The sequence below is a fragment of the Malus sylvestris genome, chromosome 3, assembly GCF_916048215.2.
Source record: "Malus sylvestris chromosome 3, drMalSylv7.2, whole genome shotgun sequence".
In the NCBI taxonomy this organism is placed as follows: Eukaryota; Viridiplantae; Streptophyta; class Magnoliopsida; order Rosales; family Rosaceae; genus Malus; species Malus sylvestris.
Genome location: NC_062262.1, coordinates 7,313,631 through 7,385,719, shown reverse-complemented (window position 1 = coordinate 7,385,719; position 72,089 = coordinate 7,313,631). Strand labels below are relative to the sequence as shown.

The following is a 72,089-nucleotide window of genomic DNA, read 5'->3' as shown; positions in this document are numbered from 1 at the left end:
ATAAACTATCTAGAGCAAGGGAAAAGAAGACAAGGGACCTAAACCAAGTGAGGTGCATCAAGGATGAGGATGGAAAGGTTCTTGCTACAGAGAACGCGGTTAAAGACAGATGGAGAGGTTATTTTCATAATCTTTTCAATGAAGGACATGAAATGAGTGCTTCTTTAGGGGAGTTGAGTAACTCAGAATAGTGTAGAAACTACTCTTTTTATCGTCGAATCCGGAAGGAAGAAGTGGTTGTAGCTTTGAAGAAGATGAAGCATAAAAAAGCAATAGGCCCAGACGATATACCAATCGAAGTGTGGAAACTTTTGGGAGAGACAGGTATAACATGGCTCACTGACCTTTTCAATAGGATTTTGAAAACGAAGAAGATGCCAAATGAGTGGCGAATGAGCAATTTGGTGCCTATCTACAAGAATAAGGGCGACGTACAAAATTGCATGAACTATAGGGGTATTAAGCTAATGAGTCATACAATGAAGCTCTGGGAGAGAGTCATTGAGCATAGATTGAGGCAAGAGACACGGGTTTCGGACAACCAATTCGGGTTCATGCCAGGGCGCTCAACCATGGAGGCAATCTATCTCTTACGAAGATTGATGGAAAGATATAGAGATGGGAAAAAGGATTTACACATGGTCTTTATAGATTTGGAAAAAGCGTATGATAGGGTCCCAAGAGACATTCTTTGGAGGATTTTAGAGAAGAAAGGAGTACGAGTAGCATATATCCAAGCTATAAAGGATATGTATGAAGGAGCAAAGACTGCCGTAAGAACTCATGAAGGACAAACCGAAAGCTTTCCCATAACTGTAGGATTACATCAAGGCTCATCCTTAAGTCCTTACCTTTTTGCGTTGGTAATGGATGAGTTAACACGACATATTCAAGATGATATTCCTTGGTGTATGCTTTTCGCAGACGATATAGTGTTGATAGATGAAACTCAGGAAGGGGTAAATGCAAAGCTTAACCTTTGGAGAGAAGTGTTGGAATCTAAAGGTCTTCGCCTAAGCCGATCAAAGACAGAATATATGGAGTGCAAGTTCAGTGCAAATGGAGGCCAAAACGAGTTAGGGGTGAGGATCGGAGATCAAGAAATACCAAAGAGCGACTGTTTTCGTTACCTAGGATCTATCTTGCAAAAGAACGGAGAATTAGATGGAGATCTCAACCATAGAATACAAGCTGGATGGATGAAGTGGAAGAGTGCATCCGGCGTGTTGTGTGACCGCCGTATGCCACTGAAGCTCAAGGGAAAATTTTATAGGACGACAATAAGGTCGGCGATGCTGTATGGCACATAATGTTGGGCGGTGAAACATCAACACGTACACAAAATGGGTGTAGCGGAGATGAGGATGCTTCGTTGGATGTGTGGGCACACGAGAAAGGATAAGATTAGGAATGAGGATATCCGGGGTAAAGTAGGAGTAGCCGAAATTGAAGGAAAGATGAGAGAAAATCGGTTACGGTGGTTTGGACATGTGCAAAGAAGGCCTACTGACGTTCCGATTAGAAGATGCGACTATGGGACAGAGGTTCAGGGCCGAAGGGGTAGAGGAAGACCTAGGAAAACTTTGGAAGAGACTCTAAGAAAAGACTTAGAGTACTTGGATCTAACGAAGGACATGACACAGGATCGAGCACAATGGCGTTCTAAGATTCATATAGCCGATCCCACTCAGTGACTTGGATTTTCCAAGTCTCCAACCGAGAAGTTTTCCTCACTCGGGAAATTAAGGGAACACTACCCCAACCTACATGCTCCACTCAGAAAGCTTCAACATACAAGCTTTAACAAAAGAAAATTCAAAGAACTTAGCGAAGAAGGCTTTGGTGTATTTAACACAATACGTTGAAATGAAGGAAAGCTTATTTATTGATATCCCCGATAAGCTACAAATATGTACATATACACGAGTCAAAATAAGCACACAAGAGGGAGCTTTCACAAAGGTTGCTTAGGAGAAGTCTCAGAAGTCGGTAGAGCCCCAGAAAGAGAAGGCACCGGAGGGGGATCATTTGGAGCCTCAGTACTGGACAGAACCCTAGAAGGAGGAGGCATCAGAGGTTGATCATTTGGAGCTTCATTACGTGGTACAGCCCCAGAAGACGAAGGCAATAAATGCCTTTGGAACAAACCCACAAATCTCTGATGATCAAGTAAAACCTGACCATCAGTTTCCTTCATCTGGTCAAGCTTCCTCTTCATGTTTGTAGCATAGTCATGTGCGAGCCGGTGCAACTGTTTATTCTCATGCTTGAGCCCTCTAATCTCTTGTTTGAGACTCATCACTTCAGCCGCCAATGATTCAACTTGGCGGGTTCGAGCAAATAGGCGTTGGGCCATATTAGACACAGAACCTGCACACTGAACACTGAGAGCCAGCGAATCCTTAACAGCTAACTCATCAGACCGTTTGGAAAGTAGTCTGTTATCTTTAGGAGTGAGAAGGTTCCTGGCCACCACCGCAGCGGTCATATCATTCTTCATCACGGAATCCCCAACGGTAAGAGGACCAGTAGGGGAGACGAAGGATGGGCGCCATATGTTGTCTGGAGAAGGCGGGGCTGCCTCTTCAACAAGGTTCAAGTCAAAACGACGGTCGGAGGGGCCAGACATTTTCAAAGGTGTTGAAGAGAGAAGAGGTCGGACAAATCAAGATCTTAGAAGTGCAAGAATGAAGCTTCTACTGGTGGAGATTCAAGTGTGCTTTGGAACTTAATGCCAGCCCCTATAAAAATCTGCACTCGACGAAGCTTCAGAAATCGAAGAGGCGCCTGCTCAGAAATCAAAGAGGCGTTTGCTTTCTCAAAAGCTGGGCTGCTTAGAGATCACGAGGGTTGATCTCAGAAATCGAAGAGGCGTTTGCTTTCTCAAAAGTTGGGCTGCTCAAAGACCACGAAGGCCGATCTCAAAAATCGAAGAGGCGCTCGCTTTCTCAAAAGCTGGGCTCCCCAGAGACCACGAGGGCCGATCTCAGAAATCGAAGAGGCACCTACTTTTCCAGCCTTTTCCAGCCTTGTCAGCACCTGTCACACGCACACTCAGTTTTGCGGAAATTATGGGCATTCTGTCAAAGACTTCTGGGGAAGTAGAAAACACATGAATCTTACTGTTCAATCACCCACTTCCCACACGCAACAATAGCTCATGGGTACCACAGATAACTTTGCCAAAGTTCTCTGCCAAAGTTGAGCACGTGAAGCTTGCAGCTCCCACTACATCGCTCTGACCAAGAAGGGTAAAAGAATAGCAAAGAAACAGCACTAACAAAGTTTAGACCCATAAATTTTGAAGGTCTAGCTACCATATTATTACCCACAAGGGTAAAGGAACAGTACCACTGCTGGATAATTGGAAAGTCCCTGTGTGTCAACCTCTGTGCTTCGTGGCAAGGTAGACTAGCAAACATGCCCAACCTTTACTCACATTCGAGAAAACACTCCCAATAAGATTGCTTGCTCCAAAATCGAAGAGGCACCGTCCTCCGAATCTCGAGAGCCAGACTCCCAACATGACTACTTTCTTAAAAATCGAAGAGAGGGTAAAGGAACAGTACCATTGCTGGATAATTGGAAAGTCCCTGTGTGTCAACCTCTGTGCTTCGTGGCAAGGTAGACTAGCAAACATGCCCAACCTTTACTCACATTCGAGAAAACACTCCCAACAAGATTGCTTGCTCCAAAATCGAAGAGGCACCGCCCTCCGAATCTCGAGAGCCAGACTCCCAACATGATTACTTTCTCAAAAATCGAAGAGACACTGCTCCCTGAATCTCGAGAGCCAGACCCCCAGCATGATTGCTTTCTCAAAAATCGATGAGGCATCGTTCTCCGAATCAATCGAAGAGGCGCTCGCTTTCTAAAAAGCTGGGCTGCTTAAAGACCACGAGGGCCGATCTCAGAAATCGAAGAGGCACCTACTTTTTTAGCCTTGTCAGCACCTGTCACACGCACACTCAGCTTTGCAGAAATTATGGGCATTCTGTCGAAGACTTCTGGTGAAGTAGAAAGCACATGAATCTTACTGTTCAATCACCCACTTCCCACACGCAACAATAGCTCATGGGTACCACAAATAACTTTGCCAAAGTTCTCTGCCAAAGTTGAGCACGTGAAGCTTGCAGCTCCCACTACATCGCTCTGACCAAGAAAGGTAAAAGAATAGCAAAGAAACAGCACTAACAAAAGTTTAGACACATAAATTTTGAAGGTCTAGCTACCATATTATTACCCACAACTGTAAAGGAACAGTACCACTGCTGGATAATTGGAAAGTCCCTGTGTGTCAACCTCTGTGCTTCGTGGCAAGGTAGACTAGTAAACATGCCCAACCTTTACTCACATTCGAGAAAACACTCCCAATAAGATTGCTTGCTCCAAAATCGAAGAGGCACCGTCCTCCGAATCTCGAGAGCCAGACTCCCAACATGACTACTTTCTCAAAATCGAAAAGAGGGTAAAGGAACAGTACCATTGCTGGATAATTGGAAAGTCCCTGTGTGTCAACCTTTGTGCTTCGTGGCAAGGTAGACTAGCAAACATGCCCAACCTTTACTCACATTCGAGACAACACTCCCAACAAGATTGCTTGCTCCAAAATCGAAGAGGCACCGCCCTCCGAATCTCGAGAGCCAGACTCCCAACATGATTACTTCCTCAAAAATCGAAGAGACACTGCTCTCCGAATCTCGAGAGTCATACCCCCAGCATGATTGCTTTCTTAAAAATCGAAGAGGCATCGTTCTCCGAATCTCGAGAGCCAGATACCACAGACCACTTTTTCAAAGTGCTCTGACAGAGTTAAAACATGTGAAACTGGCAGCTCCCACTACCGTGCTATGACCAAGCAGGGTAAAGGAATAGCATTACTACTTGTTGTTAGGGAGACTCCTATATATGTCGACCTCCATCCCCAACGGACAGGCAGACCTGCAAAAATGCTCAACCCTTCATCATATCTGAGAGGGCACTCCCAACGAAGCCTTTCGAAATATTCAGCTTTCTTTCCCCCCGATAATACCTCTGCAAACAAGCTATACTAGAGCAAGAATATCTCATATCATCAGGGTTAAAAGCAAGAGTATCCCATATCATGCTTTTTCCCTGTCTTTTCTTTTGGCCTTGTTTTTACCTGCAAGACAAGGAGAAAGAGAGCAATCAGTCAGCACTTGGAATCAAGCTTCCAACCAGGAACTGACTGCCTGGAACCCCTTACCTGATTACTTACCTGGCATTGCTCTCGAGTACTCATCTTCAACATCTTATGTTTCCAGGGAAGATTCCGCATCTGCTTGAGGAACAGATAGGGCAAGTGCGACGGATACAAGGAAGCATGTGGAGACAAGCGTAACAGCACACGTGCCGATACATTCATTACTCTGTCAAAAGAAAAAGTATCCCATATCAGCAGGGTGGAACGTACTCTAGATTTGATGGACTTGTTTTGACCCTCAAATTCTTCAGTCGGCCTTATACTCTGGAGGAAACCAGAAAACCCTCCAGCTCAGTTCAAGAATAAGCCTGTGGAAAGTTACTTCTTCAAAAGAAAAAGTATCTCATATCATCTCTTCTCATTTTTCTTCTCTTTATCCTTCATGCTGCTGCAAGATGGGGAGAAGGTGAACAATCAGTCGGAGCTCTGATTGCTTACCTTGTCTGTCACCTCTTTCAGCAGACCCCCTAGCTCGGCGACTTGGGGGACTCCTACTACATGGTTTGTATCGCGCTTGACCAAGCCTGAAACTACAAGTAAGCTTCAAGTGAAATTGATACATTACCTTGTGCATCTCCACCAGTTAAAGATACCACCCCTGGATGGAGGAAGAGTACTTCCAGAGAAGATGCCACATCTACCTATGAGACAGATAAGGCAAGTCAAGACGACACCACACTCCGATACTTAGAAGTTTCGTGATTACGAGATCATTCTCCCACAATATTTCCTAATGTCATTTGTACTAAATCATTCACTTGTACTCACTAAATGAGAGCTTGAACCTATGTACTTGTGTAAACCCTTCACAATTAATGAGAACTCTTCTATTCCGTGGACGTAGCCAATCTGGGTGAACCACGTACATCTTGTGTTTGCTTTCCTATCTCTATCCATTTATATACTTATCCACACTAATGACCGAAGCAATCTAGCGAAGATCACAAAAAGCGATCGTTTTCGCTACCTAGGATCTATCTCGCAAGAGAACGGAGAATTAGATGGAGATTTCAACCATAGAATATGAGCTGGATGGAAAGAGTGCATCCGGCGTGTTGTGTGACCGTCGTAGGCCACTGAAGCTCAAGGGAAAATTTTATAGGACGGCAATAAGGCTAGCGATGTTGTATGGCACAGAATGTTGGGTGGTGAAGCATCAACACGTACACAAAATGGGTGTAGCGGAGATGAGGATGCTTCGTGGGATGTGTGGGCACACGAGAAAGGATAAGATTGGGAATGAGGATATCCGAGGTAAAGTAGGAGTAGCCGAAATTGTAGGAAAGATGAGAGAAAATCGGCTCCGGTGATTTTGAACATGTGCAAAGAAGGCCGACTGACGCTCCGGTTCGAAGATGTGACTACGGGACAGAGGTTCAGGGCCGAAGGGGTAGAGGAAGACCTAGGACAACTTTGGAAGAGACTCTAAGAAAAGACTTAGAGTACTTGGATCTAACGGAGGACATGACACAAAACCGAGCGCAATGGCGTTCTAGGATTCATATAGCCGACCCCACTTAGTGGGAAAAGGCTTTGTTGTTGTTGTTGTTGTTGTTGTTGATAGGTTAAAGAGCAAAAGCGCTACCACTAGCAAGAAGGCTGCAAAGGATCCAAATAATCCTAAGAAGCCTACAAGTGCCGTCATCGTTTTTATGTATGATCAACGTTGTATCTCTCTATCTCTCTCTCTCTCTCTCCAAATCGATTGTTTTTTACTATGATTTAATTTTTGTAATTATATTTCTATAATTTTTTCATTCAGTTTTATATAAGAAGCATTTCAGAGTGAAATACAAGGACCATCCTAATAACAAATATGTCGCCACTGTAAGTCAATCTCATCTTATGATCCACTATTGCCTTTATCAATTACCGTCCTATAAATACAACATAGTCTTTACTCTCTCACTCTCTTGCAGATCCTTCATCCCATTTTCTCTGAGAAAGGATCAATGCCTTCAGCCTTTACTCATTAGCCACTACCACCTTTACATTGCACATCAAACGTAGAACACACATGGTATATATGTCTCTCACATCTCAGATCCTTTCCTTTACTTCAATTTTTATTAGATCTTACAGTAGCGTTTTAATTTTACCAGTATTGTTACTCTTACACGATTGCTACTACATATACTCATCTTCAGTGGCGGATCCAGACTTTTATCATTGGGTGGTCCCAGTATTGGAGTTGAACGGGAAGAGTTCGGATCTCTCCCATCAAAGGCCACGATCAAGTGATCCGGACCGTTGAAATTTGATCCAACGGTTACAAACAGGGGGCTCTTCTAAAAGTTATAATAATTGTAGCCGTTTGATTAAATTTCAATGATCCGGATCATTTGTTATTGGGCTTTTGATGGGAGAGATCCGGACCCGATCTCTTCCCGAGTTGTACTATTCGAAATAACATTGTTTAAACTAATCGAGTATGATTTTCATGTATTATGTCGTACCATGTTCTTAATTTCTACACATTCAATTATTAAAACAAAAATTCATATAAATTAATGGAGATAAAAACATATGTATATTTGTTGAAATACAAAACATATATATAGAAATTAACCATCACATGATCAAATCAATATAAAAAAAATCATAAATTACAATCCAAGCACTAACTAGTATATATTAGGAATCTAACAATTTTATCCGATACACATCAATTTAATAGCATTCTATTTTGGACTAAAATTAGAAAACTTATTTAAATTTAGACATTAGGACAGGTGGTGGCTTGGTCATATGCGGTTAGAACGAAAAAGGAAACTGGGGAGAGAGGAAAAAGGCATTGGGCATTGGGATTACCGATTAGGGAATCTGATATAAAATATTAAAATGGGAATTGGGCTCACACATTCATTTTAATTGTATTGGACTCAAACGGTGCGTTTTGGCCGATTCAGTTTAACAAGAAAACAACCTTCTTCCTTCTTTTTCATCTGCAGTCTGCAGAGAGTCACCGCTGCATATCTCCCCTCCGCACAACTCCAGGCCGTTGGGTGGTCCTGGGACCACCCTAGTCCCTGAATGGATCCGCCTCTGCTCATCTTTTTAGGCTGTTGGGTTTTTTCTGCATGTACAGATTAGATTCCCAAATTTTCTTTTTCCCTTTTTTTTATAGTTCTCTCTCATTTTTCTAAGACCAAAATGCAAAACGTAAATTTCAAACATCCTTGCAGACCAAATTCATTACTTTTAACCATGCACACAAGTTTGAAGACCATTTCAGAAATAACATATTTTAGCCATGCATAAAAGTTTGGGCAATCTGCTATTTACTCCTCTTTAACTCTATTTCTCATATTGAAGACTCAGGGCAAATACTTGAAGAGAACTCGACCGCTATTGACTGCTCTTTAACTCTATTTCTCATATTTAATACAATAGCTGAGCAATCTGGTAACACAGTTCATCCTGTTACAACCTTATTTTCGTTAATTTTTCAATTTATCTCTTTACTCGGTCACCTTTAAGCAAATCACAATTGCGCCTCTTCATTTATCTGCTCATTGCTATTTATATTAGCTGCTTATTTTTCAGTGGGATTGGTTCTAAAATTCTAATTTGTTTGAGCAATGACAAACTGGAATTGATTTTGAAATTTTATCACCGTGCAAAAGTGCAAAGGGCTGATCAAACGAAAAATATAATTTCGATACACCTGGCTAAGGGATTGGAATTCCATCATTAGTAATTTGAAAAAGCCAACAAAAATCCTTGCTTTTAAGCAACATACTGATGAAGTTGACCCAACCTAAGATAACCAAATCTATGTATATATACAAGAAAAAACTGTTGGACAATTACATATACATAGTTCATATCAAAATTTATTTACATAGTTCACATGGAAATATAGTTGTTGATAGCATAAGCAAATACACAACTTATTTATAAAAATTTCAATATCTGTTAAGCTCTTTATCATTGAAAATACGAAGCCATTTTATTTACCATTTGCAATTAAAGTTGAACAATGCTTGCTCCCAACGAATATTTGGAATTAGCTATGCATTTCGTTTTGCTCTTATTTTGGTGTTTTCTTCAAACTTTCTAATACTTAAAAAAGGTGGTAAATGTGCATGTTTTATATGCATGTATCAGATTGTTATGACTTAATGAGTTGGTGTTTTTTGTTGCTTAAGTAAGATGAGAATATGTTTGTATTGCCAACTGTGGATAGCAATGGACTATCATTTTTACATGTTTGCGCCTATCTATGTGACTTTTTGAGTTGATTCGGCATGTAGTTAGCTTTTTCTTTTATTTTTTTTTTTTTTTTTTGAGTTGATTCGGCATGTTGTTGATTTGGATGAGAAAAAAATTGGGAATGGATACACCTATGTTCTTTAATATTCATACTTCTAATCTCTTTGATTTAATTATATATTCATCGCACCACATAGTACTGCCAAGCAAAATACACATCACATAGTCTAACTTTTCTTTTCCTCCATTTTCAGTTCGCAGAAGCTGCAAGCTTTAACTCGATTCATTGTACTATCAAAGTAAATGACCAGTGGACAATATAGTAAATCTTTGGTATGTAACTATTGTGTACATGTACATCGAGTATTATCTTTTATATGTAAATAGGATTATTTACTAAATCTTTTGTATGTAAATAATATGGATACACATCAAGTATTATCTTTTGTGTGTAAATAATACTATGTACAAAATTTTCGTACAACTTTCAATCTCGTAGCATCGTGCGGGCTTCTCTTGCTAGTCCTATATACTAAAACTCAGTTTTCGGGGGGCATTGTTGATGACCAGGCAGACGTCTTTGCCCCTCAGTTTCTCCCCGCTCTCCCGATGTGTGGATTGCTTCATGCAGTGGAAAGACGGTTTTGCCCGTTCTTTCCACGCATCCGTCACCTTGAGGAAGAGTTGCCTGCCTTTCCCACATGTCAATCATCGCTGGACCTGCTTTCGACTTCTTCTCTGCTTTCACTTCTCTCTCTCTTGAGAAATTTTTAATTGTGACGGAAACACAAGTGGTACACCACGTGGTTTAATATGAATGGTAGGAAATTTTATTTTTTAAGTTATTAACTTTTTAGCACACATATCCCATCATTTGTATAATGACACATGGTGTGCCATCCCATGTACCGGTCACACTAAAAAATCTTTCTTGTCTCACGCCGTTCTTAGTTTCTGCTATTCTTAACTTTCTCTGTCTCCAAAATGGCGATTTTTCTCGCCCTCCAACCTTCCATCTTTCTTTCACGAATTATCGACAGTGGTGATTTGTTGCCGGAAAAATCACTCAGCCGCTACAACTTTTTTACTTTTCAATTAAATCCAATTCAATATTTTACCTAGAAAAGTTGGCATTTCTTGGTGAGTTTTACTGCTTTCTTAGTGTGGGTGTTTTATTTATTTATTTTTTTTTTTTTGTGGTTTTGGATTTGCAAATGGGTTTTGTGTTTATGCTTGCTTTTTGTGATTCTTGGTTTTGTGATTAGGATTTTAAGACAATATGTATCAAGACTTCGATGGGTCAGTAGAAGCTGACTGCTTGCGAAGACAAGAACATCAGTATATATTGTGTTAATGCACAAAATCAGCGAGGACTTTGGTACAACAGAAAGTGTTAAGTTTGTGACCTTCGCTAGATTGCTCCGGTCACTAATGTGGATAAGTAAGTAAATGGATAGGGACAGGGAAGCAAACACAAGATGTACGTGGTTCACCCAGATTGGCTACGTCCACGGAGTAGAGGAGTTCTCATTAATTGTGAAGGTTTTACACAAGTACATAGGTTCAAGCTCTCATTTAGTGAGTATACAAATGACATTAGGAAATATTGTGAGAGAATGATCTCTATTTATAGAAGAGAGTTTCTAGTTTCATTCTGACATTGACACGTGTCGTGTTGTGATTGGCTTCTGATGTTGACACGTGTCGCGCTATGATTGGCTTTTGATATCAACACTTGTCGCGCTGTGATTGGCCTCCTGGTTTGAGGGAAATTCTTCTGGGTCCTTGATGGTATAACGTTGACCTGTGCTCAGTAGTTTCGGGATTGGTCAAGTATGGTACAAACAGTGCTCCCCTAAGTTCCCGAGTGAGGGAAGCTCCTCGGTTGGGGACTTGCAAAATCTAAGCTATTGAGTAATCACGAAACTTCTAAGTACCGAAGTGTGGTATCATTTTCACTTGCCTTATCTGTCTCATATGTAGCTGTGGCATCTTCTCTGGAAGTATTTTTCCTCTATCCAGGGATGGTATCTTTAACCGATGAAGATGCACAAGCTAATGTATCAATTTCACTTGAAGCTTACTTGTAGTTTCGGGTTTGGTCAAGTGCGATACAAAACCCTATAGTAGGAGTCATCCAAGTCGCCGAGCTAGGAGATTTGCCGAAAAAGGTAACAGACAAGGTAAGCAATCAGACTTCCAAGCAAGCAACTTGGATCGGAGGTTCGACTTCGGCTTCCGGTTGATTGTTCTCCTTCTCCTTGTGTCGTAAACAGCAACAAGGATAAGGAGAAGCAAATGGAGAAGAGATGATATGAGATACTTTTGCTTTTGAAGAAGTAACTTTCCACAGGCTTATTCTTGAACTGGGCTGGAGGGTTTTCTGGTTTCCTCTATAATATAAGGTCGACTCAAGAATTTGAGGGTCAAAACAAGTTCATCAAATCAAGAGTGCGTTCAACCTTGATGATATGGGATACTTTTGCTGTTGATGAAGTAATAGATGAATCGACACGTGTTCTGTTGCACTTGTCTCCACATGCTTCCTTGTATCCTTCTCACTTGCCCTATCTGTTCCCCAGGCAGATGTGGTATCTTTTCTGGAAGCATAAGATGTTGAAGATGAGTACTCGAGAGCAATGCTAGGTAAGTAATCAGGCAAGGGGTTCCAGGCAGTCAGTTCCTGACTGGAAGCTTGATTCCAAGTGCTGACTGATTGCTCTCTTTCTCCTTATCTTGCAGGTAAGAACAAGGGCAAAGGAAAAGATAGGGAAAAAGCATGATATGGGATACTCTTGCTTTTGACCTTGATGATATGAGATACTCTTGCTCTGGTGTGGCTGGTTTGCATAGGTATTATTGAGGGGGAAGAAAGCTGAGTATTTTGAGAGGCTTCGTTTGGGAATGCCCTCTCAGATATGAGGAAGGGTTGAGCATTTTTGTAGGTTTGTCTGTCCGTGGAGGATGGATGTCGACATATATAGGAGTCTCCCTAACAACAAGTAGTAATGCTATTCCTTTACCCTTCTTGGTCGTAGCAATGTAGTGGGAGTTGCAAGCTTCACGTGTTTTAACTTTGTCAGAGCATTTTGAAAAAGTGGTATGTGGTATCTGGAAAGCTAATGTTACGTGTGAAGATTGCAGACAAGTTTTATCTAAGGAAATCTGGCTCTCGAAGTTCAGAGAGCGATGCCTTTTTCGTTTTTCGAACAAGCAATCATGTCGGGGATCTGGCTCTCGAGATTCAGAGAACGGTGCCTCTTCGATTTTTGAGAAAACAATCCTGTTGGAAGTCTGGCTCTTGAGATTCGGATAGCAGTGCCTCTTCGATTTTTTATGGCTCTCGAGATTTGGAGGGCGGTGCCTCTTTGATTTTTGAGCAAGTAATAATGTTATTCCTGTACCCTTCTTGGTCATAGCAATGTAGTGGGAGCTGCAAGCTTCACAGGTTTTAACTTTGTTAGAGTACTTTGAAAAAATGGTCTATGGTATCTGGAAAGCTGATGTTGCGTGTGAAGATTGCAGACAAGCTTTATCCAAGGAAATCTGGCTCTCGAAGTTCGGAGAGCGGTGCCTCTTCAATTTTTGAACAAGCAATCCTGTCGGGGATCTGGCTCTCGAGATTCAGAGAACGGTGCCTCTTCGATTTTTAAGAAAGCAATCATGTTGGGAGTCTGACTGTTGAGATTCGGAGAGCAGTGTCTCTTCGATTTTTGAGAAAGTAATCATGTTGGGAGTCTGGCTCTCGAGATTCGGAGAGTGGTGCCTCTTCGATTTTTTTGCAAGCAATCTTGTTGATAGTGTTTTCTCGAATGTGAGTAAAGGTTAGGAATTTTTGCCAGTCTGCCTTGCCACGGAGCACGGAGATTGACACACATTGGGACTTTCTAGTTATCAAGCAATGGTGCTGTTCGTTTACCCTTGTGGGTAATAGTAGGGTAGCTGGATCTTCAAAATTTATGTGTCTAAACTTTGTCAGAGATTTTTTGTAAAGTTATCTGTGGTACCCAATGAGCTGATATTGCGTGTGGAAAGTGGTGCCTCTTCGATTTTTGAACCAACGACCATGTTGCCCTTTCTTTTATAAGGGCACCAATTGTGTGCAAGAAGTACATTCAGAGAGTTATTGCTTGTAAGAATTTTCCCCTTACTTAAGATATTTATTGCACCTCATTTCTCCTTCATCATTTCTGAGAATGTCTGGCCCATTCGACTGTCGCTTTGACTTGAACTTTGGTGAAGAGGTAGCAATGCCTTCTCAAGACAACATATGGCGCCCATCATTCTTATCTCCTACTGGTCCTCTTACCGTTTAGGACTCTGTGATGAAGAATGATATGACCGTTGTGGCAGTGGCCATGAACCTTCTCACTCCCAAAGATAACAGACTACTTTCCAAACGGTCTGATGAGTTGGCTGTTAAGGATTCTCTGGCTCTCAATGTTCAGTGTGCAGGTTCTGTGTCTAATATGGCCCAATGTCTATTTGCTCGAACCCGCCAAGTTGAATCATTGGCGGCTGAAGTGATAAGTTTCAAATAGGAGATCAGAGGGCTCAAGCATAAGAATAAACAGTTGCACAGGCTCGCATATGACTATGCTACAAACATGAAGAGGAAGCTCGACCAGTTGTAGGAATCTGATGGTCAGATTTTACTTGATCATCAGAGGTTTGTGGGTTTGTTCCAAAGGCATTTATTGCCTTCGTCTTCTGGGGCTGTACCACGTAATGAAGCTCCAAATGATCAACCTTCGGTGCCTCCTCCTTCTGGGTTCTGCCTAGTACTGGGGCTCCGAATAATCATCCTCTGGTGCCTCCTCTTTCTAGGGCTTTGCCGACTGCTGAGATTTCTCCTGAGCAACCTTTGTGAAGGCTTCCTCTTGTTTGTTTATTTTGATTCATGTATATGTACATATTTGTAACTTATCGGAGATATCAATAAACAAGCTTTGCTTCATTTCAACATATTGTGTTAAATACACCAAGGCCTTCTTCACTAAGTTCTTTGAATTTTTCCTTTTGTTGAAGCTTTATAAGTGAAGCATGTAGGTTGAGGTAGTGCACCCTTAATTTCCCGAGTGGGGAAAACTTCTCGTTTGGAGACTTGAAAAATCCAAGTCACTTAGTGGTCGTGAGACTTTCGAGTATCAAGGTGCAGTAGCATATGGTAGGAGTCCCCCAAGTCTCCAGTCGAGGGAGTTGACGAATGAGGCATTTCCTTTCTAAGTGGTAGCCCAAAATTCCTTCTTCATATATATTTGTAATGAAAGTTGTTAGGCCCAAAGAAGAGGAGGTCTGGGCAATTTTTTTTTTTCGATTTTTTTTTATTTTCGAATTTTTTAATTTCCAAATTTTTTAATTTTCGAATTTTCGAAAAAAAAAATTTATATATATATATTTTAAAGCTTTGTAGGTGAAGCTTTGGTGTTAAAGCTTTGTAGGTGAAGTTTTGAGGTTGAAGCTTTATTGGGCACTATGAATTTTTGTAGGTGTAGGTGAAGTTTTGAGGTTGAAGCTTTATTGGGCACCATGAATTTTTGTAGGTGAAGCTTTGTAAGTGAAGCTTTGGAGTTGAAGCTTTCGTTGGGTACCATGAATTGATTTTGCTTCACACTATCTTTGTTGAATTTCCTCCATTGATGAAGCTTTGTTGAATTTCCCTTTTTTTTTTTTTTGGGAAACTAGAAATTTGAAAATGTGGGAGAGACAACATATACAAATTTTACTTCCACACTGTTGAGCAAGAGATTGTGATGCAAGCCACACCTTGTAATAGTCGAAGGTTTGAATGACCCATATAAATTGAATTTACTTCAAACAGTCTTGAATTTGCTTCGAAGGTTTGAGAATTGTAGTTGCCCTCCATTGATGAAGCTTTTGTTGACACCATAAATTGGTTTTGCTTCACACTGTCTTGATCAAGAGTGTGAAGCTTTTGAGAATTGTGATTGAACTCATTTGATGAAGCTTTTGTTAGCACCATAAATTGGTTTTGTTTCACACTGTCTTGATCAAGAGTGTGTGAAGCTTTTGAGAATTGTGGTTGCCCTCCATTGATGAAGCTTTTGTTGGCACCATAAATTGGTTTTGCTTCACACTGTCTTGATCAAGAGTGTGTGAAGCTTTTGAGAATTGTGGTTGCCCTCCATTGATGAAGCTCTTGTTGTTGGCACCATAAATTGGTTTTGCTTCACACTGTCTTGATCAAGAGTGTGAAGCTTTTGAGAATTGTGGTTGCCCTCTATTAATGAAACTCTTGTTGGCACCATAAATTGGTTTTGCTTTACACTGTATTGATGAAGAGTGTGTGAAGCTTTCTATGAGTTGTAGTGTTTGCATTGTTACAGAGGGGAAATGTTTGAAGCAGATGCAAGAGGGCTGAATAGCTTGATCTTCGTATGCCATGCACTAAAGTTGTTGTTGGCTTGCAATAAGACTTTGTTGGTGACTATAACTCTTGTTGGGCATAAGTGCTCCTCTAGTTGAGTTGTCAAGCTTGAGGGTTTTTTATTATTTGTGAATGCTAAGAGTTCACATGTACAAGTTGTACCACTCGTCTTCTGGTAAGTGGAATGAATGGTGAGTTGCTTTCATCACTTGGTTGGTGGTACGAATGTGAGTTCCTTCTTCCCCTGGTTGGTGGCATGAATGGCAACTTGCCAAATGATATTAGAGTACGGGTTGCACATTTTATCACCTGGTTGGTGGCATGAAGGAGAGTACAGGTTATACATTTCATCACCTGGTTGGTGGCATGAAGATGAGTTCATTCTTCACCTGGTTGGTGGCATGAGTGGCAAGTTGCCAAATGATATTAGAGTACGGGTTGTACGTTGCCAAATGATATTAGAGTACGGGTTGTACATGTCATCACCTAGTTGGTGGCATGAACGAGAATACGGGTTGTACATTTCATCACCTGGTTAGTGGCATGAAGATGAGTTCCTTCTTCACTTTTCATCACCTGATTGGTAAGAATAAGGGCAAGGTGTCTAGGCACATTGTACAAGTGTCGACTGACACAAAATATGTTGAATCCTTTCAAAGCACGGTTGGCTTATGTATGAATGTGTTGGAATGTATGATTGAACGAATATACTATGAAGCTGTTCATTTATTTGTATAGTCTTGTTGACATATACTTAGACTTTGTTTCATGTTGGAAGCATTCATGTTGAAGCTTTGAACCCGAGTGTTTCATTGCTAAGAATGTAAAAGGATTAGGATCGAGTTGTCTAAATCACCTCTTTATTGAATTCATGCCAAATAGTCTTCGTTACATAGGATGCCGAACGGCTGAAGCTTAACATTTATACAATGTGAGTTTACTTGTAATAGTACTTCAAGTGATCAGCGTTCCATAGATGGCCAAGGGTCTTGCCATCAGAGCTTCTAAGCTTATAGGAGCCAGGGCGACTGATGCCAACAACTTCAAACGATCCATCCCAATTTGGACTAAGTGTTCCTTCACTTGGGACTCTGTCGCAGAGTAATCTTGTCTTCAATACCCAGTCCCCCACTTTGAAAGAACGAGGTTTGACCCTTGAGTCATAGTAGTTGGAGATGCACTGCTTGTAGGCGACATTCCTCAAGTGAGCCTGGTTTCTGTGTTCCTCGACTAGATCTAAGTTAAGGGTAAGTTGTTTATCATTTTCGCTTTGCACGTAGTTCTGGACTCGGAACTTTGCTTGCTCAAGCTCAACTGGGACAACTGCCTCTGTACCAAAGGTAAGTGAGAATGGGGTTTCTCCTAAAGTGCGGTATGACCAAAGAACTTAGGGTACAAATTCTGGCCAACATCCTTTAGCCTTGTCCAAGCTGGTTTTCAAAGTTCGCTTGATTATTTTATTGATGGCTTCAACTTGTCCATTAGACTGGGGATGAGCTGGAGAGGCAAAACATAAGTTGATGTTGAACTTAGAGCAGAACATCCTGAACTTATTGTTGTCGAACTGTTACCCGTTGTCAGTGACTATCGCATTGGGAATGTCGAATCTGCAAAGGATGTTATTCCATACGAAGTCTTCTACTTTTGCCTCAGTAATGGTTGCCAAGGGTTCTACTTCGGCCCACTTTGTGAAGTAGTCAACTTCAACGATTGCATAGCGAACCTTGCCCTTCTCTGCAGGCATTGGGTCAATCAAATCAAGTCCCTATTTGGCGAAGGGCCAAGGGCTGATCATAGGAGTGAGCGGGTCAGGAGGGGAGTGAGGAATAGTTGCGTAGCATTGACACTTATCACATGAGCGGGATATTCTGATGGCATCTTGGTGGAGTGTTGGCCAGTAATATCCTTGGCGAAAAGCCTTATGTGCTAGGGATCGAGATCCAGCATGATCCCCGCAGACTCCTTCATGTATTTCCCGAAGGACAGTTTCCGCCTCTGCGGGCGTAAGGCATCTTAAGTATGGTAGGTTAAAACCCCGCTTGTAGAGTTGGTCATTAATGATCAAGTAACGGGTAGCCTTGTATCGAATCTGCTTAGCGTGGACTTTGTCATTTGGAAGGGTGTCATGAGCAAGGAATCTATAAATCGGGGTAATCCAACTATCTCTTTGTTGTAAGTTGCATACTTCCGCAACCATGGTGCTTGGTGCTGCCAACAATTCGACCTGAATTTTTCTCCCAATCTTGTCTTCCACAGCTGAGGCGAGGCGAGCCAAAGCATCTGCATGGCTGTTTGCCGCTTGAGGAATTTGGGTGATCTAGTAGTGGAAGTGCTTGAGCAATAATTGTGTTATTGCCAAATATGCTGTCATGGAACTATCCTTAGCATCAAAGTTGTTGGTGACCTGGTTAATCACCAATTGGGAGTCACTGAAGATATCAATTCGTTTAACCCCAAGGTGTTTGGCCAAACGTAATCCTGCTAGGAGGGCTTTATATTCGGCCTCATTGTTCGACACCTTGAATTTGAAACAAAGAGCATACTCCATCGCCACTTTGTCAAGGGTCGTAAGGACTAGTCCTGCTCCACAACCCTGTGGGTTGGACCAGCCATTAACATATAGACTCCATGCTGGGGTTATTGGTTCTATTTCTGAGCTTCCGAGGGTAATGAAACCACTTCTTTAGGCGTAAAAACAATGGCAACAGGATATGTGAAGTCGACGATGAAGTCTGCCACTGCTTGGCCCTTCTCAGCTGGCTTTGGTTGGTAGGAGGTGTCAAACTCACCCAATGTTATCGCCTATTTGATCATTCACCCGGAAGTGTCAGGACTTTTGAGTATTTATCTAAGAGGATGATTGGTAAGCACGATGATAGAGTGTGCTTGGAAGTAAGGGCGAAGTTTTCGAGCAGACATGACCAATGCTAGAGCCAATTTCTAAATGTTGGAGTATCATGTCTCCGCATCTTGTAAGGCCTTGCTAGCGTAGTAGACAGATCGTTCGACATTACCATCCTTTCGAATAAGAACGGAACTTACTGCCGAAGCCGATACCGACAGATAGATAATGAGAGTGTCACCAACCTCAGGTTTGGAGAGCAAATGGGCTTTACTCATGTAGTCTTTGAGGTTCTTGAATGCCTTAGCACATTCATTAGTCCATGTAATGTACTTCTTACTTCCCTTAAGTGCTTTGAAGAAAGGAGTACATCTGTCTGTGGCCTTAGAAATAAACCTAGTTAAAGCTGCCACCTTACCAGTAAGGCTCTGGATGTCTTTTGAAGTTATCGGTTCCTTCATCTCGAGGATTGCTTTGATCTTCTCGGGATTAGCCTCAATGCCTCGTTGGCTTATCATAAAGCCTAAGAATTTGCCAGAGCCTACGCCAAAGGCACATTTGTTGGGGTTCAACCTCATTTGATACCTTTTAAGAATGGTGAAAGTTTCTGATAGGTTGGTGATGTGTTGGTCAACATGTTTGCTCTTGACTAGCATATCATCAACGTAAACTTCCATGCCTTTCCCAATCTGTTCGGCAAACATTGAATTGACCAGTCTCTGATAAGTCGCTCATGCATTCTGTAGGCTGAAGGGCATGACTTTATAGCAATATAGTCCCCTGTCAGTAGTAAAGGTTGTGTGTTCTTGGTCCGGAGGGTTCATGAGGATTTGGTTGTATCCTAAGTAAGCATCCATGAAGCTCAGGAGTTCACACCCTACCGTAGAGTCTATAAGTCTGTCTATGAGAGAAAGAGGAAAGCTATCATTTAGGCATCATTTGTTTAGGTCGGTGTAATCGACACACATTCTCCACAAGACCTTTTGGAGCAGGTGACTTTCCTTGGTCGGATTCTTTTTAACAAGGACAACATTTACTACCCACGTTGGATAATTGACTTCGCGGACGAAGCCTATGCCTTTGAGTTTTTCAATTTCTGCCTTCATTGCCTCGTACTGTTCATTCAGCGTCATAAGATCTTCTCTTCTGTCTCACTGGCTTGGTCCTGGGGTCAATACTTAAGCGATGACAGATTATATTGGGAGAGATGCTTGGCATGTCCTCGAATGACCAGGCGAAGACCTCAATGTTCTATTACAAAACAGAGATCAATGCCAACAGAATGGGTGGTGACAAGGTGGTACCAATCTTCACCATGCGATCCGGATAATCTTTTGAGATAGAGACCTTCTCCAACTCTTTAGTGGGTTATGCTTGCTAGGTGAAAAAGTCATCTCGAAGATCGTCGGGTTGACTGTTGCCACCGTGAAGATCCAAGTTGGCTTCGTCTGGGTTGGTCTTTATGACTTGGTCATGTATAGAAAGGGTTTCCTTGGGCATATGCAGGTGATGTTGCTTGACCGACGTGTTGTAACATGATCGTGCACTAAGTTGATCTTCTTTGATGTAACCATTGCCATAGGGGGTTGGAAATTTCATCAACAACATATGTGTGGATAGCATAGCCTTGAGATCATTGATGCATGTGCGTCCGAAGATGACATTGTATGTCGTTGGGCAATCAATAACCAGGAAGTTAGTGGTAATGGTAGCTGTGTAAGGGCCTGTACCAATGGTGAAAGGTAAGTGTATGCCCCCCAAAGGTTGCATGATATCACCGGAGAAGCTTATCAGAGGGGAAATCGAGCGGTCGAGCAAGTGTTCAGCTACATTAAGTGCCCTAAAAGCTTCAGCAAACATGATATTGACCGAAACCCTCATGTCTACTAGGATTCGTCGTACTTCAAAGTTGGCTATGTGAGCTTCCATGATCAGTGGGTCGTTGTGAGGGTAGATGATACCTCTTTCTTCCTCAGGGTAGAAACATATTGGATCCCAGTTAGGCTTTTGATACTTACCTCCCCTGATGTCTTCCACGTGAAACACTTGGTGGCTAGACCTTAAAGCTCGTTCACTATTTTTCATGTCCCTGTTGGAAGATTTAGATATGGGTGTGCCACCACTTATGGAATATATCACATTTACCTGGCGTTGGTTACGGTTACCCCTTGGAGGGTGAAGGAGGAATTGATAAATTTTTCCTTCACGTGCCAAAGCTTCAATATGATCACGAAGGGTGATACACTTCTCGCCGTCATGGCTGTTATTCTCGTGGTATCAGCAAAACGTGCTCATGTTCTTCGTGGGCTTGTAATCCGGGTGCCTCGGCTTTGGCTTCAGTATCAAGTATGCTATGCTGGGGTAAATGGCCACGCATGTGGCGTTCAAAGATGTATATGCCTCATACCTCGGGGTAGGGGCTGTCCTGACACGTGCTTGACCCACTGTGTTGACTGCCTGGGGTCGGGGATTATCATGGCGATACCCTTAGTTATCGCGATAGTGTCTCTTACTTCTTTTACTAAAATGAGACTGGTGAGGATGGAAATTTTTCCTTTTGCCCTGAGATTGATATGTCTGTTGACTTGGCACAGTATGAAGTAAGGTAGGGGGAGGCACCACTGCCGTTTGGAAGGTCGAGGTCTTCTTATTTTGTTGGATTTGGCTTTCACTCCCTACTTGCTGATAAGGGGTGGTTGTGGGGAGTTTCCCTTGATATGTCCTTGCCTCAGTGGAGCCATGGTTATAAGCCTGTGCCATCACTTCAGAGTAAGTCTTCCAAGTGTTGGCATTGATCATGTACTTGAAGAAACAATCACGTAGGCCCGCCGTGAAGGCTTTGAGGGCGGTCTTGTTATCTGCCTTAGTGCAGCGAGAATACTTATGGCTGAAACGACCGGCATACTTTCGTAGTGACTCGTCCGGCTTCTGGCGAATAATGTACAAGTCATCTGCAGAATGTAACCGATCGGTCTGGAAAATGTGTTGAAAGACAAACAGTTTCCTCAGTTCCTCAAATGAGTCTATTGTCTCAGGTGGAAGACTGCAATACCAGTTTAGAGCTCCGCCAGAGAGGGTAGAGGGGAAGAGAAGACATCGTTCTTCGTCGGTGCGCATCCGATATGCCATGGTGGACTCAAAGAGGTTAAGGTGTTCAATTGGGTCTTCCCTTCCAGTATAGAGTTGTAAACCAAGCTTTTGTTTTGTCTTTGCTTGAAGGGGGTGTCGAGGATCCTCCTTGTGAGAGGGCCAGGCCTGGGTTGGTTCCAATCAGGTACCTCAGCCTGACGTTCGGCCTTCAACTTGTTTACTTCCTCAATGAGCTATAGGACAAGGGGGTCTTGAGTGAATTCATGTACCATTGGGATTTTCTTTCGTAAGTCTCCATCGCCTCTTGGAAGTAGGAAAGTTTGAGCAAAGGCGTGTGATTTTTCCTTGGACTCGCCGTACTGACTTCTAGGGCGAGTCTGTCGGAATACCTCAGACTCCCTTGTACCTTCATGTCCCTCTAGGACCTGTCGTTCCTTCCCTAGATTGGCAGATGGCCTGGGTCGTGAGAGGGGACCGAGTCTTTCAGAAACCCTTGGGTCATTGATCTTCAAGCATATGTGGAGGGGATTCTCTCGACGTTGCTTTAGGAAGTCTCGGCAGTCACGATAAACGACTTTCGATCCTTCCAACCCTTCTGCAAGGAGGTGTCTTCCTCCACTTCTCCTGCTTCGGGTCAAAGCAGCAGGGTTGAGAGGTGTCTCATGTTGATCAATGTTTTCATGATTAGCTCTCTCTTCATCAGGGATACACATGTCGAAGGAAGGTAACCCTCCGTGTTGAAGGGCACCCAGATGATGGTTGATGTCCACAGGGGCAACGAGCTCGCGTGTTTGAGTATGCCTAGTTTCGTGGAACGTCTCAAATAGCTTCTCATACTACTCCTAGAGGACCTCATTCTTCATTGCTATCTTGTTGTTCTGAGCTTCTAGCTTATTGACTTTAGCTTGAAGAGCAACCCTCTTTCCTTCCTTCTTTCGTTGCTTCGCACTAGGTGCAAAGAGGGGTGTCATTCTGTGTGCTGTGGCTTCCTTCGCTCCCCATGTTGGAGAGGGATGCCTGGTCAAAAGAGAGTGTACGAATGGTGGAAACCAACTTGACAAAGCTGAAGAGAGTGGGAATAAGTGTCGTTCCCACAGACGGCACCAAATGTTGATGCACAAAATCAGCAAGGACTTTGGTACAACAGAAAGTGTTAAGTTTGTAACCTTCGCTAGATTGCTCCGGTCACTAATGTGGATAAGTAAGTAAATGGATATGGTCAAGGAAGCAAACACAAGATGTACGTGGTTCACCCAGATTGTCTACGTTCACGGAGTAGAGGAGTTCTCATTAATTGTGAAGGGTTTACACAAGTACATAGGTTCAAGCTCTCCTTTAGTGAGTACTAGTGAATGATTTAGTACAAATGACATTAGGAAATATTGTGAGAGAATGATCTCTATTTATAGAAGAGAGTTTCTAGTTTCATTCTGACATTGACACGTGTCGTGTTGTGATTGGCTTCTGATGTTGACACGTGTCGCGCTATGATTGGCTTCTAATATCGACAGGTGTCGCGCTGTGATTGGCCTCCTGGTTGGAGGGAAACTCTTATGGGTCCTTGACAGTATAACGTTGACCGGTACTTAGTAGTTTCGGGATTAGTCAAGTATGGTACAAACATATTGCATTGGAATTTATTGCGTTGTAAGTAGCTTTATAGGCAATGTATGCCATTGCCAATACATCAGTTTATATAGCAGCAGAATGATTACGAACATGGAAAATCTAAAATAACTTTAACTATCGTGCTTGATTCTAAACTTTTCTAATCTTTGCCTATAAAGAGTTGACGACTAGGCAGTGATTTCGATTGAGCATCAGTTAATTTGCACCCCATTTCCCTCCTTACATAATTGAAGTGCTTTTGACTCTCTGTGGTTATGAGTTACAAGATCAAATTGTGAAATTTTTTTCTTCGATTTGTGTTTCCTTTTCAAAAATCAAGATAGAAAGGGAATGCTATGATAATTGGAGGTTTTTGTTTTGATATTCATATGTGTACTTTAGTTGGTACAAAAAAGGAGATTTAGTTTTGAATGGTCAAAATTTGGTAATTATACTAAAATTATTCAACTATTTTGTTTGTTGTAGGCATGTGAAATTAGCTAGACAAAGAATGGTGAACTTACTACTCGATAAACCAAGTGTTAAATAGACTATGAAGTCCTAATAAAAATATAGCATTTGAACTTGTTGACTCTTTGAATCCCACTTTTGAGCTTTTGGTACATAGTTTTGGAAATTTTTATTTGGCTAGAGAAAGGGGAAGAATATAGGTAGAGGAGAATTACATGCTTTAATAGAAATGCTGCATTCTAGGGTTTCAAAAACAGTTGCGTGTTGTTTGTCTCTTCATGGTTTCGTCAAGCTCTAAAAAACACTTATAAGAAATCAAACTTATGCTTTGTAAAAAAAAGTTTAATCTTTTTTACAATTATGCTTTTTTCAGTTATGCATTGCTTTGAATGGAAAAAAATATATATTTTACTTTTACTGTTTTGTGTGTTTAGTTTGTAATTTCACTTTTTGCTGTAGATTGTTATGGAAGCACTTTATATGAGCTGCAAAGTGCTCTTGGTCAAATAGAGAAAAAAAAGGGGGGGAAAGGTGAGTCGGGCTGTTAAAATAAAAAATTTAATTTACAAATGTTTGTTAGTTGTGTTAATAATTGCTTTTGCATGTGTATGCTGGTATTTGTATCATTCTTTTTGCATATATATGTTGGCATGCTTCATGAGTTGATGTGCTTAAAACTTAATGTTCTTTGCTATGTATATGTGTCAATTTTAATCCTAAAAATTTGTTTCTACCCTTTTTCAATTCTATTTGAATCCACTTTTATCCACATAACCTAATGTCTGCTGGTTAGCTTTCCAGCTATGTCAATATACTAGGCTTTTTTTAGTGGTTTATGCATGGCTACAATTGGAAAAACTTTTGCTATACTTCTCTGCTTCAAAGATTTCTTGACTCATCCTTAAAAAATTTTTTTGCAATCAATTGTTTTAAATATTCTTACTTTATATGAAAATATTTAGATAATACAACTCTATATATACTTTTTCTAGCCTAGATTAACATTTTCACTGTGTTTTTTTAGCTTTGTACACAATGAACAACATGTCATTTACAAAGGCCAAAGGGAGATCTAGTATCCTTCATATACCAAACACAGGTTAGCATGATTTCTATTACTTTTTTTCTGTTTATTTCAATAAAAATTTGATAAATTTGAATCCACTTTGATAATTTCTTGGAGATTCTTCAATTACTAATTTTCTAAATCCAGATGATACGTATCAATGCTATTTAATAGTCAAATAATATAATTATTTTAACTATAGTGAGGACTAAAACCTGTTTGTTTTGTCCGTCCACTTTTTTAACGTTTGGTTGAGAGTATGATATTGACCTCTTTCAAAAAATTTGGTAAAAAATTACAATTCATGGAATTTCAGAAAGATCAGTCATATTCTAATGAATGAAGTTTGTATGATTGGTGTCTAGGTATGAAATAGGATGTTACAAGCTTTGTCTAACAATTACACCAAAAAATAAAAAAATAAAAAAATAAAAAATAAAAAAAGCGAAGAAATCACAAAGTCAACGACCAAGTTGCAACTTCAACAAATAGGTTTCACACAGGTATAAACACAACGATTATTGCATGAATCCTAAACGATGAACTCTAAATCAAATCGCAAGGATCCAATGGTATGTGAAATTTTTTAGATTTTCTTGGTTTTCTTTCATTGGCATTTCGTGTTTAAATTCAATGCTTGCTAATGTTTCTCTTCGGGAGAATTAGCTACTACCAATATATGTACATACTATCCTATTTTCACCTGGTCTCAATACATGACTAATTGCTTGCCTGCACACTAAGGAGTTAAGTTGGAATCCAAAAGTATGACTATAGATGTCCCCACCAGAGATCGATATACTCTTCCTCATGCTTTAATTCAACCAAAGAACACCTTAGTACTAAGGCCAACTCCAACCCATGGCCTTATAATTCCCCCTATCCATTCCAACCCAAGTTCTATTTTGGACCTAAAACCTTAAAAAAAAAAAAAAAAAAAGCCATATTTAGGCCAAGATTAGTGGTGGAGCCCCCACCCACATGGGTGTGTCTCCCACTTGCTTGGCAATAAAATTGAGTCCAACGACTCTTTTGGTTGATTAACGGCTCACATTCAAATTGGTTGTTAATTATCTAACGGTCCACATTTAATTTAGTTAATATTTTTGTTTTATATTTATAAATGTATTGAATCCAACGACTGAGATTGAATATGATCAAATGTAACGGTTAAAAAAAGATCTAAAACCCCAAATTTAAATTCAATGATTAAAATAATTAAAAAAAAAATATTTAACTCAAAATTCACTCAAAAACTCTATAAATACCTATATATTTGTTGAAACATCCACACAAAACTCACTTTTCTCCTACAATTCTTCCAATTTTTCTTTCTACCATCTTCCAAAACCATGTGTTTCCTCATGTGTTTTGTGTTTATACATCTCTATCATGTGTTTCATATTCTTCTATAGTATTTCATGAGTTTCATGCATGTGTTGGTTTAGCGATTTTTCAATGTTTATCGGAATTTAAATATTTTTATGTTAAAATGTTCATAAAATTAATTAGGATAGTCTACATAATTTTTATTTTTTTTAAGTTAAGTTAAGAAAAAAAAAAGCCTAAATTCATTTTTTAATAATCTGGGGCTAAAATTTTAGACTAAAAGGGTTGGAGCAAAAAAGTTGTTTCTGGCTAAAAATTTTAAGTTTTAGGCCAAGGGTTAGAGATGGTCTAATGATGGAATTGTTAAATCTATCCCTGAACCATGCCCATCACTCATTAATTAGATTAAATGGTTGCCCCACTCCTAACGTGTTCTTTGGCTAAGGCATGTGGAGAGGGTGTATCTTTGGTGGGAGCATCTATGTTTATACTTTTGGACGTCCATCTTAAACCACTCAGTGTATAGTCAAGTGATTAATCATGCATTTAGAATAGGTCAAACTCTGTGTATATATTAGTAACAGCTGATTCTTCTGAAGAGAAAAGATGGTAGTGATGATTATTCCTCCAAATAATGAAAGACTGAAATAACTTGAAAAATTACCAAGCCAACTATATCTGATCCATCTTTTTACACCCTTTTATTTCATTTTCACAAAGAAAATGCTAAGAAATTAACTACTAATCAATAATGTTATTGTTTATATTACTTTTTCACGCTCCTTACAATTTCACATTAATTTTCCTTGCATGATCATTCAATTATAAGATAGTATATCCAATTTCTAATCCCACACCATTGTACTACACATAAAGACAAACTTAATACTTTTTTAAAGCACATTCTCATCGTTTTAATCCACTTTGACTGTTAGTATTCAACTAGTTTTTAGTGCCTGCGCGTTGCCGCGGGTTGTGAAAAGTTGTGTTACAAAAGGGGAATACCAATAATAGTAAAGACATTGGAAAATCATTATACATAAAAGGTTAAATTTGGAGACCATTTGATTGTAGCAGTTATCACATTGTAAAATTAACTGTCAAGATTAACCATGATCCAAACGCTTATAATCCAATCTAGTAAGTCTGTCATTAACTATCTGTATAAACATTTTACCCTGAGGTTACAACAGCAAAGAAAACAACCAAAAGAATTAAAGAAATGAAAAACTATGTCGTCAGCTAAAAGAAAACACATTTTTAACTGCTATTAAACATGCTGCAAAATCCATCAAATTTTTTTTAGCTCCACCAATACTTTTCCAACTACACATAATTTATGTTCATACTTAGCTAAACACAACTGAATTAAGAGATACAAATTATGAACGAAGAATCTGTGCAAAATATGTAACAGTGCAAAAAGACAAACATCATCAACTGGAATAAAAAATCATACATAATTAACCTAGCAGATGAAACCACGCTCATTAGAAAAACGGATAAAAAACAGTTTCAACACATACTCCAATTGGTGCTCTGATTTTTTCCCAAAAATTATAAACAAATTTTAGGAAACATTAAATTTTTCTCAAAATCCAATCCCTTTTGTAATCTCCAGCCAAACACGACAGACACATTTTCATCTCCTATTCAAACAACTTATTAATCTATTAACTGCCTTATCACTTCTGAATGATTACCATCACAAAAATGTTTACCTAATCCAATCTATTACATCCATTGCTCAGCATTTGTATAAGCATATTAACCTAAGATCAAAACAACAAACTGAAGAACCAAAAAAATAAAACAAACGAAAACAGCGACATCACCTAAAACGAAATACACTTTAATGTCACATTCAAAGAACCTGTAAAATGTATTAATAATAACACACACTACACGTTGAGAGAAGTTAATCATTTTGTGTTTCAAAATGATTCAACAATGGGTAAGAAATCAAGACATTAATCAATCTCAGCACAAAATGCCAACACCGTTATTGGCTACATGAGATTAACTTGCACTCTGTTGTGGCAAAAAGAAGAGAACAATGGTCATGCATCACCGGCACAATCGAGCCCACAATCTGAAATTTTTGCAATCACCCATTAAAGTGTGTTTAACTATTAAAACAAATTCACTGTCAAATTTTTTTAATTTTCTGCAGGTTCATTTTGGGATAATCAAAATTTAACTTCATTTTCTTGCCTGTCAATCGATCTTTACATTTTTCAATCACTCAGTTTTTGTTTTTACATAACTTGGAAATAACACAAATTTCCTTCAAATTAAATCAAAGAAAACATGAAAGCATTAAACACAAACAAAATACAGCATAACACAATTCTTACACCACAGGAAAAACCAAAACTCATCTCTCCAAAACCCTTGAAGGGACGAAAGGAAAACACTCACCAATAACAAACACGGCTTGCAAACCTGCACACAAAAGCACCAAACAACTAAAAATTAGTTTGGGACGAAACCAAACCAAAAAAAAAAAAGAAAAATTCCAAACTCAACCAGAACGAAGAACCATACCCAAAAACCCAAGATGGTAGCAAAACCCCCAAATTTCCAAAACACAGCTGCAAACAGGAAACCCATCCACAAAAATGAAAAACGGTAAGGAAAAAAAAGAAATACCTAATATGAGAAAGGCAAACAACTAACCAGGAGAATCCACCCTTTACAGATAGAAAAACCTTCGAACCCAACCAAACAACCGAAAGAGCGCAAACCACCGGTAGTGTTTTTTCCCAACAAACTAACACCACGCTGCTAGACACAAAGAAGAAGCAGTGGCTGGCTTAAAACGAAAACCGGGAAAGATTCAAAAACGGAAGAAAGCGATTGGCAAGAGCGGGAGAAGGAGAGAAAACAACAATGAAAAATCTGAAGACGAAAGGGAGAAAAGAAGAAGAAAAGTGGGTAGACCAGCTGACTCCGATGACCAACACCTGTCCACCATTCTGAAAACAAAAGGGAGAAAAGAAGAAGAAAAGTGGGTGGACCAACTGACTCCGATGACCAACACCTGTCCAGAATGGGCAAAATAGGGTTTTTACTGTGCGAAAAACTGAAGAGAACACCAAAACAGAGAAAAAATGGAGGGGTAAAACGGTCGACACACTGGTCATCCACAGTGACCAGGGGGTTTGAGTTTTAGTATATATGATATGCTCTAGTTGGGCTCATCAAATTTGGTTACATTGTTAACTCTCTATCATCCTTATTTAACAATGAGTATACAAATTAATTAGGTTGCTGATATGTTTCCTCATTTCTTCATTGGTAATTTGTATTTTTGCTTATTTTCTTTTCTTGGGAAATAAGTTTTGTAATGTGTTCAAATTCTTTTATTCAATTTCTTCTCTGTGGTTTTCTATCATGTGATTAGAGTGTCATGTCATTTCAAGTTCTAATATAATTTTTCCAGTGCCTTAACAACAAATTATGTCACTGTTGTTATTGAAGGTGTCCAACTTGCAGAAATTATAAGGTATGCCACCACTTCCCTTAATCTACATATGTAAAATGAAGATAATTTTAACCCATGTTGTGTAAAATATTAACCTGTTTTGTTTCATCATTATGTTACAGTATTATATGTCATTGCACGTTTGAAAAAAAACAAGGTCTATTGTCTGCTTAAAAAAACGAGAATTGTAGGCAGACAGATCACTTACATAAACAAATTAGCATAGTTAATCCTAATGATATATAAGTGAGGTTACTGATTTTTTACCAGATTTCATCGATCGTGATTTCTATTTTCAGTGATTTACCATTCTTGGCTAATACGTTTTTGTGAAGAGTTATTGTGTTTTGTGTCATGTGATTACAAGTTTTAACTTAGTTTTCCAATGTCCTATGAAAAAATTATGTCATTCCACGTGTCCAGCTTGTACAAATTCTTTCGTACATTTCATTCAAATTGGTAATAGTTGTTAATAGATTTAAACATCTACAATTTTAAACCTGTAGGATCCTGCGGGCATGGATGCTAGTATATACTAAAAGATAAAGGCAACATAGACACCAAACCCAACAAAAAAAAGGACATAACGGAGGAGAAGTTGGGGAATTAGCCAATTCCGACCAGCATCTTTTAGTGGGTTTTATTGGGTCCGTTTCTGGGAATGACATCCAAGAAAATGGACCAAGCACTAGTGCTATATGCTCAGACCATTAAAATAACTCAATGTGCATGAGTTTATATTTCTTTGATTACAACAATATTATTATTTTAATTTTTTAAAATATCCACACATAAGATGGTGTGTTGAAATTTGAAAGTTACTCTATGAATAGTATTTACCTATGCACCTAAGTTCTTTAGGTTTAATTCTCTCTCTATCTTTTTTTTGCACATAATCATTTGTACAATAAGAGAAATAATTTTCACACTTTCTTTTATCTTCACTTGTTTAACATGTTGCTCCTCTTGTAGGGATTCTTCCTTTTCTACATTCAGATTTATTAAGCATGACGACTTACAGGTTTATCTCCTCTTCTTCATGTATGATTTTCTTTTTTACCTAATCCTTTTGGAGTCTTTTTATTTTTTATTTTTTATTTTTTACAGCTTTTCTTGCAAGTTCTTATCTTTTATGTTTTATTTTAGAAGGGTTTGGTCCTCTTCCCCCACCCTCCCTTCTTTTTTTTTCTCTCTCTTTTTCTTGCATTTACTTTTTCAAGAAGGGATCAACTTTATGTCCCTTTCTTTTTCTTGTATTTTCCTTTTAAAAAAGGGTAAGATGTATGTCTCATCCCCCTGTCCCTGCATTTTGTTTTTCTTGGTTTATGAAAGGTAAGATTTATGTCTCCCCTAACTAGATGTAATTTTTTTTTCATATCAATAAATTTCCCTTGTACCACCTGAAGAAAGTTAAGATTCCACCATAAAATCAATTGGCAATGTAGAGAGTAACCCAACTTACTTATAAGTCCATGCAAGATCCATCTTCTCACATTAATGTGTGATTCATTCTCAACACACCCCCTCACTTATGGCGAATTTTCAAGCCTAACATGTGAACAACACAAACAAGATGATGTAGAGCACGTGTGACCATTAGCTTCACACTTGGGACAACCTGCTCTGATACCATGAAGAAATTTGACGTTACACCATAAAATAGTGTAGCATTTTCCCAAAACACATTATCTTATATCAATGCATATCTCTGATCGAGATACATGCTTAAACAACAAGGCACCATAATACTATAATCAACCCTCCTCAAAGAATATTACAACACAAAATAAAGAGGTTGATTTCAAACGCCCTGTCAAGGCGGTAGATGCGGGTTTGAGCCCCGTCAAACGTGAAGAGCCTTTTGTTTTCTTTCAGTAGTTCACTCTGGTTTATTTTGTCTCAGATTAGAGGAGCGTAGACAAAATCATAGAGGGGGGAAAAGAGGGGGGTCTTGAGTCGTTTGACCAGTTTTCTTTTGATTTCAAGTGTAGTACTAAAGGGTCCACGCCTTCCATGGTGCTACCTCCTCCTGGGTACCCTTTGTGTTTCTCACATGTATGCATGTGGGGACTCCCAACTCCCAAATGTTCATATTCTTAAGCTACATGATGAACAATCACATTGATTTAATATGTTAAAAATGAAAAACTACACAATATTAGCTCTTTAGAGTACGATAGGAAACAAAACATTAACGTTCATCTAAGACAAAGAGTCTTATACACTGTTTTTTGAAGTTTATTTTTCAATTCGTAATAATGAAACTGTTTTCCTATTCGTCGTTTTATTTAATTATTGAAATGTTTCTAACTTCAAAAAAAAATTATTTTCTTTTGATACAACACAAAATAGATCAAGTAGAAAACCCCCTACAATATTCTCTCTCTCTCTCTCTCTCTCTCTCTCTGCAACTTAATGATCTTGATTCATTGATTTAAATTCAAAAACAGAAGAAGGTTCAGATCTTCTGCTAATATTTTCTGCATTGACATCATGCTTATACATTAAAACTTTGTATTCACTATTTGGCTTAAGATAAACTCATCAAAATACTAAATACTATATATATATATGTATGTATGTATGTATGTATGTATGTATGTATGTATGTATATGCCTCGATTAATTTCTATGATACTTATACCTTGATTATTTTTTAAAAAAATGGAGAAATTAGGTTCTCATCCTTCTTTTTGCTACTCCATTGATTAAAATCCTATTCATTTTCAATTTTTTATCAAGGCCCTTGGGTATTAATAACATCATTAATTATTTGAATAATAAAATATTTTTATTTTTAAATATATTCATTTAGTGTTAAAAATGTTAAAATTAGTATATTTATATTTATGGCTAAATTTTTTATCATATATTTTTATTTTTAGTTTGTACCTATTTTTAATTTGTACCAATTTTCTTTTCATTTTTAATTTGTACCCATATATTAGTTTCTTTTTGTGCCCATATTTTTTAAACTTTTATTTGTGTTTGTACCCATGTGTATACCGTCACGTGACATAATCCATGATAGAAAAATTACATATGGTATATTTATGTTTTATGCCTAAACTTTGTATCATATATTTATATCTTGAGTTTGTACCCACTTTTAATTTGCAACATTTTTTTTAATTTGTAGTATTTTCTTTTTAGTTTTATTTTGTACCCATGTATTAATTTCTTTAGCGCCTATATTTTTTAAAAATTCATTTGTACTCATAATTTTTTAATCTTTTATCTGTACCCTAATTTATTTATAATGTACCCATTCTTCTTTATTAATGTACCACTTTGTTATATGTGAAATGTACCAATTTTTTGTAAAATGTACCAATTTTTTTTTAACCCTATGGATGCATTCTTTTGCCATTTATTATTTCTTATTTTTACATAGTTTTTATCCATTTATTCAATCAAAAAATTTGAATTTTTTGTATTGTAACCGTTTCTAATAGTATTATAATGAGAGATTTTAAATTTATAGGATTATAAATCTCATAAAATATCAAACAATTAATGTCAAAACTATAAAAATGTAAATATTAATTGTAATATAATGAAGCGTACAAAGTCAAGGGACTTTGATCAAACTTTGAATACCATTAAAGTTTTAGTCAAAGAATGTTAAAAATTAGGTACCGCATCCAAAAAGTATCCCAAGAAAAATCTTTAGAATAACTAAAGACCCACAAGGCACCGCCTGTGTCTAAAGCACATGCATCTGTTTATTTACCTACGCCTTGAAAGACTTGCTTGCGTTATTTGTACTTTTACTAATTTTATGAAGTTTGAAATTGATTCATGGCTTGTGGTCAAATATTCTTTTAGCAATGACTCACATGTGAATAGGTTTTATTTTTATTTTTATTTTTATTTTTATCTTCAGAGAAAAGCTTTTTAATTGTAATATTTTGCTATAGCAAGGACTCAAATATTCTGTTAAATACTTAAATCTAATTAATTTCTTCCAACAAATTAAATTGAAACTAACGTACAGAAAATAAGAACGAAACAAGTTTAGAAAATTAGATTAATAGGCCTTTCACTAGTCATATCTCTTCTAGCAGAACACGATGAATTTATCTAATTACAAGATTCCGCCACCTCCTTCTTTCTTTGTTGAATTAGTTAGGTTATATATTGTAGTAATTGAGTGAAAGAGTAATGTTTCCTTCTTAGTCAAATGTGAAATTATATTTTTTGTTCTATTTAATGGAGATATCAAACAAGAGCCCTTTTGTACATCGACTTTCACGTTAACAGTTTTAACTTTTAACCATCTAACTTGTTTGCTAAGAAAATATTTTTCTTCACCAGAAGAAGAAGAATAAGAAACGCTACTAGAAGTTATGAAATGGTCAAGTCTTCAGATAGGGTTCCAAATTTCTTTTCCTTTCTAATGTCTTGTTTCTTGCTGGTTAAATAAATTTATTAGGAGAGAGTGTAACAAACTAACAATTAATCTTAAGAAGCGTATAACATAAATCAATTTCATCAAGCACATGCAGGGATCAGCACCAACGACACAATGTTGAGTATTTTAACTAATTTTTACTTCAAATTAGTTAAAATATTGCTTAAGAGATTTTCAAACTCTCTGACTGTTGATCCAAATTGGTGCACCGTCCATGTGCATGAGAATGCGAACATCTTATATACATACACATTATATAAACTTGTATATGCTACACTCATTATATGTGTATTCCAGATGCATATATATATATATATAAGCACTAGTATAGTTACTTAGTTAGACCATTAAGATTATCTTAGTACAAAGTTTTGAAATTACATAGAAGGTATCTTAAAATTAATTAGATAATTAGTGCCCTAACTTGATGCTCTTCCTTTTCACAGCCGTTAAAAAAAAACCGAAGAGAAAGCTGATCGGAGAGAAGAAGAATAGGAAGGATAAAAGATTGTGTTTAATTTGCAACCAGTTGTTGTCAGCCATGAATATGAAGTCATGAAGCATGCATGGGTAAAACAGTAGAAAGTATAGGCACATGCATGGACAAAAGATTATTTGCGCCGTTTAAACAGTTAAAAATCCAAGAATACTTCTCCATAACTTTTATCTGATTTATTTTACCCAATGTTACTTGGTACTTTGGTAACAAGGTGCAATTTTACTTCTGATGTCCCAATGGGAAAGTAAGCCAGATGGACAGTGTAATATTAGAGGAATTTTTCAGAGTGCAGGAAACACGGGATGGTACACAATATATCATTATATAATTGGAGAAAAACTTTATTTTCAAGTTTCCTCCACTTGTATAATGACACATGGTATACCATAAAAGAAAAATCTCTCGTAAAATAATGAAAATAGTAAAAAGAAATCATTTGAATTTTCAAAATCAATGTACACATACAGTTAAACCTCTATAAATTAATTGTCTTGGTATCAAAGAAAATCTATTAATTTAGCGAATGTTAAATAACCGATCGATTAATTAATAACTTAATAATTTATAAAGGTATTCTTTATTTTCTTAAATGTTGTATATTGTATTTAGTTTCTCATTTTACAAACTAACAATTCTATGTATTTGTTTAATCAAGTAAATTCATGAATCTAATTATTTTCTCAAGATTGTACAATGTTCAATGTATTACATTATTCAATTTTATGAACATTCAACCAAGCAAAAACTCTGTTTGACAGAAAAAAAAAAAAAAAGCAAAAACTCTATTTAAATATACTGAAGTCATAGTCAAAGAACACATCATACAGATTCAATAATGGTTTCTCATCTCAACGTTGTAAAGAAATCAGAAAATTATTATTTTATATATTTCATGGGACCTATTTGATATTTTTATAACGCGCTTTCATACACTCTTAAATTTCTTCAATTCATTTGATTTGAGGACCAAAAATTGAGAAGTATGTATGAGAAGTAAAAATAAATGTGTAGATAACAATACCCTTAATTTATCAGGTATTTGATAGAATAGAGATTGATGTATAAGATGTTGCCACTTGTAATTAGATTAGAAGAGATGTTAGTTAAGGAAGTTAGCTTCGTAGTTGTAAGAAGATAAATATATCAACATTGTATCACTTGGTTGTTAAGAAATATATCAAGAACATTCATCTTCTCTCTCTCTAAGTTCTCTCTCTTTCTCTTTCTCTTTCTATCCCTAAGGCTGCTACATTCTTCTTCTTCTTTACTGTATAAGATTGATCTTAGTTAACATGGTATCAATCGCCATTGTTGCATGCGCATAATCTTCGATCCTCTGCTTCCGCTCAGTTTGAAGATGTATTCGTTCTTCTCACCTTTTGCTTTCTGATTCTCTTCGTCTTCTTATAATTTGGATTTCTAGGGTTTCTGGGGTGGTCGTGATCTTTCTTCGATCATCTTTCTTGCTTCCTTCCGTCTTGCATATCAACTGTTTGCTATAATTCCTCAGAGAGTTTTTCAGACAAAATTTCAATGGTGACTGCAACACAGCTTCAAATTGTGCCATCTCCGATCACCGCCTTAATCTCCACAATCTCGACTTCGATTAATGTCAAATTGGATGACTCCAATTATCTCAATTGGAATTTTCAGATACAACTTTTGTTGGAAAGCAATGGTATTATGGGGTTTGTTGATGGCTCGCACCCTTGTCCTCTTCAATTTTCAGTTTCTCTTGCTGAATCTGGTATACAATCTAGCTCTTGTACTTCTGTTGAAACAGATGCATTTGTGGTTTGGAAAATGCATGATCGGGCTATAATGCAATTGATCACAGCCACTTTGTCACCTGTTGCGTTGTCCTGTGCTATTGGTAGTAAGAGTTCTCAGGATCTTTGGATTCGTCTGAAATAACAATTCTCTACAGTGTCTAAGACTAGTATTTTTCAAATGAAGTCAAATCTTCAGACAATAAAGAAAGGGTCTGATTTTGTGTCTTAGTATCTTCACAGAATTAAAGAGGCTAGAGATTAATTATCTGCTGTTGGGGTTTATTTTGCTGATGAGGACATAGTTATTCTTGCTCTCAATGGGTTACCCTCTGAATACAACACTTTTCGCTGTGTTATTCGGGGACGTGAGAATGTGATCTCTCTTAAAGAGTTTCGATCTCAGTTGCTTGCTGAATAGGTCATTGTCGAAAACTCTACAACTGCACCCTTTATTACTGCCATGGTTGCTAATAATTTCTCTCATTCTGGAAAGAATCAATCACCTAATCTTGCATCTGGGCAGTCTCATTTCTTTTTTGGAGGATACAAGCAGTTTAATGGGAATAAAAACAAAGGGAAAGGCAGGTTTAATCAAGGGGCTCGTTTCTATTCACCCAAATAGTATACTCAAACCCATGTGCTTCCTACACCAAGTCCAGGCATACTTGGTCAATCACCAGTACAATATTTTGGTAATCCAAGTGCACCATTGTTGCCTACTTGTTAAACGTGTAATGCTGAAGAACACATTGCTCCATATTGTCAGTCTAAACCTCCTGATAGAGTTCACTGTCAAATATGTGGCAAGCACAATCACAGCACATGGTACTGTTTTTACAATGACAAGGGTCCTAATTTTGGTGGTTCTACTCGACAGTTCTATCCTTCTCAAGTGCAAACATCCACATATGGTGCTCCAAGTTATAATGCTCCATTTCAGCATTCATCAATGCAATCTCAACCTTTTCATCCTCATCAACAATCTCCACAAGCATTGCATACTATGATGACTCTGTCACCATCATCACCGTCTACTTCTTATTCTAACTCTCAAGTGTGGATCACTGACTCTGGAGCTACTAATCACATGACTGCCGATCTCAGTAACCTATCTCTGGCATCTCCATATCCTACATCTGAAACCATTCAAACTGCCAATGGTGAAGGTTTGCATGTGTCTCATATTGGTAGCACAGTTCTCAATGTTTCCAAACTGAATTCTGTGCATCCGATTAAGCTCAATTATGTGCTTTATGTTCCGAAGTTGACACAAAACTTGTTATATGTGCATCGAATCTGTCTAGATAATGATTGCTGGCTAATTTTTTATGCTTTTTGCTTCTAGATTCAGGACAAGGTCACAGGGATGATCATTTATAAAGGAAAATGCAGTAATGGACTCTATCCAATCCTTTGCCTTTCTGCCACCTCTCATTCAACACATTCAGCTCCATTGCAAGCTAAAGCATTCCTTGATCAGCATTTTCATTCTACAACTTGGCACAATAGACTAGGTCATCCATCTAATAACATTGTTTCTTTGATGCTAAAGCAAGCTAATATCCCTTGTTCAAAGTCTTCATTACCTGTAATGTGCTCTAGTTGTTTGGAGGGCAAGTTTTGTAAACTTCCCTTTTCACTAAGTACCAATAAGTCTGTAAAACCTTTTGCTGTTATCCACAGTGATCTTTGGGGTCCAGCTCCTTCTGTTTCCATTAATGGTTACCGATATTATGTGACCTTTATCGATGAATATACAAGACATTGTTGGCTGTTTCCATTGATCAACAAATCTAATGTCTTTGCTAGTTTTGTTGCATTATATTCATTTGTTCTTACTCAGTTTGCAACTACTATTCAAACATTACAGAGTGATGGATGGGGAGAGTATGTTAGTAAGGTTTTTCAGTCATTTCTTCTTGATAAAGGAATTACCCATCAACTTTCTTGCCCACATACACCCGAGCAAAATGGTCTAGCCGAGAGAAAGCATAGGCATATTATTGAAACCACTGTGACCCTATTACAAACAGCTAGGTTACCTGCAAGTTTTTGGTCGTATGCATGTCAAACAGTTGTCTACCTCATTAATCGAATGCCCTCTTCTGTGCTAGGAAATAAATCTCATTTTGAACTCTTGTTTGGTCATCTTCCTGTTATCTCACATCTCCGAATATTCGGATGTGCGTGCTATCCATTGTTAAAGCCTTATAATGATACTAAATTACAAGCCAAGACCACCAAGTGTATTTTTTTGGGGTATGCTACCACATATAAATGGTATATATGTTATGAGGTTTCTAAACAGGGAGTTTATATTTCTAGACATGTCGTGTTTGATAGGAATCAATTTCCTTACACAACCTTGTTGTTACACACTAAACCCTCATATCAATCTTCTTCAATTCACAATTTCCCACTTCCAACGCCTGTGATTTCTAATGACAATGTTGTTTTGCCTATGCCTACTTCTCTTTCATCTTCTATATCACTATCATCTCATACCAATCTTGACTCCTCATCCTTACCTGCTCATTCTCCCATATCAATCTCTCCCATTCCTTCATCACCACTGTCCTCTCAATCCATTACTGGTTCTTCTAATTCTAGTCCTCAAGTCCCTGTGGCACTTGTTAATGGTTCTGAAGCTTCTCCAGAAGAGCCATTTGGTCCTGGTACTTTGCAAGTGGTGTTGGAGGTTCCACCACTCAATTTGCATCCTATGCAAACTTAGAGCAAAAGTGGTATTATCAAGACCAAAGCTTTATTAGCTACTATTCAGGAGTCTGACTGTATTGATTTGTCTCTTATTGAACCAACTTCTTATAAAACTGCAATGAAGGATCCTACTTGGTTAAAAGCTACGCAAGAGGAGATCAGTGCTTTACATAAACAAGGTACCTGGAGTTTGGTGGTATTACCTTCTACAAAGAACTTGGTAGGTTGCAAATGGATATTCAAGATTAAGAAACATTCTGATGGCACTATTGCTCGCCATAAAGCTCGGCTTGTAGCTAAAGGGTTCAGTCAAGAACCAGGTCTTGATTATGGGGAAACCTTCAGTCCTGTGGTTAAACCCACCACGGTTCGGCTAGTATTAGCTTTGGCAGCTCAGTTCAATTGGCCCCTTAGGCAACTCGATGTAAAGAATGCCTTTTTACATGGCATTTTGGACAAAGAAGTGTATATGACCCAGCCTCTTGGTTTTGCTGATGTCACTACTTCTCACCTTGTTTGCAAGTTGCACAAGTCTCTATATGGACTTAAGCAAGCCCATCAAGCTTGGAATGACAGATTTACCAAGTTCTTGCCTCAATTGGGTTTTCAACACACTTATTCTGACTCCTCCCTGTTTGTCAAGACAGTTGATTCTGGTATTGTCATTATGTTGCTTTATGTGGACGATATTATTATCACAGGGAATGCAGCTACAGCTATGCAACAGGTTATTAGTGCTTTAACCAATGAGTTTGATATCAAGGATCTAAGGGATTTGCATTTCTTTATGGGCATTCAAATCTATAGGACTGCACATGGATTATGTTTGTCTCAATCCAAATATATTTTGGATCTTCTTACGAAAACTGAGATGCTTGAGTCCAAGCCATGTGAGACTCTTTGTTTGCCCTATAACAGGCTTCTCAAAGATGATATTGCTCCCTATAACAATCCAACGTTGTACAGGAGTGTAGTAGGAGCATTGTAGTACCTCACATTTACAAGGCCGGATATAGCATTTTCTGCCCATCAAGTTTGTCAATTCATGCAAAGACCTATGCTTGCTTATTTCACTGCTGTCAAACGCATTTTGAGGTACTTAAAGGGTACCCTTCATCATGGCCTCTATTATTCAAAAGGACCACTGCAATTATAGGCTTTCAGTGATGTTGATTGGGCAGGTGACCCTAATGATAGGCGTTCTACTACTGGCATGGCTGTGTTTTTAGGAAACAATCCTATTTCCTGGTCATCCAAGAAACAATTGACAGTCTCTCGATCATCCACAGAGGCTGAATATCTAGCCTTGTCTTCTACTTCCGCTGAATTAGACTGGATTCAGCAACTGTTAGTCTTTCTACAAGTTCCTCTCACATCACCTCCTATTTTATTTTGTGATAATTTGTCAACTATTGCTTTGGCTTTTAATCCGATTCAACATCAACATACTAAGCACATTGAGGTTGATGTTCATTTTGTACATGAAAGAGTTGCAAAGAAACAACTTTCTGTTCAGCTTGTGTCATCTAAAGAGCAGTTTGCTGATATTTTGACTAAAGGGTTGAGTTCTCCTTTGTTTCGTACTCACTGTAACAATCTCATGCTTCGAGCATCGAATCATGAGTTTGCGGGGGGATGATAGAATAGAGATATTGATGTATAAGATGTTGCCACTTGTAATTAGATTAGAAGAGATGTTAGTTAAGGAAGTTAGCTTTGTAGTTGTAAGAAGATAAATATCTCAACATTGTATCACTTGGTTGTTAAGAAGTATATCAAGAACATTCATCTTCTCTCTAAGTTCTCTCTCTTTCTCTTTCTCTTTCTCTCCCTAAGTCTACTACATTCTTCTTCTTCTTTACTGTATAAGATTGATCTTAGTTAACAGTATTCACTGTTTATTGTTTCGTAAAATAATTGGTACAACCATTCACATGAGAATTGTACAATGACCAGGGTCCCCGCTCTCCCATTATTTTTTATCTCTTGCTCAGAGCTTTACGTGGTGTGCGTGATCCCGATATATTTTAATGTTGGAGCACCGTACAATAATAGTGTCTCAAGAAAAATAAAAATAAAAGAAAAGAGAGAGGATCTCCTCCTCAAGAATTATGAGGTGATGCAATGGAAAAATGACCACGAGTCTACAGAGAAAACAATCAATAGGTCATTGAGATAGAGCCATCTGACACTAATCAAGAAAATGATCATTCCCATGATCCACCAATAAAATTTATTATACGAAAATTTACGAGCTGGAAGAAGTTAAAATTTTACAATGATAATGATTGTGGGATATTTTTTTTTTTTACATTCTTACACGTCACACCACCTCATCTATCACGTATTCTTTAAATACAATAACTAAAAACGTTCAAGCAAATCTTTGATTTTGAATCTTAATTCACACGAAACTAGCTAATAGATTTACATTCGAGCTCATTTTAAATCTCATTTATATTTAAACAGTTAAATACTTTCAAATCTTGGTATGTGGTATCATTCAATAAATAAAAATGTTACCTATTGTTGTGAAAATTTCTTTGAGTCGTATTGCCGTTTTTAGAAAAGTAAATTCTCCATGAAGTTCTACTTGTATAAGATATGTGGTTTGTAATGTGATCACTATACGCAAGCACCCACAAAACAACACTACCATGTTACCATCTGCCAACACACTCCCTACAACGTCATACCCTATATAATAACACCAATGCCCCACTTACCATACTCACATCTCTCTCTCTCTCTCTCTCTCTCTCTCTCTCTCTCAACACATACATTGACATAAAGCAAACAAGTTGAGTACCAGCTGCCAGAAGCCAGAAGAGATCAAATAGATCAACCTCAAGAAAATTTGAGCATTAAACGTACACATTATGGATGAGAAGTGGAAGCTACCAAAGAACAAGCACGAAGGCACTTCATCATCAAGTTCTTCTTCCAAGTTTTCCTTCACAAGAAGTTCTTCAACCAGAAGCACATCTTCCTTGCTGAGAAGCTATTCACAAAAAACCAATGCCTCTAGCTCCAAGTCTCCTCTTCCAAGAAGCTTCTCACAAAAGAACTCTTCCATCGGCCACAAGTGTACTAGCGTTGCCAAGGAACAGAAGGCTAGATTCTACATCATGAGAAGATGTGTTGCTATGCTTGTTTGTTGGCGCAAGCATGGTGATTAATAATTTTTAATTATGTTAATGCTTGAAATTAAGCTCCATATGTACTTATTTTTCTTCATATATCACCTTCCTGTGAGATGGGTCGGGTTTGTAATTTCAAACTCATATATATGTATCAAATTTTCTCCCATCCGATCAAGAGGAGATCGGCAACACACAAATTTCTGTAGTGTTTTTTTTATTAATTATAATTTTTCTATTTTCGTTTTTGTTAGAGAACTGTCCTTTGTAATTTCAATTGAGATGAGTTACAAGTGCTTCTGTATGTACATTGTAAGAACTTATCATATTATCAAATATATGTCCAGTGTTCAAGTTCTACAACTGTACCATGATCACGAGATTGCAATCAAATCTCATGAAGGCCAACATCCATAATTTATTTTTGTTTTTAATTTGAATTTGGTAATATTTCTGTTTTGCATCATTTTATTTTATTTTAAAATTTTTAAAGAGAAAGATTCCCTTTGGCTGCTGGGGAGCAGCCAATATAATAAGACATAGAGGTAACTCTCCTATCTTCCTTGGAAATGCAAGCCACACCTTTTCTTGCTTTGATGATAAAATCTGAGTAAAAATTCTCTTTAGAAGTACTTTGTTTGATTTAATCTAGGAGTGTGGCTTGTATCCCATGTATTTCCATACACTAATCTCAAAATGTTTTGTAATTGTGTCATATCACGTGTTGATAAGGCAGTAATGAGTCCAATAAAAGTAAATATCACCTTATTCAAGTTTGGCTAGTTTTCTTAAGCTTGTCTTAACTTGTTTCATATATGATTCGTGTTCGTGAGCTTAAAAAATTCCAGCTCAATACGGAATTAAAGTTGTTTCGAGCTATTTAGTAAAAGAAGTTGGTTCGTTCTTGTATTGAAAATTCATAACTTGTACATTTTTTCGATAATTTCTAATGATGGAATGTATAAAACAAACAATATCACATGAAATTTTCAAGCATGATACTTTAAGATTGTCATATAAATAGTTTTTTTTTTTTTCTTTTCTTATTATTGGAACTCTGTGGGAGGATAGGTGATCAAGCCGTAATAATTTCTCTAGAAACAAAATAAGACTGGGGACATGATATCAATCTCCGTCTTAAAAAAAATTCAAATTGAAGATAGTCTATAAACATAGAAAATAAAAATAGACCTAACTTCAAAAGTTAAATCTTAATCATCATCTTGTGTTCCAAACAAACTTCTTTCATAGAATCTAACTCAAGTTGTCATGTGAAAAAACACAAGTTTCTTATGAGCTTTACAAGCCAAACAAACATACCAATGTTCAAGGTGGTTTGTTTCTTATCACGTTAAACATAAGTTTGACTTGTTTCTTTCACAAACTAAACTCTAACTGTTTTGAGCCGATTTACAGTCCTAGATGATAGAGAAATTGGTAATGAATAAGGCAACTTCTTCAATGATTTCAAACTTCTACTAACAATTTATTCAAATTTGTATTAAGTCCTCTTATAAATCAGTAGCAATATAGATAATAAATGTGGTGCAAACTAAAAGAAAGGAATATGGTTTTTCAATTATCTTTTTCGGCAAGAAAGACCAATGTTTCTCTTTAAAGGAAGGGTTAATTATACAATTATATTCTTTGAGGTTTATCATGTTTTCACTAAATACCTTCATGTTTTAAAAATTACACCAATTCCTTCTGAGATTTTAATTCACATTCACATGGTAAGAAAACCAGGTATAGGAGAAACTAAGGAGTAGATATATAGGCTATCATACCAAACAGTACCTTGACCGGAGGACACTCTCTCCCAATTTCTTGGTTTTCTACAATATTTGGAACGCATTTGCCAAACCGTGAGAAACAAGCTTTCACTCATGAATTAAGCCTTGGAGGGCAAGATCTCACAACAAGTTTAAAGAACCGCAAAACTATTTATCATACGAACACATATAACACAGGAACAGTATTGTCTAAATTGTTAGATACCAGAATTTTTTAATTTTAATTGTTAAATTGCATTATTGGATCGAATCATTATTGTTTATTTTTCAACAATAGCATGGAGAATCCGGCTATAACACAAAACCTCCACAAAATTCCTTTCCAGTTTCAGTAGAGGGTGCCAATGTTGCAAGCCTTTGGCTACTCTTAAGGGAGAGTGAAAACAAAAAATTAAGGTTATAAGAAAGAATAAGGAAATGTAAAGGTGCCTCAGTCACTCCAAAAAAGAGTCAACGGTCAACACTTTGGGAGATCGGACGGTGGAGGAGGCAGCTTCTGATTAGGTAGCTTCCCATCTTGAACTACCCAAGCCATCCTCAGCCCCCAGCTTAAATGGATATCAAAGTGGCAATGCATGAGCCAAACGCCTGCAATTTCAGTCATACAAAGGCAAAAATTGTTTTAGTACATTGTGCCAGCCGGTCACTTCTCCAACAATAGTTCTTTTTCTTTGTTTCCACAAATAAATATGACGCTTTACTAATTATATCGTATGCTGAAATTAAGTTTTTTGTCACGCTCCAATTTAGTATATATGTGAACTCACACGTTAGCCCAAGTTGGGGTGTGACACATGCGGTCGAAACAAACAAAAGATTACCTGGGTTGTCTGCAAGAAATCGGATAGCCACCCAACCCCTGGAGGGTACTCCGAAGGTGTTCCTTTCAACAGGATCCACAAGGTTGAAGTTAGGCGGGTCTTTGTTAGGGTCAAAGTTTCCAAAACCTTGTCCAACAACAAAGAAGTTGAAGCCATGAAGGTGAAGAGGGTGGCTCTCAGCACCCAAAATGCTGGTGCCCTGCAACACCAATTCCACACTAGTATTGAACTTCAACACCACCACCTTTGTCCCATTACTCACATTGGTGTTGTTAGGTGGAGTGCCTGTATAATTGAACAGCTTGGGAGGAATAGTAGGGAAATCGGTGGTGTAAACACTGTTGGATTGAGCAAAGAAATGAGATTGAAGCAGTGCTACTGAAGGAAGAACAAATGAGTTGTTGTTAATAGAAGCTGCAAATTTTGTGGTGTTGGTAGGCCCTTGGCATGTTTGGTTTTTAGGACATGGGTTGGTTCCAAGCCCTACTGTGAAAAAGAAGCGTTTTTCGACAGTTCTGGGCACATTGGCTGGAAATTTAGAATTGGCCAAACTCCTGAATTTACTAGTAAAATTTGCAACAAAAGAAGTAGCATTGATTTGGGGAAGGATTGGCCTAAAAAGTGGGCTTTTCAGTGATGTGGAGGAAGAAGAATTTGAGTGTTCTTTGTACTCAAGAATTCCAGCAACAGTTGAATTGTCAAAAGTACCCATGCCTGTAAAGTAGGGTCTGGCTAACATGAGGAAAGTGGCATTAGGGTAGTGAGGTTTTGCCTTGAGAAGCACGTTTGTGGTTTGCCCTGGTGTAATGAGTAAAATATTGGTCTTGAAGGGTTTGACATACACAGCATCTGCTTCAACTACTGTTAGGCTGTGGTTTGCTATGCTGAAAAACAGTTCATCATTGACTGCAGCGTTGATCAATCGCAAGAGGTATGTCTTTCCAGGCTTCACCTTTAGACTGAAAGTGTCTGAAAAAACACACAAAAATAAAGAGAAATTATAACTAAACTTTTTGTGACAAGATTATATATGTTTCATGGAAAAAAAAAATGTTCACATGATCGATGTGTATGTACCCTTTTTGGAACAGTTGTACAATGGCCCTGGAAGTCCGTTAATCGTATAGGCATTGGAGACATTTGGACCACCTCCGGTCTGTAGAGCCTGGCTAATTACAGCCTCCGTGTCAACATTCCACCACTCACCTGTAGTGATTTAAACATATATGAAAAGTTTAGCATGTTAGTTGTGGTATATGCATAAAAGTTACTTGCTATGTTATAATTTCAGTTTAGTACATTATATTGTCAGACTATTAAATTTGAACTATTAAGAAATGGAGTCTTGATTTAATGACAGCTTTACAGTTTCACCACATAATATGTTACCCTAAAATCTACAATATCTGAGAAATGCTTGTTTAATTAATGATTCTCTATAATTTGGTAAGTTTAGTTACCAAAAATTATGGGAACTTCTTTGTGGGGTTTGGGAAAAGGGTAGGGAGCATGGCGCTTAGGGAGGATGATGAGGGGTCCATAGACAGTAGCTCTTAGCCATGAGATGTGAGCATGCCAGAAGAGAGTTCCCCTTTGGCCAATGATGGTGAAATTGTACACATAACTCTGGTTTGTTTGAATAGGGCACTGAGTGATATATGATGGCCCATCTGCCCATCCACTCTGCAATTGTCTGATGCCATGCCTGTGTTCACATTTTCATTAATCCACAAATAAAAAGTTAAAAAATGAAGAAAAAAATATTTGACTTTAATTGAGTAAAACTTGATTCATTATAAGTTGTTTCGTACCAATGGATGGTCATGTTGTTTGGAACATGATTGACCACTTTAACCAAAACCCTGTCTCCTTCTCTGGCAATAATTCTAGGTCCAGGGAACTTGCCATTCACTGTCACAATGCTCTTTGTGGTGCACAGCCTAGTCACATTTTTCAACTTTATCTGCACAAAAATTAGAATGTTATAATTACATTTAGAGCATGGCATATTATTTAATTATAAGCCGCAACAACTTTGATGTCAGACTATGAATCAGGACTACAATTTTTGCCGAAAAAACCTAAACAATCAATAATTTGAATTCACAGTCTATGTATTTATCAAACATACATCGAATTTGTAAAGCCTTGTAACACTGCCAGCTGCAGCAATGGCAAACTCAGGAAAGGCCAAGAGAGAGATAAGAGCAAGAAGAAAAGCCACTAGAAATGTTGGTGAAAAAGGAATAGCAGATGCCATTTGAGCTAGCTTTGCAGTGGTCTAAGAAGCTTGGCCTGTGAGATTTGTTTATATACAAATGAAAAGGTGTGTTTGGTCAATTAGGTAATAGGAAGTTACAGGTTTTGACGATGAAGAGAGAATTTACCAACTGAATTTGTTGGAATTTTGGACCCATCTAATTGGTAATTACCGCTGTAGAGTATCATCCAAGTAATTTATATTTTATTATTTGTGCTAGAAGAATCACTTATCATCTGTCTGACCTCTAAGTCCTATTATTGTTAGTCGTCACCAGATTTTGTCCATCATTATCCTCAATAGAAGCTAATAGATTCTTTTCCCTGCTTTTCACAGAAGTCGTTTGGGTCATGCCTAGCTTCTCCAAAAGCCATTAATTATGTATTAACAAGTGTGGTAGGTGCGGTTTAGTGTCTTTTGTATACAGAAATATAACCACACACTATCCTAATTTTAATTTCTTAAGAATGAAAGTGTCAAAGAGTGAATGTTTTCGTTATTTTGGAAAATTTTATAGACAAAAATAAGGCAAACGATGCTTTATGGCACAAAATGTTGGACGGTCAACACGTGAAAAAAGATGAGTGTATCGGATATCAGAATACTTCGTTGGATGTGTGGGCATACGAGAAATGATATGATTAAGAACGAGGATATCCAAAGTAAAATAAGAGTGGTTGCAATTAGGGATGGGCAAATACCCATTGGTTATGGGTAACCATGGTTATCCGCTCATTTAAATTTGACGGTTACGGTTATGGGTAACCATGGTTATCCGCTCATTTAAATTTGACGGTTACGGTTATGGGTAACCGTTTAGATAAATAAACGATTATGGGTATAACCGTTTACCCGTGAAATTTAAATTGGCGGTTATGGGTATTATTCGCGATTATAAACGGGTACCCATTTAACCATTTATTTTAATATATGTAAAACTAAAAAAAAAAATAGTTTCTAGCTAAGTTTAGTATCCCGAAACATATTTGGTTATAAAGGGCCATAATATATATATATATATGCCTCACTTGAGAGAAAAATATAGTTGATAGAACGGGCCAATGTTTAATATATGTGATTGAATGTGCTAAAGCATTAGAGTGTTTGACAGTTTTGTTTTGGAGTCTTTTGGAGTTTTGGCCAATTCAAGATAATGATTACCTTGAGCTTTTAGAAACATATTATTGTTGGCTGATGTGTACTTATATATATATATATATATATATATATATATATATATATATTTTAATTGGCCTTGAGTTTTCAATAAGTATTTGATCCAAAAATTAGAAATCAATTAAATGGCTTGGATCGATGAACATATGTTTCTAAATAAAAATCCAAATATTTATCAAATTAGCTTATTAGCAGACTGATGTGTAATTACATACATATATTCATAAATAATATTGCCGTTAATACAAAAATTCATGTTAAATGTATTTATAATGGTATTTAATTGTTAGAAAAAAAATTATGACAAATTTCATTTTAATTTTCAAGTTGTTAAAAAAAATAGGTAGACTGGTGAAAAAAAAGAGTAAATGGGTTAAAAACAGGTAAACAGGTACGCGATTATGGTTAAATGGGTATGCGGTTATGGGTATGGTTAACCATTTATAAACGGTTATGGATATGGGTATACCCGTTTATTTAAATACCCAACGGATAAACGATTATGAGGGTAAAAGCTTAAACGGTTATGGGTAAATAACCGCGGTTACCCGCCCGCCATAACCGTTGCCCATCCCTAATTGCAATTAAAGATAAGATGAAAGAAAATATGTTAAGATGGTTTGGACACGTGAACCGAAAACTTATGGATACTCCAGTTAGAAAATACGACTATGAGACGGAGGCGTAAGGTAAAAGGGGTCAAGGAATACCTAGGAAGACTTTGAAAGAGACTAAAGAACATATATGAAAATGAAATACTTGGAACTAAAGGAAGATATTGGAACAAAATCGAGCGCAGTGGTGTTTTAAAATTCCTATAGACGATCCCAATTAGTAGAATAAGATTTGATTGTTATTGTTGTAGACATATATTCTCTATCTCTACATATATCACTTATCTATGTTTTTTATGAAACGATTGGACAAGAAGGAAAGATTTCCTTTCTCCTAATTCATCAAGTCCGGAGATCTGGGCCATTGAAATTTGATTCTACAGTTAAAATTATTATAACTTTTAGAATGAATTTTTATTTGTAGCAGTTAAATCAAATTTTAATTGTCTGGATTCCTGGATTTGATGAATTAGAAAAAACGGATCTGTAGAGGGTCGCTTTCCAACTATGTAAGGACAGATATTGGAGAAAGTAAACAGTAAGATGTCCCACTTACTGCATTCCTTGATTTATTATTATTATTATTTTGGGCCTGATTCGTTGATTTGTTTGTTGTGCGGCTTTTTGCCTAGTTTGTTACCCTATTTGTATCTAGTTTTTTTCATTTCTTTTTCTTATTAATAAAATTTGGTAGATAGGGACTAACGGAGGTGTTAGGTGGAATTGCCTCTTATTCTCTCTGTTTGTTTCTTACACACGATCGACCATCGACCAAGAAATAATTTTGCCTAATTCTTTTTTATTTTTCATTAAAACACAAAAGAGTAACATGTTGATTTTTACATGTTTATTGACTATATACACACTGATCACAAGAGGTGAAAGTGTGTCTCATTCTCAGACTAATAAACCACAAGATTCATTAATCGTGTAGTAAATTTGTAAAAGTATATGAGTTTGCAAATCAAACTAGTTGTTGCTGAGCAAGAAAAAGCCAGAGGCGGTTACATCATCCAACATATGATTAATCTTATTTGCCGTAGAAATAGTACAATTTAAGTCATGAATTTTTACGTTCAATCCTGTTGATCAATTTCATGAAGACTCACTTGCGGTTGGCCCTCCTGCCATCCAAACAGAAATTAATATCAAAGACTCCAAAAGAAGACGACATTTGATCCACCACCAATCTTTCAAGCAAGAAGAAAAATGATCACAGTTTCGTTGGATTAGGTTAGTCTTGGTTGGTTTAATTGTGCTTGCCCCATATAACCAAACTGTTAACACTAGCTTAAACTTTAAATTAAACTACCAAGGAATGATAATTTGAAAAACTTTTTTCTTCTTGAACAAAAGTTATTGGATTCTCACCCTACTCCTTAATTTGTTGATGCACCAACTAAACTCCTTATAGGCTACTCTAAAATTGCAGTACATTAGGCAAAATTATTGTATTGAAAGTTACTATATTTAAACATTATTGTAATTTTGTAAAGATCCACTAGCTAGTCCCCAATTCTAATTTTATCACCTAAAAATACGAGGGAAAACATATTGGGTTTAGTTAGGTTGGCTATACTAGTATGTTTCCGGCCCCCCTCTAAACCCGAGTTTGAATTCCACTTCTCATAGTTTAGATGAATTTACTTTAAGATATCACTTGTATAATAAAGTGAATAACAACTCAGCTATGGAGATCAAATTGTTGTAGAATTGGAAGTGAATACTTGCCTGTACCTGCAAGTGAAATGCCCCCAAAACAAAAAAGTTCAAAAGCAGTCCAAAATAATGCAGGGGTAATTTGGTAATTTTGTCATCATAAAAATATAATATAAATATAAGTAGGAAGAGAGAAAAGAATAAAAAAAAAATGAAAGGATGAGTGAGAGTTGATGGTGCCCACGTGAAGGGGAAAGGAAAATATAATAAAAAAATAAGAAAAATCATGAAGGTTGTGCTCAAAACTTCTTAAGAAGTGTGTAACGCCGATGATAAAAAAATAATGAAATGAAAAAATACTGAAGCAATAAATACATTTAAAATGTATAAGTCACGTGTAGCGCACTGTGATTTAAAAAATGTCTTTTGCACACAGTTGTTTATTAAATATTATTTCTCTATTTTTAAACACTTAAGAGGCGCATAGTGCTAGTTATAAAAATGTATTTCGCACGCGCATAATAATGTGATTCAATTAGTTGTCAAATGATCATTTTTTTGTAACAAACGATGTTATCTACACTAAGGGTGAGGGATGGGCTTAGCCTCACAATAGGCTAACAATAATGTGATTCAATCAGTTGTTTATTACATATTATTTTCTCTAATCTTAATATAAATTCAATAGAATGTAGATAGAAATTGAAAGACCGCTTTTATTATGTGGACTCAACTGCTTTGATTGGTTTGGTTTCTTCTAGCATGGTCTAATATTATTCATTTAGTTCAAATATTTGACTTTCTTGTTGTCATAAAAAAAATTATGGAAGCAATTCATGCATATAAATACATTTAAAATGTATAAATAGCGCGTAGCATGTTGTGATTCAAAAAATGTCTTCTGCACGCGCATGAGCGCATACATGAAGGCTAGTCTAATATAATAAATGAGGATAACACACAAAGGCATGAACTAACTTTTAGGACACTTACTAAAGAGGACTAGGTTTGGTTTGATTACATGATCATTAACCCTTCACAGAAAAAGAAAAAGCGAAAAAGGAAAAAATTTGTCCCAAGTTCTACATAACATTCTAGTACATTCTTATTTTTAAACAGAAAAAAGAAATTGATCCAAAATAAACAGATACAAGACAATTAAATTGTGACTAATGGTATTTCTCTTCACTTGTAAGTGAGAAGCCTTTAAGTTCGACTCCCATGAATGACAAATTCAATACCAACTTAGTGTTGATCCACTGTGAGACTTATTCCAAATATTAGTTCATTAATCCCAGATCATAACAACTGCTATGACTCCCACTCCAAGAAGCACAGAAACGAACTTGAAAGCTGGAGTGTCGAAATAGCATTTAGCTTGTGGTTTAAACCCTTTGGCAATGAGATGGTTGATTGCAACATAGACGAAAACTCCACAAGCAAGTCCCATTGAAATGGCATATATCCAATCAGCTACAGGTCCTTGAGTTGTGGCGTTGATGGCGATACCGATGCCTACTCCAACGGGACTGGAAACAGCAAAAGCAAAAGAATAAGCTGCAGTTACTAAGAATGCTCTTTTGGGTAGCATCCTCAGTAGTGCAATCCCCATAGCAATGGCTGCAAAAATCTTGTGTAGTGATATTGTCCACAGATTCCTCCAAGCATCTGACTTTGTATCTGCAATACACACAAAGTAAACGAGCGTTCATATGAGGAATCCTCGTAGGATCTTAAGCGGATGTCAGTTACAACAATGGTTTTTACTTTAGGGTACAGGTAGAGTCGGATTTGAGAACCTAAAGATTAGGGTTTAGCTCTCCCTAAAAAATAAGTTATTCCTAAACACTGACCGCAAGGTTTTCAACTAATTTAGTGCGCCCTTCAAACGATCAGATGTGCCATTTAAATGTTGCCTGACCAATTTTGCAACTACAAATATACCTTTAAGAACCAAGCTCCATGCATACATATATACATATTGCACATTCATTGTCAATGTTTAGAGCCTTATTAAGTTACTTATTAGTTATCGCTTGAGCGTTTTATGTAAGTTTGGGTTTGTTGTTTCATTTAGGTTCATATGAATCATGCGGTTCAATTCTTCAGTCAAGTCCTTGCTTGTTACAATCAATAACAAATTTCATCGTTAATTTACGAGATGAAATTGTGAGTTCTTTATCATTAAGAACTGGTTTATTCTTATTTTCCTCTTTGAGAAGTATAAGGACTTTTTAATTACTAAACTGAGTATAAGGAACACTTAACTGAAATATATAACACCAATCAAATTAATCATTTTTTCATATTTGTATGGATAAAAATTACCCATGAAAGATGAAGAGTGGTAGATATATACGAAAAATATACGTATATATAATGAGGTAATAAAACTTAAACAATATTTCAATTAAGTACCTGCAATTCCAACTGCAATGCCCTCAAAAACTGAATGAAAACACAGCGCAAGGATGAGAAGTATGGTGTCTCCGAAAGAAGATGTTTTCAAGAAAACTGGGTTGGCGTCCTCTCCGTCTTCCTTATGATCATGCAGTGCAGCAGTCCTTCCCTCCTCCACTTCCACTCTAGTTTCTCTTTCACCTGACCTTGTCACCAACAGCACGATGCTATCCCCAAGCATGGTTAGCAGATAACCAGCTGACGCTAGCATGAATGCGAAAGGGTATGCTTTCGTGGTAAGGTCATGAAATGTCTCATCTGAGTCACTCAAGAAGTGCATCAAAGAGGTACCAAGAAAAACCCCACCAGCAAATTGCGTCCCCAAGAGAAGAAAGCTTTCGTTCCATCGGTAAAAGTAGGGGGAGATGCCACCGGCGAAAGTGCTCACCAGTAGAATAATCAAGCACCATACTTTCACCAAAACCAAGCCTTTCGTATGCAGATCTTCATGTTGGCCGCTATCATCATGGTTGCTGCCGCCATGACCGTTGACTAGGAATGGTTGCAGGGATAAGAGGAGCACAGAAACTAAAAGAAAGGTTGACTTAAAAGACGTCCTAATGAAAGGAGTGTAAGCCATTGGTGAGTATGAAGTTCCTCTCTCAAACCAATGGTTTGCATGATAAGTGACATGAAGACTTGTGGTTGTTTATGGTCTATAAATAATAAATTAAATACAAGCTGTCCGGCTAAATCTTGCTCCCATTTATTCTCAATTTGTAGTACAAATTTGACTTTCGAAGATCGTATAGCCTTGATGTACTACACAATGACCTTACATAGTTCGACATTGGAGCTATACTCCAAAATATTCTATCCGAAAATTCTGTTCTGTCACCAAATATAACATATTTCGGAGTTTTCAATCGTTAAACTTTAATTATTGTATTTTTTTTTATCAAAGATCTAACCATTAAAATTCCAACTAATGAATAACCCGAAGTGTACTAGAAAATTCCTATATTCTATCTAGTTAATTGGAAAGTACTATGTATATGACTCTTCAAATCATGTGATAGTAAGTGATGTTAGATGCAAAAACAAACATAATTTTTATACTCTAGAATTTTCAATCGTTAGATCTTGATTATATATTGTATCTTTGATTAAGGATCTAACTTTGGAAACCCCCATGTATATTTGAAAATCCTTATTCTATCCTGGCAAATGAAAAGTGTACTACATATATATATGACTCATCAAACAAAATCATGAGGTAATGAGTGATGCTAAATGAAGAAAAAACAAACAATATCCAATAGCATGATGAACTCTAAAATAACAATGATAAACAATTTCTAATATAATATGATACCTCCCATTTGTCACCGTCGATATCATATTTCGCACGACATATACATATATCACTGATTGAAATAATTCAAAATTAAAGAAAGGTTATATCCAAGTGATGCAGATCATGTCATTATATTGCAAAGATATGTTGGTAGGTTTATTGTATAACATATACAGATTGTATATGGCTCATCAGACGGGTATACCATGTCCGAACCGTCCGATTCACTCTCCCGGCCCTCCTGCCATGTTGACCCAGCTCTAAATTTACACACAGCGCATATGCCTTGCTGAAGGAGCCATGGAACTGCAAAGGAAAATGATAGGTTGAAATTAGAACATATAAACCAAATAACAAAATAGTTGAACGGGCCAAAGAACACCGCGTCAGGAAAGCCAGTATTAACAAATTTGGTGAGGAGTTTTTATAGTAGTAGAGAGGGAGGATGGAAGAAAATGTGTACAAGAAAATAATTCAAATTTAATGAATCTTACTGATTGCATTATGTACTGTTAATGATTAAAAACCACAAATCGATACGGGTAAATTCCGAGATTGTGTACTATGAGACATCAAGAAATGCAGCATCATTCAACAAACTGGGGCAATTATACAAATATTAATGCTGGGAGAATGTTTGTGATATATCGTTGATACCAATAAGTAGAGGGTGTACCTGATGCAGACATTGCAAGCTACGAACTAGGTCCCCTCTGTTAACTTGCTCTAAGCCAATGCTGCATGTTAGCTCATTTTCTGAATCCTTACGCTCCCGTCCATCCTTTTAGAGTCTTGCTTTGTCAGCTGGAAAAAAAAAATGGAATTAAGGAATTGAAAGCACTCCACATAAAGTACACGCAACACTGATGAGGTGCGCTATGCATTTGGGAAGAAAGAACGGCCACAGAGAGAGATGCAACTGCTAGAAAATTATACAAAAGTAAACAGTTAAGCTACCCAAGCCAGCCATCACAGATTACACAATGTTTAGCCATCACAGTCTAAGTTAGCGCCAAACTCCTTCTGTCGCATGGCAGATCAAAACTGTACACTGAGGCCTCGTGCAATATCTAAGATTGGATTGGACTGGATTGGATAACAACATTGAAGGAAGAAATGGATGCCAACTTTCATGGCTAATCCATGTTCTACCTTCAACTTGGAGAAAATGGAGTCAGCATCCATTTCCTTGGCACCTAAAGAGGCCTGAGTATTAAAAAATGGAATGTGCTAATAAACTCTCATAAGAATTCAAGGTTCATAGTTCCTCTCCCAAGTATCTTTGGAAACAGAATGCAGCTCTCAAATATACAATTACAATGTAATACACTTTAAGGCCTCATTTGGCAGCTCGGATTGTACTTACTATTTCAGTCGGATAGGATAAATAGTCATCGGATAGTACTGACTAAATTAGTCGAGCATTTAGTGTAATATCGGAATAAAGACTGACTATTTAATACTGTGTTTGGTATTGTACTGGATAAATCGTACTATTATTATTTTTGTGAAAAACAATTTCCATTGGTGCTGAACCCATCATAGCTGACAAACGAAAGAGCTTTGAACCCACCAAAACAAACACCCAACATCTCTAGACTCTCATCAATCACCGTCATCCTCTTCAGCCGAAGCTCCTCTAGCAGCGAGTACTCGGCGGCGAACGCCTCCAGCCACGACCGGACATCGAAGCCCCAATGGTCGGGGACCAGATTGAAGTCCGGGAACCGGGGATTCAAATATGAGCTTTGAGAGAGTTGAAATTGAAAAAATGGAAAAGATTTTAAGTTTTGAATTTTTAATGGTGGGATGTGGCATTGACATGAAGATGAAAGCTTTGGATGAAGAGAGAGATGAACGTGAAGATTTGAGGAGAGAGAAGGCCAACCCACAGACCTTTACGTATTAGAAAATGAATAAAAAGGAAAAGAAATTGATAGAATAATTCTCAGAAGAGGTTGTTTTTGTTAGTGTATTTTGATTTGTTTGAGTTATTCGATATGAAGATAGAAAAAAGATTGAGAGATGCAGGGGAATGAATGTTCTCTCTTTTCTCTTAAGAAGTTGCAGAGATGGATAAATTTTTCTTAAAGAAGGAAATGAGCACACACACGTGCATTACAAGACATGTTTTGCCTTAGCTGGATCCACATACTCACATTTGATCTCAGCCACACATCTAACTAAATCATAGGATCACTACACTTAGCTATTTTAGCCTTACAACTTTTAATCTCACACTTGGCAGATATGCTCAAGTGAATTCACAAAGTAAACTCATCTTATTTCACTAATACTAATTAGCTATAGACTTATAATTCAACACTCCTTTTAAGTCTTGAGCTGATTTCACTCCAAGCATACTCCTAAGATAGTTGAAATGATCCTTGGCCAAAGGTTTTGTGAAGATATCTGCTAGCTGCTCTTCAGTGGGACAATATACCAGGTCAATGATTCCTTCTTACAGTGCATCCTTAATAAAGTGGTACCTTCTGTTTATATGTTTAGTCTTCTGGTGAAACACAGAATTCTTGGTGATTGCAATTGCCGAGACGTTATCACACTGTAAAGAAGTTGCTTTAGTTTGAAGCTCTCCAAAATCTTCCAATACAAACCTGAGCCAGATTGCTTGTGCAGTGGCATCGGATGCACTTATGTACTCTGCTTCTGCAGTAGATAATGCCCGCTTAACTGAAGCCCAAGAAAAAACGCCACTTCCAAAAGAAAATGCATATCCAGATGTACTTTTGCTGTCATTTAGTGATCCACCACAGTCACTGTCACAATAGCCAATCAATATTGCCTTCTTGCCTTTTGTGTATTCCAAACCATAGTCAAGAGTCCCTTTAATGTATCTGAGCACACGTTTGGCAATTCCAAAATGCTTGCTAGTAGGACAATGCATAAATCTAGCAAGTAGACTAGATGCATACATTATGTCCGGTCTAGTAGCTATGAGATATAGAAGACTCCCCACAATGCTTCTGTAGAGTTCTTCACTTACTGCTCCACTTCCATCATCTTTGGTTAATTTCTCAGTTGCCATAAGTGGTGTGATCACAGATTTGCACTCATTTAGACCGAACTTGTTTAGTAAAGAACTTGCATATTTCTTCTGGTGAATGAAAATGCTAAAATTGGTTTGAATTATCCCTATTCCAAGAAAATGATTGAGAAGACCAAAATCTGTCATTTCATATTTTCTTTTCATGTCTTCTTTGAATTCTTCAAGTATTTGTCTATTACTACCAGTATAGACTATGTCATCCACGTAGATAGAAACAATCAGAATGTCTTGCCCCCTTGCTTTGGTGTACAGTGTTGGTTCACTCAAACTTTTTTCAAAACCACACTGAGAGAAGTATGTATCAATTTCTCCATACCAGGCCCTTGGAGCCTGTTTTAACCCGTACAGAGCTTTATGCAGTTTGTAGACTTTATCTTCCTTTCCCTTGACTACATATCCTTCGAGCTGATCTACATAAACTTCTTTTTCCAATACACCATTCAGAAAAGCTAATTTTACATCAAGCTGATATAATTTCCAGCTCTTATGTGCTGCCAAGGCTACAAGAGTCCTGATAGTATCCAATCTTGTCACCGGAGCATAAGTTTCATTGTAGTCTAGTCCTGGCTTTTGAGCATAACCCTTTGCAACTAGTCTAGCTTTGTTTTTTAAAATTGATCCATCAAGATTCAACTTGGTTTTATAGACCCATTTAACTCCAATAGCAGGCTTTTTGGTTGGTCTATCCACAAGCTTCCAGGTGTCATTCTTTTCAATCATAGCTAATTCATCTTCCATTGCCTTTAACTGATAGGAGCATATTTATGGGACTTAGTGAGCTTGTTCTTGTGCATTTACGTGGTGTTTTCTTAGTTAAATTAGTCTTTTAAGCTATTTTCATGTGTTTTCAGGTTTTAAGGGCAAAGTATGCAAAGTGGTGCATTTTGAAGCCTTTTGGAGCAAAATTGAGCTTGGAATGGATATCACATGCTTGGAACGAAAGGAATGGATGAGATCGAATGAGTCCTAATTGAGGAAGGATTCCTAATCAACGAAGGAGTCCTAATTGAAGGAGGATTCCTAATCAACGGAGGAGTCCTAGTCAAAGATGGATTCCTAGAAGAATGCGGATTCCTACTCAAACAAGGTTTCCTACTTGAAGTAGGAAAGTTAACCCTAAAGTTTCTTATTTTGGGTCGACTTTTCCTAAACCTAAATGGCCTTAAGTTTCAGCAACATTGAAGGTTTCCTAAGCATTTTTGGGACACAAAGAATGTTCTAGAACATTTTCCTATAAGTGCCGCACCAATTTCAGCAAGGAGATCTTTTTCCTTGCCTTGCAAGGCTTTCTAGAAGCCTTATCCTTCTTTCCCTATCCTTGCCGCACCCTGTTAGCCTTTTCCCTTCGGGATTCTGATTGTTTAAGCCTTTTTCCTTGTGGATTTGGATTTTACAAGTCCATATCTGATTTCCCTAGGGTTTTATGTGCTTATATATACTCTTATTCAACCCTTGGCCGAACTACCACCCCTCATAATTCATCATTCACGCCCGAAACATCTCCCCATTCTCTGCCGCAGCTTCCACCACCATTCTTCCATAATTCCTGACCAAAACTACCTCTTGCCGCACCACCTATCCATCCTAAACACCACCATACTATTCCCCATCCATTCTACACCATTCATAACCCCAAGAACTTGTCCCTAAGCTTTGTGCCGCAGCAAGGAGGAAGGAGAAGTTCGTGTTTGCACCTGTTGTCCAAGTTGGCGCGTCTAGGTGTTTTCTTCCTTTGGATTTCAATGTCTAAATTTATTTATCTTTGCTTTGTGCATATGAGGAACTAAACCCCCCTTGGCTAGGGGAGGATTCGAAACCATGTTTATGCTTGCTATATAATTTGATTACTTTCAATTGCGTTTCATAAGTTGTGAATTCAATTTGCTTATCTATATGAATTAAAACTTATTTGCGTGTGTTGGTTGAGAGTGCACGCTTAATTTTCATGCATAAATCTAATGCTAGGATATAAGGGAGTTTCACCTAATCGTTATGAACTTATATTCATGAGTAATAAAGGTTGCTAATCACAATTGCGTTAAGTAAATTCTTGGCATAAGTTTCATGCAATTCATAGTAACAAGTGTCTCGTCAATGCTTATGATTTTCATAGAACTTCATAATTCTTGCTTGTATCTTTATTATGCAATTCATGTAGGGAACTTGTGGGGAATGCTTTGGGTTGTTGTATGCAATCATCCAATTCAATAACTTTAGGAAAATCTGAGGGTTAATTAGTGCAATTCACGGTTAATTTGGGGCGTTGAGAATTCATAATTTATTGAAAAGCAATTGGAAATCGTTTTGTATGTAAGTGTGACATGTGTGGAGAAGAACCTCCTAGCTAGTCAATCATCCATCTAATTCACCAAATTTCGTTTAAAATCTGTTTAAGTCTTTCTTGTTTAATTTCATTTAATTTTCGTCTAAAACCAAACCCCCTTTACTTTAGAGTGTCTAACTAGTTAGAATATGTTTTAGATTGTGTTTTTAAGTGTTTTGAGTCAAGAAAACCCAAAAATTTGTCCAAAAGAGTGTTAGAGTTCAAATCTGCCTAGTTTGGGTTTTTAGGCAGATTTGAGTGTTTTTGTGCTGTTTTGAGTCTTTTGAGTTGTTTTAGTGTTTTAGAGTTTATTTTTGCATTCTTTGAGTCTAGTTTAGTGTTTTAAACTTTGTTTTATGTTTTTGAGTCAATTTTAAGTGTTTTAGCAATCCCTCCTAATCCCCAGCTTAGAACGATCCCTACTTACATATTTTGCTACAATTGATAAAAAGAGGGTTTAATTTGTGTGCTTATATATTTCGCATCAAATTTTTGGCGCCGTTGCCAAGGATCGAACCTGGGTCACCCGCGTAACAGGCGGGAATACTTACCACTACACAACAACGACGCCAAAAATTTGATGCGAAATATATAAGCACATTGGATCTTTTATTTTGTTTTGTTTTAATAAATTCCAGATTCTGACCTTGTTTTGTTTGCTTGTTTTAGGTACTAGTTTATGACTCGGACTTCTCATCCGGTTCGTGAACATATCTTGGACTTTGACAACGATTTCGAGCGAGAGTTGAGACGAAAGAGGAAGAATCCAGAACCTACTGAATCAAGTTCAAATTCAGAGGCCGAATCTGAGTTTGAGGAGGAAGAACCCACGGCAAGGGTGGGTGAAGTAGTGCAAGACATGGCAGCGGACAACCGAACGATCAAGGAGCTTTTCACTTCGGGATTAGATAATGCCGCACCCATATGCATCCAATATCTCGCGGCTGCTCAAGGCAAGACCGAGGAATTCGAGTTGAAGTCAAGCTTGTTGCACCATATTCCGAAGTACCATAGGTTGTCCATGGAATATCCCAACAAGCACTTGAAGGAGTTCAAGGTGGTGTGTTCAAGCATGACTCCTATCAACGTCGACGGGAGCATATTGAAGATGAAGGCGTTTCCCTTTTCTCTCTTGAAAAAGGCAAAAGATTGGTTGTATGAATTAGCTCCCGGAACTGTCACATCTTGGGAGAGCATGAAACGGGCCTTCTTGGAGAAGTTTTTCCCAACTGCTCGAGTCATTCTTCTACGAAAAAGGATAAGTGGAATTCAGCAAGATGAAGGTGAATCTTTTCCTACTTATTATGAACGTTTTAAATCTCTTGTTGTTTCTTGTCCACAGCATCAAATGAAGAAGGAGCTTCTTCTACAATACTTCTACGAGGGGCTTCTACCAATTGAACGTCAAATGCTAGATGCCTCAACGGGAGAAGCCTTGGTGGATAAGACCCTCATGGCTGCAAAGACTTTAATTGCTAATCGAGCGTTGAATGCTCAACAATACGAAGGTGTTGGACAAAGAAACACCCCACGGCAACAACAAGTGCATGAGGTAAGTGCAATTTCCGAAATACAATCTCAATTGGCTAATCTTACTCTTCTTGTGTCCCAGATTGTTGAAGGAAACAAGATGCAAGGACCAAAGGTTTGTGGTGTGTGCTCTATGCAAGGACACTAATTGAGAATGGAGGTTGGGAAAGTGCAAACACCATTGGTTTTCAAGATCAAAATCAACCCATAAGTGATCCCTTCTCTAACACATACAATCCGGGATGGAGAGATCATCCAAATTTCAAATGGAGAGAACCCTAACAAGGCCAACAACAAAGTGCATTTAGTCAACAACCCCCGGGTTTCTATCAAAAACCGTTTGCACCAACACAACCTCAAGCACAACCTGCCCAAAACAAATTAGGTTCGTCCATTAATAATGATCAGATTTTTCAATTACTAACTTCTATGGCGCAGGGTATGCAAACTAGGGACAAAAAGGTGGACGAGTTGGAGAAGCAAGTAGGGCAGATTGCGGAGTTCATGGGGTAATTCCGAGAACAAGGAAAACTTCCTAGTTCAACCGTTGTGAATCCGAAATGAGGCTTTGAATCTACCAAGGCAATCATGCTAAGGAGTGGAAAGGAAATTGGAACTGATCCACCACCATCTAAATCAGCCCAAAAAGAGGACGAGAAGTTGCAATTCGAAGAGGAGGATCAAGCCAAGGACACGGCAATGAAGGAAGCACCCTTGCCGCAACCTCCTACATCATCTAATCCATCCAATCCATCCACCATAGGTAAGAAAGTTCCAATTCCAATTAATTCTAACGTTATTCCTCCAAATGTACCCTTTCCTAGTAGATTTTTGCAAGCCAAGAACGAAGAAGATGAAAAAGATGTTCTGGAGACGTTTAGAAAGGTGCATGTCAATATCCCACTCCTTGATACTATTAAGCAAACTCCGAAGTATGCCAAGTTTTTTAAGAAGCTTTGTACAACAAGGAAACGTATTCGGGAGAAAGAAGTGGTACATGTAAGCGAGAATGTCTCTGCAATGTTACAAAAAAAGCTACCACCTAAATGCAAAGACCCCGATAACTTTACAATTCCTTGTGTTATTGGCAATACTCGATTTGAGCATGCTATGCTAGATTTAGGTGAATCAATTAATGTCATGCCATATTCTGTTTATGCATCTATGAATCTAGGATAACTAAAAAAATGATGGTGTGATTATTCAATTAGCTGATCGATCTAATGCATATCCAAAATGAGTGCTGGAAGATGTTTTGGTGCAGGTAGACCACTTGATTTTTCCTGCAGATTTCTATGTGCTTGATATGGAGGATTCAGCCCATTCTTCACCATCACCACTTTTGCTTGGATGACCTTTCATGAAAACGGCTCAAACAAAGATTGATGTGGCCAAGGGAGCAATAACTATGGCATTTGGTGGTGATATGATTAACTATAAGATTTCTGAATATGTTGAGAATCCTAATGATGTTCATTCTTGTTGTGCCATTGATGTAATTGAAAATATAGGGCAGGAATGTTCAACAATAATCAAGAAGGATGTTTCTCTCACCACAATCAAGGAGGGACTTGGAGTAAAGCACAAAGAGCACGCCCCTACCTTCAAATCACCAAATCTGGCCGAAAGTATCCCTTGTGCATCTGTTCAATATGCTACCACTTCATTGCAGCACATGGGTGAGCTATCTTCTCCACTTTCAATTCCCATTTCGAATAATAGGTTGTTACCTTGTTTGGTGCAGGTACCTAGGTGCATTCAACGTGGTGGGAAAGTTCATGTTAATTTAGGGAAACAAAGCACAAAAATCAGGAAAGATCATTATCCCATTCCATTCAAAGATCTAAAGCATGAAGTGGTTCGTAGGACAGGTTGTAGAGGAAGCATCCCTGCATGTCGTGGGGTCCAATAAAGCCTTAAAGGAGTATCATCCAGCTGTACAACGTTAAAGCAAGCGCTACTTGGGAGGCAACCTTAGCCTTTTCCCTTGGGGATTCTGATTGTTTAAGCCTTTTTCCTTGTGAATTTGGATTTTACAAGTCCATATCTGATTTCCCTGGGGTTTTATGTGCCTATATATACTCTTATTCAACCCTTGGCCGAACTACCACCCCTCATAATTCATCATTCACGCCAGAAACATCTCCCCATTCTCTGCCGCAGCTTCCACCACCATTCTTCCATAATTCATGACCAAAACTACCCCTTGCCGCACCACCCATCCATCCTAAACGCCACCATATTATTCCACATCCATTCTACACCATTCATAACCCCAAGAACCTGTCCCTAAGCTTTGTGCCACAGCAAGGAGGAAGGAGAAGTTCGTGGATGCACCTGCTGTCCAAGTTGGTGCGTCTAGGTGTTTTCTTTCTTTGGATTTCAATGTCTAAATTTATTTATCTTTGCTTTGTGCATATGAGGAACTAAACCCCCCTTGGCTAGGGGGATTCGAAACCATGTTTATGCTTGCTATATAATTTGATTGCTTGCTATATAATTTGATTACTTTCAATTGCGTTTCATAAGTTGTGAATTCAATTTGCTTATCTATATGAATTAAAACTTATTTGTGTGTGTTGGTTGAGAGTGCACGCTTAATTTTCATGCATAAATCTAATGCTAGGATATAAGGGAGTTTCACCTAATTGTTATGAACTTATATTCATGAGTAGTAAAGGTTGCTAATCACAATCGCGTTACGTAAATTCTTGGCATAAGTTTCATGCAATTCATAGTAACAAGTGTCTCGTCAATGCTTATGATTTTCATAGAACTTAATGATTCTTGCTCGTATCTTTCTATGCAATTCATGTAGGGAACTTGTGGGGAATGCTTTGGGTTGTTGTATGCAATCATCCAATTCAATAACTTTAGGAAAATCTGAAGGTTAATTAGTGCAATTCACGGTTAATCTAGGGCGTTGAGAATTCATATTTATTGAAAAGCAATTGGAAATCGTTTTGTATGCAAGTGTGACATGTATGGAGAAGAACCTCCTAGCTAGTCAATCATCCATATAATTCACCAAATTTCGTTTAAAATCTGTTTCAGTCTTTCTTGTTTAATTTCATTTAATTTTCATCTAAAACCAAACCCCCTTTACTTCAGAGTGTCTAACTAGTTAGAATATGTTTTAGATTGTGTTTTTAAGTGTTTGAGTCAAGAAAACCCAAAAATTCGTCCAAAAGAGTGTTAGAGTTCAAATCTGCCTAGTTTGGGTTTTTAGGCAGATTTAAGTGTTTTTGTGCTGTTTTGAGTCTTTTGAGTTGTTTTAGTGTTTTAGAGTTTAGTTTTGCATTCTTTGAGTCTAGTTTAGTGTTTTAAACTTTGTTTTATGTTTTTGAGTCAGTTTTAAGTGTTTTAGCAATCCCTCCTAATCTCCAGCTTAGAACGATCCCTACTTACATATTTTGCTACAATTGATAAAAAGAGGGTTTAATTTGTGTGCTTATATATTTCACATCATTAACCATGATTCATCTTGAGTTGCGTCTGCATATCTTTCTGGTTCCAAAATGCATGAGTTGCATTGGGCAAGAACATCATTCAAATTTCTCCATTTCAGAGGTGAGTGATCATAAGTCTCTGAAATCTTTGCAGATTCAGGGGTACAGATTTCTTGTTCTTCTGTATAAAAGGGAGAACTAGAACTAAGGAAGCTTTCTTCAGTTTCACTCAACTCATATGAGTTCACACCAACTACATTTTCAGGTTGATCTTGAATGTAGGTTGCAGCAACTGAATTTTGTGAATTTTCTTTCCAATTCCAAGTCATATATTCATCAAAAACTACATCTCTTGACAAGATTAGATTCTTAGTGCATGGATCAAATATTCTGTATCCTTTCTCACATGTAGCATATCCCACAAACACACCTTTGACACTCTTAGCATCTACCTTATGTCTTGTCTCAGTAAGCACATGTACATAGCACAGGGAACCAAAAATCTTGAGATGTGCTATACCTGGTTTTCTACCACTATAAGCTTCAAAATGAGTTGTATTTCCAAATGCCTTTGTAGGACACCTATTTAGAATATACACAGTTGTGTGTACAGCTTTGGCCCAAAAAAAGTATGGCATATCTCTATCATGAAGCAGAGCTTTTGCCATTTCAACCATAGTTCGGTTTTTTCTTTCCACTACTTCATTCTGTTGAGGAGTATAAGCCATTGTAAGTTGTCTTTGAATGCCTTCAATATCACAGAACTTAGTGAACTCAGATGATAAGAATTCTCCACCTCCGTCGCTCCTTAGGCATTTAAGTTTGAAACCACTCTGCAGCTCCAGAATTGACTTAAACTTTTTGAAATAATTGAATGCATCAGATTTGTATCTGAGGAAATACACCCAAATCATCCTTATACAATCATCAATGAATAGCATGAAATACTTGTTTTCAGCCAAGGATGCATTCTGCATAGGACCACACAGATCAACATGAATAAGTTCCAGAGGACAGTTTGCTCTCCAGGCTTGTTCTTTTGGAAACCAGTCTCTGTGTTGTTTTCCAAATTGACATCCTTGACATACATCTTTGATTGCTTCTAGATATGGAAGACCATGCACCATATTCTTCTCACTGAGTTGCTGAAGCCCCCTGAAGTTCAAATGACCTAGTCTTCTGTGCCAAATCTGAGTAGAGAGTGCTTTATGCTAGCCTTCAGAGCCAACTGATTATTTTTCAACAGAGAAATAGGGTAGCATCTATTTTCCTTCTTCTTAACCTTGATGACAAGATTGTCAAGTGAAGGTCCATCAAATATACTACACAAGCCTCCTCCAAACACTAGATGATATTCATGCTCATCCATTTGTCCAACACTCAGTAAGTTCTCTTTTAACCCTGGCAGATGCATGACTTCTCTGATATACTTTTTACCTCTATTAGTGTCTATCTGCAATGAACCCATTCCAGCAACATTCACTAACACACCAGTAGGCATTTGCACTTTTCTAGCAACATTTGTTTTTATGTTAACAAGAAGATCAAAATTCCCTGTCATGTGGTTACTACAACCACTGTCAACATACCAATTTCCATTGACATTTGTCTCTGAGATGACACTATTAGCATAGAACAAATTCCCTGTCACTTCCACATGATTTGCAGAGTTTGCCTTTTGCACATTCTTCCCTACATAGCCCAATGACCAAACTTCTCGCATGTATAACATTTGGGCTTCCCCTTATATCTACATTCTCCAAAATGGAACTTAGAACACACTCTACACTATGGTTTGATACTCTCTTGACCCAATGACTGTGACTGATATGAATTTGATGCAGGACTATTGAAAGGTTTCTATTGGAATCGAGGTTTTAAATCCCATTTATTTCCCTTAGAGTTCCAATTCTTCTGGAATTTTGATGAACCAGATTGAACTCCACTTATATTTTGCCCTTTGAGACTCACTGAGAATGATGCAAATGCCTTCTCAATGGTATCAACATTATGAAAATCAAACCGTTGTTCTTAACTCTTCAAGATTGCAACAACTTCCTGCAATTCTACAGTCTCTAGGCACTTTGTATTTTCTATAACCAAACAGATCGAATCATAAGGTTTACTTAGACTAATCAGAACTTTCTGCAAAAGTCTCTCATTAGACAGAGATTCACCAAATGTTCTCATCTGATTAATTAAATCATTTAGCCTTGTGAGATAACTAGATAGGGATTCATCATCTCGCATTCTAGCATACTCAAATTCTCTTCTAAGATTTTGAAGTTTTATAGATCTAACATGATCACCACCATGGTATTCACCATACAGTAGATCACATGCCATCTTGGCTGAGTCGGCGTTGGCAATCCGAGGAAAGATCTGATCATAAACAACATTTTGTATAATACCCAGAGCCTTTGCATCCCTCATGAGCACAGGAACCATTTCTTCATCACCGTCGTCTTCCGATGACCCTTCAGCTTCCTTCTTCTTCTTCTTTGAATGGGTGTTGGCAATCCCTTTTCTACCAGATTCCATAACCCAATAGATTTGAAAATTGTTACCATTTTAATTCTACAGAACTCGTAGTTCTCGCCGGAGAAGATTGGAGTTCTCACCTCCGAGCCTCCAGATCCAGACATCTTGCAAACCTTTCGTGAGCTTCGATTGAGCTCAATGACCTCACAGATTTACACCCAGATTTTAAATGACGCAACCTAGCTCTGAGGCCATGTTAGTGTATTTTGATTTGTTTGAGTTATTCGATATGAAGATAGAAAGAAGATTGAGAGATGCAGAGGAATGAATGTTCTCTCTTTTCTCTTAAGAAGTTGCAGAGATGGATATATTTTTCTTAAAGAAGGAAATGAGCACACACACGTGCATTACAAGACATGTTTTGCCTTAGCTGGATCCACATACTCACATTTGATCTCAGCCACACATCTAACTAAATCATAGGAACACTACACTTAGCTATTTCAGCCTTACAACTTTTAATCTCACACTTGGCAAATATGCTCAAGTGAATTCACAAAGTAAACTCATCTTATTTCACTAATACTAATCAGCTATAGACTTATAATTCAACAATTTTGAACCTTGTTTGTGCAGATTTCACCATAATTGAAAACTCAGAAGCAAAAAATTGGAGAAAATGAAGAAATCGATATGAAATCTTTTATGGAGTCCTGGGTTTCGGCTGGCTGTTCTTCCTTCTTGGGCTCCTCTGTCACCTGAGCCTCCTCTAGCAGTTGGGATAGAGGGAGGGAGAAAGAGCGATAGTACCTTGGTTATGGTTGATAAGGAGTTCACAGTGCGCTGGAGAAGAGAGGGTCGAAGAAAAGTGGACGCCCGACTAATTATACCTACCGATAGGGGAGGATAACTAAGCGGCTATAGGCTGTATTAAATTGGTGGGACCGGATTGTTTTATCCGGTGGCTATTTAATACAAATGGACACCAAACATCGTACTCTGTATTATTAGTACTATCCGGTGTTTTATACGGTGTGCCAAACAAGACCTAAGTGAGAAACTAGCTGTTTAAATCAAGAAAAAGTAACAATCACCGGCCAATATCTGCTCTAGTCTCTCAGAAAACAAAACTCATGGTTGCCAAAGTTCAACGAATTACCCTAGGCCCTAGTCAAGAAATTAGTATAAAGATAAGTATAGGGAAGCACTCAAGTATTCAACTATCACAATTTGTATATCTTTCAAACTTTCAACGCCTGCCAAAGTTCCATAGTAAATCGGTTACTACACAAACAAAATGCAATATGTACATATACAAACGTTCCCCGTTTGGTATGCCTGGCTTGAAAGTACCGAACTAGACTTTGAGTGATGGGTGAGGCAGGCTATGGTGTGGGACGGAGCTTGTTCGACCCATGTACAAGCTTGCATCAGAAGTCTCCTATTTTAAAGATTTATGTTCAAGATTTGAGTCTCAGGTGGAAAATTAATTAGGAACACTAAACACGGTCAATATAACTGATCATGTAATTAACATGTAAAATGATATTATGAACAAGCAATTATATACAATCGAACAAGAATTTTTCTAATTATGGGGTGACAAAAGTTTGATTAGAAGAAGAAATAATGCAAGAGCTCCCGCAACTCAGTGGAGCACGTTAGTGCCAATCAGCCAGCTATGCCACGAAAAATGTGAAGAAAAATGAATGAAACGTTATTTTTGCTATAAATGATGACACAACTCACGAGATATGGCACTGTAGATAGCTCAATTATTTGAGCCAGCACATATTTATGGATTTGGATCCTCTCCTGAGCTAATGGAGATGATCCTCCTGACCAAGTGTTATGAGCCGTTGGATTTTTATCCAACTGTTACAAATAGGTGGGTCATTTTAAAGTTATAATAATTATAGCCGTTTGATGAAAATCTAACGATCCATAACACTTGGTCAGAAGGATCCTCTCCATTAGCTCAGGAAAGGATCCAAATCCCATATTTATTACAAGTGGCATATTTCTTACATAAAATAAAGATATTTGCAGACTGCATACCACCAACAATTTCATAAGATAACTGTTATTAGTATTCTAAAAATTACATTCTACATTTTGTATAAGTATATTTTTCTTTCTAATTATATAAAGTTCGGAGTGCAAAATAAGATTTTTGAAGTGCTAATAACAATTTCCTTCCGTAATTTGGTGTTTTCCAGCCACAAATTCCAAATTTTGGATCACCCCATTCACTTGGAGAAATTTTTTATTGTGATGGGAACACAGGTGGAATACTACGTGTTTTTATGTAAGTAGTAGGAAATTTTTTTTTTTTAAATTATTAACGTTTTAACACACATATTTCACTATTTATATAATGACACATGGTGTACCACTCCATGTGACGGTTACATTGAAAAATCTCTGATTCACTTGGTACTAGGAGTCTAGGAACATATAGGTCTAGATGAAAATGTAGAACCAATCATTTTACGTTCTAGTTAACTGCACTTACAAAGAATATGAACTATCTACTAACAACTGCAAGTTTGTAGTATCAACAATATTAAAAACTCAACTACTTATTGATCGCATATCAAACAACGTGTATATTTACAAAACTACAATTAACCGCAACATAAAAGCACTTAATGTTATGGCATATAAACATTACATCAGAGAAACACATGAGATATGAACACTGTCTGAACTATTTTTTTGTGAAGAGAAAAGATGGTTTTCATTAGACTATTGAAACATAACTTACAAGACAAAGGAGATGCAAACAGAGGCAGCAACCTTAATTAGAACAATCTTCAATTAATAGATCAGAGATGAGGTCCCAGGGATCCTCCAACAACAAAAGTAACCACTGTGGAGGGCACATTGCCTTGGAAATGGTATAGTTTGGCGGCACACATGGGAAGGATGGACTCCAGTGATCATAGCCATCATTGATTTAGTATCTTCCACAATAGGCCCAAAGTGGACAAATTAATGGAGGACTCCTTCAAAGCAGCAATAATCTGGAGAAAAATCGCCCACGAGAGTCAAATTTTGTAAACCCCTCCTCGCCGCCAAAGCCAAACCCTCTCTAGCCGCAATAGCCTCCATAAACAAAGGGGAAAAAGCATTTCCACCCCAACAACAGAAGCAGCCACAAAATCTCCGTCTCCAAACTTTCTGGCCTCATCCCATGCACTGCCAACATTAATGTTAAGCTTCCCATTTAACCGCTTGGACCATTTGACAAGAGAACCAGTTCTTTTAAGAGATCGACAATAAGGAAGGGACAGGCGGATGGACTCCTGCCACCAACTTAGAACACGAGAAACGGTGTTATTAGGAGTGTCCGTCTTCCCCTTCATAATTGATTATTTCTTGAAGTCTAAACAACCTACCAAATCATCCAACACAAATCCAAGTTAGTGCTACTTAGGTTGTTAGCTAGATATAAACCACACTCTTTGATGTTCATTTGATGACGGTGTCCTTTTGGAGCATGACCAAGAGGAGAAGCCATCCAAACACAACATGATAAGCACTCCTTACAGTAAAACAATTCTTTCTTCTCAAAATATCAAAACAATCTATCTTTCAGTTTCCTAAAGCTCAAAGGAATGGATCTCATCAAATCAACTTAAAAATCAGAAAACAAATAGTACATTAGGGGCACATTCATTTTTGCGGTTCACCCACAATCAGATCTTGAACTTTATCAATAACACAATCAGGGACCTTGGGTTAGAAAGAACAGGAATTGGCTGCTGAAAAATCAGCAGCAGCCCCTGCTGATGACCAATCACAGCTGGATACGTGTTCAAGTTGTTGATTTTTTAATACAACTTGGACACATGTCCAACTGTGATTGGTCATCAGCAGGGGTTGCTGATGATCCTTTCAGCAGCCAAGTTCTATCCGGTTAGAAAACCTTGAAAGATGATAGGAAAGGTAACCAACCATCGTTCCGGATATTAATGTAATCACCTCGACCAACTCGCCATCTAGACCCTTTTTTCAATAATAATTCTGGCAACACATATACTTTTCCAACAATAGGAAACTTTATTTTTCGCAGGGGTTTCAAGAAAATTTGAGGTAGGGAAATACTTAGCCTTCAAAACACTCGCCACAATAGAGGAACGATCTCATAGTAATCTCCATTCCTGCTTCTCCAAAAGAGTGAGATTAAAAACATACGTGTATATATTTGCAGGTTTTGATGAAGGGTACTTAGATCCGGTGATTATTTCTTTGTTCGGTGTTTTTGGTGACCAAATCTAGCCCTAGTGTACTTCCAGTTGCAAGTTTGTAATTTTTGTGCTACAATGTCTTGTTCGAATTGACCACTCAGTCGTTTTCTTTAGTTTTGCTGCCTTGGTGGCTGCTGGTAAGGCGTTCGTTACGGCGACAACAGGAGTTGCTTCTATCTAGAGATTGGGATTAGAGTTTTATTTTTTGTTTGTTTATTTATTGGGCTGGGCTTTTGTTTTTCAACTTTCCCCAAAGGTGTTTTGGGTTATTTTGTCTTCCCTTGAGTTAGTCTATAACCTTCATTTCCTATTTAATGAATGTTACTTTTTCAACAAAAAAGAAAACATACATCTACGTATAAAGAGAACACAAAAGGTGAACAGTGTTTTTGGTGTCACCAAGCTTCAACAACAAATTTTGGACAAAAATGCTCCCAAGACAAAAAACTTCAAAGGCATTCCAAAATAATGCATCACATAAGACAGGGGTATTTTCGTCATTATAACAGTGTTTTTTTAATAGTTAATATTTTATGCTGTTTTTTTTTTTTTAATTAGTACCTCACAATAGGTTAGCAATAATGTGAGTCAACTTCTCTATTTTTACATATGTTCAAAACATCTCAAGAGGCATGTAATGCCA

The 72,089-nt window shown here is 37.6% G+C and overlaps 3 protein-coding genes and 3 long non-coding RNA genes across 6 annotated transcripts; 2 read left to right on the top strand and 4 right to left on the bottom strand.

Moving 5' to 3' along the window:
- Positions 1-6,791: 6,791 nt before the first annotated feature.
- LOC126616840 (uncharacterized) lies at positions 6,792-9,898 on the top strand. The gene is made up of 2 exons (XR_007621274.1): positions 6,792-6,878; positions 9,694-9,898. It is a non-coding gene; the product is annotated as an uncharacterized LOC126616840 (long non-coding RNA).
- Positions 9,899-28,424: 18,526 nt separating this feature from the next.
- LOC126616842 (uncharacterized) lies at positions 28,425-29,108 on the bottom strand. Its single transcript, XR_007621275.1, has 3 exons — positions 28,913-29,108; positions 28,781-28,827; positions 28,425-28,678 (listed from the first exon to the last, which is right to left on the bottom strand). It is a non-coding gene; the product is annotated as an uncharacterized LOC126616842 (long non-coding RNA).
- A 12,748-nt stretch (positions 29,109-41,856) lies between these two features.
- LOC126616838 (small polypeptide DEVIL 13-like) lies at positions 41,857-42,626 on the top strand. The gene has a single exon (XM_050284971.1). It carries the CDS (start codon positions 42,003-42,005, stop codon positions 42,300-42,302), a length of 300 nt encoding a protein of 99 aa, XP_050140928.1. The 5' UTR covers positions 41,857-42,002; the 3' UTR covers positions 42,303-42,626.
- Positions 42,627-44,192: 1,566 nt separating this feature from the next.
- Positions 44,193-47,146, bottom strand: LOC126616834 (laccase-2-like). Its single transcript, XM_050284966.1, has 6 exons — positions 47,009-47,146; positions 46,689-46,840; positions 46,338-46,582; positions 45,955-46,083; positions 44,878-45,846; positions 44,193-44,644 (listed from the first exon to the last, which is right to left on the bottom strand). The coding sequence occupies exons 1-6, from the start codon at positions 47,135-47,137 to the stop codon at positions 44,514-44,516; spliced, it is 1,755 nt and encodes a 584-aa protein (XP_050140923.1). The 5' UTR covers positions 47,138-47,146; the 3' UTR covers positions 44,193-44,513.
- A 4,485-nt stretch (positions 47,147-51,631) lies between these two features.
- Positions 51,632-53,737, bottom strand: LOC126616836 (zinc transporter 2-like). The gene is made up of 2 exons (XM_050284969.1): positions 53,005-53,737; positions 51,632-52,266 (listed from the first exon to the last, which is right to left on the bottom strand). The coding sequence occupies exons 1-2, from the start codon at positions 53,624-53,626 to the stop codon at positions 51,875-51,877; spliced, it is 1,014 nt and encodes a 337-aa protein (XP_050140926.1). The 5' UTR covers positions 53,627-53,737; the 3' UTR covers positions 51,632-51,874.
- Positions 53,738-54,549: 812 nt separating this feature from the next.
- LOC126616843 (uncharacterized) lies at positions 54,550-55,398 on the bottom strand. Its single transcript, XR_007621276.1, has 3 exons — positions 55,301-55,398; positions 55,020-55,147; positions 54,550-54,649 (listed from the first exon to the last, which is right to left on the bottom strand). It is a non-coding gene; the product is annotated as an uncharacterized LOC126616843 (long non-coding RNA).
- Positions 55,399-72,089: the final 16,691 nt, after the last annotated feature.

Bases quoted from the DNA above. Each gene is read 5' to 3' on its own strand.
- LOC126616838 (XM_050284971.1), top strand. From the start codon at position 42,003: ATGGATGAGAAGTGGAAGCTACCAAAGAACAAGCACGAAGGCACTTCA.
- LOC126616834 (XM_050284966.1), bottom strand. From the start codon at position 47,137: ATGGCATCTGCTATTCCTTTTTCACCAACATTTCTAGTGGCTTTTCTT. The intron at 46,841-47,008 runs GTATGTTTGATA...ATTTTTGTGCAG, and splicing joins CAAGGCTTTACAAATTCGAT to ATAAAGTTGAAAAATGTGAC. The intron at 44,645-44,877 runs GTAATCTTTTGT...CTGAAATTGCAG, and splicing joins ATTTCTTGCAGACAACCCAG to GCGTTTGGCTCATGCATTGC.
- LOC126616836 (XM_050284969.1), bottom strand. From the start codon at position 53,626: ATGGCTTACACTCCTTTCATTAGGACGTCTTTTAAGTCAACCTTTCTT. The intron at 52,267-53,004 runs GTACTTAATTGA...TGTGTATTGCAG, and splicing joins CATTGCAGTTGGAATTGCAG to ATACAAAGTCAGATGCTTGG.